The sequence below is a fragment of the Gracilinanus agilis genome, chromosome 2 (genome assembly GCF_016433145.1).
Source record: "Gracilinanus agilis isolate LMUSP501 chromosome 2, AgileGrace, whole genome shotgun sequence".
In the NCBI taxonomy this organism is placed as follows: Eukaryota; Metazoa; Chordata; class Mammalia; order Didelphimorphia; family Didelphidae; genus Gracilinanus; species Gracilinanus agilis.
In genome coordinates, this window is record NC_058131.1 from 262,230,483 (window position 1) to 262,293,756 (window position 63,274).

General features: G+C 37.7%; 1 protein-coding gene across 1 annotated transcript; it reads right to left on the minus strand.

Moving 5' to 3' along the window:
• Positions 1–1,228: 1,228 nt before the first annotated feature.
• On the minus strand, positions 1,229–41,359 carry CABLES2 (Cdk5 and Abl enzyme substrate 2). Its single transcript, XM_044661157.1, is given in 12 exon segments — positions 1,229–1,450; positions 2,053–2,257; positions 2,415–2,521; positions 4,192–4,295; positions 9,546–9,711; positions 10,560–10,668; positions 12,166–12,243; positions 20,054–20,146; positions 20,323–20,394; positions 40,692–40,762; positions 40,765–40,835; positions 41,092–41,359. Coding segments are annotated over 12 exon segments (1,485 nt in total). The 3' UTR covers positions 1,229–1,309.
• Between the last annotated feature and the right edge of the window lie 21,915 nt (positions 41,360–63,274).

Here is a 63,274-nt window from a genome sequence, read left to right on the forward strand (position 1 = left end):
GATCTTAAGTAAATTCCTTAATCAAAAAATCCAATTATTTTTGTTCTCTTGCAAAAACCAAAATGAATGCCAATTTTCTCAATCACAATATTGCTTAGAAGAAACAAAATGTAAGAATCCGCAAGTAATTGTGGATCAAAGTGTTGCAAATTTTATCCAAACATTTGTATGGTGCTTCAGTTAAATATCTTTCCTACCTGACTCCTGACAATTACAGAAATATTGTACTTAAGTCTAATAAACATTTGTTTGGATATGCAACATGCCAGTTTCAAGAGGAACATCACAGTGGCTCACAATGCTTGGAAGAACAGAATTAGTAAAAAAATACAATTAAAAAATTCAGATCTTGCTTCATTGGCTTACTTTGTAAAACTAATTGCTGACACTTGAGAGAACTGCATGCAGGAAGTACTGTGAAAAGTACTTTGCTTTGGGTGCTTAAAACAATGGCAGAGTCCATCCTGAAGTGACAAAAATAGCAAGTCACCCTTTTAGTCAATATACTTCAAAGTATGATTGCATGATGAGATACTTCTTAACATTTAACATTCTAAAATTTTAACCATTCCTTTATTTATGTGTTGTGTTTGACTTAGTGACCTCATGGACCACAGGTATCCATGGGGTTTTCTTGACAAGGATCCTAGAGTGTTTGCCATATCTTTCTCCAGTGGATCCTTTTATCCATGTAGTAATGCTTAAATAAATTAGTAATTTCATCACTGATGAACCAATTGTTATAAGACCTAGAAATCTAGATCCCATTTTAGACTAATGCAGCTATGGAATTCTTTTCTGAATGCAAGGCAAATGCAGGTAAAGATAAAACTATAATTTCAGAATTTATAACTTATGCAACAAAAAGGTTCTGGTACCAGACCAGTTTTAGGCACATTAAAAAAAATGTGCATTTTGTTCACATAAAAAAATTCAGGAAAAAAATTCACATACCATTTGAAGACTTTTTGGAATGGGAATAATGTTCATTTTAAACAAGTAAAAACAAGATAAATATCTTTCAAAGGAACAATAGCATGACATCCTTTGAACAGAAGAATGAATAGCCACAGTGACAACTAGATTATGAATTATTTGTGCTTTAGTGTCTAAAGGAAATAATTCTTTCTGTGCCAACAAATCTGTTTTCACCCAACAAATACTCAACTATGCCACTATGAAAACATACATTTTTACTAACTGAAAGATGTGGTGTAATAGCACAGAAAAGATTTGTGGGAAGTGGAAGTCTTTCAGCAATAAAGTATTTTGTAAATCTTCCTGCCAACTAAATGGGACGCAGCTTTGGCTAGGACTGCTGGGTGAGACGTCTATAATGAGGTAAAACTTGGTTTTCAGGAAGGTAAAGGGCCAGTTCCAGAGCCACGAGCACTGTAAATTCAAATCCAATTAGATCTCTTCGGTTGAATCGGAATCGTTCTTCTAACTTCTGTATTAAATAAGAAAGACCAGGTTAGATTGTTTATCTCCATTTTTTCCTGAGATCAAATTACCAGCCATTACTTTGCTCAGTTGTGGATGATACTTTTTCAGGATGAAGGAAAAAAAACCCCACTACGCCCCCCCCGCCCCCCCCACCATCCCCTTTAGTTTAAATCTGAAGACATTTGTATATTTCTGTTAATGATTTAAAGCATTTCCAAAGCCTGAGAAGAACAATTAACAAATGCACAAACCACTGCCCTCTTTATGTTGTAAAGGATAAAAATCTATTAGTGTGAGACCAAATTGCTTCTAGCTGCTTTTTCAGGTGAAAAGAACATAGGTATATGTTCAAATTTGATCTTTAGCTCTGAATTCTATGTCCTTAACACAAGAATTTTGAATGTCTCCTCATCTTCCCACAGCTATGGAGATCAGAAATTACACCCTAGGCAATGTCTGTTGCCCAGAAGTACAGGTGGAATTTAGGAAAATTTGTAGAAAGCATCCAATATGATCTAACTGTGAGAAACCAAAAGGTGGAATTGTCTATGGCCTTGGTACACTTCATACTCTTTACCATGAAAATAGGCTTCTGGTTGTACTTACATCAATAAGCTGCTTTACTTCATTTTTCCTGAGGTCACTGCTGATCTTTGCTGCTAGGAGCACACAAGCACCAGCACACAGTTTTCGGTTCTGCTTGTTTAGCTTGCCTTGTAAGACAAGCTTCTCAAAGTAAACATAAGCCATGGACACGGTAACTGGTTCGAGATTGCATTCTTCAGAGAGATTCCTCATTTCCCGTTTTAGGCTGTGTGTGTAAACAAAAAGTAAAGCATATTTTGGTCATGAAAGAACACAGATCCTAACAGATTTACAGATTCAGCAGTTTTAGAAACAAATAAGTGGGAGATAATACCTTCCCACAAGTACAAATGACTGTAGCCCAGTACTCAAGTTTTTCTTACCTTCTAATTTTACTCAAAGTGAGTTTGATGTGAGGAAACTTCTCTTTAAAAGTTTCATTCATGTCCTTTTTAAGGTCTGAAGGCTTCACATATTCTATCACGGTAGTCTGAAATAGAAAAGTTAGCCTATCATCTAAAGACACTTATATTTGAGCATTTACACCAGTTTAAAGCCCATTTACCCTTCAAGCCCCATCTCTGCACCTCCTACTGCCATAAAGATTATAGGTCCAGCTTCAAGTGTCAGAATGAAATATTTCACTGTTGAGTTATTTTCATGCCAATGCTTGTTAACAGGCCCAGGGTTATGCAAATAAATGTGTACAGTTTTCAACACCTTAAAATTCTTTTAAGGAAAGCAATTTTGGGAGACTTCCAACTGAAAAGGCAGCCTTAAAATTAAGGTCTGAAAGCAGGTGCAGTATATAGAATTATGCATGAGTTCTGTGCTGGTTAGAGGTTAAATAATTGAATAAAAAGAGGCAATATTATTGACTCCCAGACTGCCAAGAGGCACAAAAATTCCACTAATATTTTAAATTTACAATCAATCTCTGAAACAAGTTTCTTAGCAAACTTCTAGTTATGTTCTTAATCTGAGGATGTAGATGGAACTGTTTGTTCAAAATGAATGCCATTGAAACAGCAGTGGCCAATATTTGTCAATAAGCATTTTTTGAGTGCCTACTAGGTGTGCTATAAACTATTCAAATACTGAGGCTTCAAAGAAAGGAAAACCAAAACCAATAAATGTCCTGGCTCTCAAGGAATCTACTTGGGGTGGGGGATGTCAACATGTGGATAACTGTACAAACAAGATATAAAAAGATAAGTTGGAGATAATCAACAGGAAAATCAGTAGCATTAAGGAGGATGAAGAATGGTGGAATTTTAGCTGGGAATCCAGGCAGCAGAGATGGAGGAAAGAATTCCAGGCATGGGTGCAGACAGTGAAAATGCAGATTAGGGAGATGGGCAGCCAGGTGGCTCAGGGGATAGTGCACCAGGTCTAGAGATGGGAGGTCTGGTTCAAATATGCACTCTCACACTTCCTAGCTGTGTGACCTTGGGCAAATCACTTAATTCCAATTGCCTAGTCTTTATTGCTCTTCTACCTTGGAATCAAAGTGATTCTAAGACAGAAGGTAAAGGTTTTAAATAAAATTTTTAAAAAGAGTAGGGTGATTGTTTCTAGGAAAATTAATTGGACTGTGGACTGGTGTGAGGAGACATTTGAGGTACTGGGAGACCAACTAGCAAGCTATCTCCAGGCAGGATGATTGCAATGTTAAGAGGAGTGAAGGGGATATACATGAGAGATTTTTATAATGGTTAAACTGACTGGTCTTGACCACAGATTGATTATACAAGATGAGAGAAAGTGAAGAGTCAAGGACACCTATGTTGGAACCTAGGTAACTGTGAAGATGGTGGTGTCCTTAATAGTAACAGGGAAGTGATACTAGAAGAATTGTTTTCTTTGCATTTTGGTAAATAAAAATCCACTGTTGTAAAATCTCTTGTAACATGGTCTATTTTCCCCACTGATCTTTCTAAAGACAAATGCTCAAGGGTTTTACTAATTTGATTCTGTAGCACTGTATGCCATTTTCATATTCAGCATTAAATTAAGCAACTAAAAAAAAAAAAAAAACAACCCAGAATGAATATCCTAGAATCTTGTTACATAATCTGCCACTGAATCAATTCTTTAGTAAATGCTAGATACGGGACAAGTACCACTGTTTAATTTTTGTATACCTTGTAGTTTTCTTACCATATATGATGCAAAGATAAGAACACGCTTGTGTTTCCCACAGGGCCACTGAGGATCATCAAGGAGATTAGGATTATATTCTATTGAATCACCAGTCTCACTCCCTAGAAGCACAAACAACAGCATCAGGCATAGGTATAAAACAGAAATTGCTTTCAGATAAAAGGCACTTATAAATGTTTAGTATTTTTTCTCCTTTAACAGATTTTGATTTCAATTTCTTTTTTTCTTAAGTTACCAGCTATGTGGTCCAATGGAGTTCAAGTGCTGCTTTAGATAGTAAATAGCTGTGTGACCTCGGATAAGTCTCAGCTTCTGTCTGCCTCAATTTCCTCATCTGGAAAATGGGAATAATAGCACCTACCTCAGAATTGTTTTGAGGATCAAATGAGATAGCTATCTACAAAAGGTGCTTCTACTTCCTCTTATTCTCTTCTTAACTTTCTAAGTTAAGACTGGTTCTTGATCTGGTCATTCAACCACAAAAGTTCTCTCCAAAGCTACTAACAACTTAATTGCCAAATCTTAGTCTTCTTAATCCTGACTCTTCTTGATTTCTCTAAAGCCTTTCACACTGTCAATCACTTGCTTTTTCATGATACTGTATTCTCCCTAGGTTTTCATAATTATTCTCTCATATTTCTCATACCATCTGACCATTCTTCAATTTTCTTTGCTAAATCTTCTTCCAAGACATACCCTGCTAGTCATCAGTGTCCCATAGGGTTCTGTTCTGGGTTCTCTTTTTTGTCTCCTTCTATATATTTCACTTGATTTCATGTGCTCCCATGGATTCAATGATCATTTCTTTGCTGAAGATTCTCAATTCTATCAAACCTCAACTTCTCTGTTGACCGTTGGTCTCATTTTGAACTGGATGCCCTGAAGAGCCGTTAAACTTAACATGTGTCTACAGCTGAACTCATCTATACCCTCAAATTCATCTCTTACTGTTGAGGGCTGTAAAATTAAAATTCAATAACTCCAAGTATTATTTTTATAAGATTTATTAATAATCATTTAAGTAGGGGAATTAAAAAGACAAAAGTAAAGCCTGAGTGAAGAGAAGTTTTCTCGACTGTGATTGAGGGAGAAGAGAGTGAGAGGTGGGGTTACAGAAATTTATCTCCAAAACTTAGACTTAACAAGAGGATGAAAGTGAGATTCTGGGAAATGGAATCCTGGGGTACAAAATTCTAATTACATAGGGCACTATCATTCTTCCACTCACCCTAGACTTTGAATATAAGTGCCATGCCTCGTCACTTTACTTTCTCTATATCTGTGTTGCTAAGGCCTGTCATCATCTCTGTCTACATAATATCTTGCATATTCATCCCCCTTTTCTCTGACACTATCTCTGTTCTGGTGTAGACCCTCATCACTTCAAGCTTGAACTATTGCAATAACTTGCTGGTTGGTCCTTGGGTCATAAGCATATGGGTCAAAGTGATCTTCCTAAAAAGGAAAGGTCTGATCATGCCATTATTCCTCCATAGTCAAACTCCAGTGGCTCTCTATCTCTGTCAGGATCAAATATAAAATAGGCTGGTATTCAAAGCCCTTCATAACCTCCACTTTTCCTTTCTTCTTGCATCCTTCCAGCCCCCACCCCCCTTCAGGTCTTCAGTCTAGAAACAGGAGCCTCCTTGAATAAAACATTCCATATTTTGACCCCCTGCATTTCCACTGGTTATTTCTCTATGCATGAAATGCTTTCTCTCCTCATCTTTGCCTCCTAGCTTCCAAAAAGTCCCAATTAAAATTACCCAACTTCTATAGGAATCTTTTCCTAATCTCTCTTAATTCTAGTGCTTTCCCTTTGTTTGTTATTTACAATTTATACAGCTTTTGCCTTTCTTCGTATCCCCAGAGATTTGCAGAGTGCCTGGCATATAGTAGGCACTAATTAAATGTTGATTGACTGAAACTGTAGGATGAAGGATTTAATTATTATTATTGTTAATTTATTTTTTGAACCCTTACCTTCCGCCTTAGAATCAATACTATGTATTGGTTCCAAGGCAGAACAGCAGTAAGGGCTAGGCAATGAGAGTTAAGTGACTTGCTCAGGGTCACCCAGCTAGGAAGTGTCTGAGGCCAGATTTGAGCCCAGGACCTCCCATCTCTAGGCCTGACTCTTAATCCACTGAGCTACCCAGTGGCCCCCTAAAGGATTTAATTTAGATGTTACATTAAATGGAAAAATTTCCTGGTTGGGAGGGAAGCTGTAGAATTTTTGCTCTGTAATGGTACACTAGATCTTCATCTTTCTGAAATGGGACAAATATGTTCCCATCAAATAGACATATGGTATGTGTATTAGTGTAGGAAAATGTCAGCACCTCTGCATACCCACTGTTAGTATTTCTTTGGGTTTATTCATTCTCAAAGTGAGGAATGAGGACATCATGGAGATTCTCCTCTGCATATGCTTAATGCAGAGGGTCAAATAGACATGTCCTTCACAGATCTGGTCAGCTGTGAGGGAATGGTATGATAAAAAAGAGAAATGTAAATTTTGAGACAACTACAATTTTTATTTTTATTTTATTTTTAATTTTTTAAAACTGTAATATCTTTTATATATATCATTCTATATCAATTTTATTTGTTACAGGGCTAGGCAATGGGGGTTAAGTGACTTGCCCAGGATCACACAACTAGGAAGTATCTGAGGCCAGATTTGAACCCAGGACCTCCTGTCTCTAGACCTGGCTCTCAATCCACTGAGTCATCCAGCTGCCCCCGACAACTACAATTTTTAGATAGGCCCAATGATGGAAATTGTTTTCTTGACTAAAACTGAATTTGCATATTTCCTCCTTGTAGCGGGGGAGAACATAGTTTTCTATTAATGAAACTCTCAGATATTTGTTAAAATAAATGCTACACTTAAAAGTGAAAATGTGGTAAGATTAAGTAAATGAGCCTACATATTGGGTATTGTTTATTAGTTTTCAGTTTTGTTTTTGTTTATCCTTTTTTGCTTTTTGTTCTGCACAGAGGTACCTATAGAAGTTAAATTTGTCAAAAATAAGGGTTGAAGGGCAGCTAGATAGCACAGTGGATAGAATACCAGGCCAGGATTTGAGAGCACCTGGATTCAAAACTGGCCTCAGACTCCTGTGTGACCCATGGCAATTCACATAACCCCAGTGGCCTAGTCCTTACCACTCTTTTGCCTAACACAGAAGGTAAGGATTTTAAAAAAAGAAATAATACGAGAAAAAAGAAGGTAGGGGCAGCTAGGCAGTACAGTGGATTGAGTGTCAGTTCTGGAGGCAGGAGGTCCTGGGTTCAAATATTACCCCCGATACTTCCTAGCTGTGTAACCCTGGACAAATAACTTAACCCCAATTGCCTAGCCCTTACCACTCTTCTGCCTTGGTAAGGGTTTTTAAAAAAAAAAAAAAAAAGAAAGAAAAACTGAGTTAAAAATACCATACAATTAAAAGGTAGTATTATGATGTCACTTGGTGAAGCAGCACTGTCATTGAATGGCTAATTTAAACTAGATTAACTTTTGTGTGATCTGAGCTAGAATGAGGTAAAGAACCAAATTAGTTCTAAACACAAGCACTATAAACAACAGAATGTAACACAATGCTTTCTTGCAAATCTGCTGTGTAATTAGAATTTTGTACCCCAGGACTCCATTTCCCAGAAGCCTACTTTCATCCTCATGTTACATCCTTACATTTTGGACATGAAGTTTTATGTAGCTCTGCCCTCGCTCTTTTCTCCTGCTTTTGTGGTCCGGTAAACTTGTCTTTACTCAGGCTTTCTCTATTTCCTCTACTTCAAGTGATTATTAATAAATCTTATAAAATGTAATACTTGGAGTTATTGGATATTAATTTTAATCTTACATTTCTAAACAAATTCCTGGATCATTTTACCATACATAATTAAAAAATTTTTACTCTTGCCTTCCTTAGTTTTGCCTAACCCTTTATCAACTTGCTTTCTTCATTTTGTCCAGTATTCATTCTAAGTATATAATAAAAAATATTTAAACTGATTTTAAATTGACTTAATTTCAACTGCTTGTCAAGTCATTATTGCTAGCATGTTAATAAGTTTTTGTATAAAATAATCTCTATTAAATTCTCTTTACTTTTTCATTCTCTCTCATCAATCCATCCTTCACACAGCTGCTGCCAAAGTGATATTCCAAAAGAACAGAGCTGACCATGTCATGCTCCAGAGACTCCAAGGTGCCCTTATAGCTTCTAGGATCAAATACAAACTCCCATTTTCCATTTATAGCCCTTCACAATATGGCTCCAGCCAACCCAGCCACATCTGTTACATATGACTTTGTTTCCACTTTGGGATCTGGTTAAATGGGCTTTTCTTGCTGTCCTTCAAACATGACTTCCCTCAGTACTTTTGCCCATGAGGCTCACTTCTCCCTGGGAACCCTTTGCTTCTTTCAGAGCTCAACTAAAGTGCCACTTAAGACATTTCCTTATCCTTCTAACTACTAGTTACTCCCTGTCAGAAATTCCAGTGTATTTACTGTGAATATATTATATCAACTTGAGTGTGTACATGCTTCTCGAGAAAATGTAAGCTTTTTGAAGGCAGGAATTGTTTGTTTTTGTCGTTTCAGTTCTGGACACATAGGTTCTTTTTAAATCCTTACCTTTTGTTTTAGAATCGACCCTAAGTATTGGTTTTAAGGCTGAAGATTGATAAGAGTCAGGCAATTGGGGTTAAGTGACTTGGCCAGGGGCACACAGCGAGGAAGTGTCTGAGGACACTTTTTGAACCCAGGAATGGTCTCTAGGCCTAGTGTTCTGAACCTCTAGCTGCCCTCATACATAGTTTTTTTTTTTTGTTTGTTTTTTAACCCTTACCTTCCTTCTTAGAATCAATACTGCCTGTGGCTGAAAGCATATTCCAGTTTTGGAAGGCAGACCCCAGCACACTGGTTTAAGGTAACTATTGGAAAGGCTGTTCAATGTAAGAGGCTAGGAAACAGGTAAGGTTAGAGGAGAGGTCCACCCCAACTCATTATCTGCTAATTTTTTTTTTTTTAAACAATTCATTCTTACTAACTAGGATTTTTTTTTTAAACCCTTACCTTCTGTCTTGGAATCAATATTAAATATTGATTCCAAGGCAGAAGAGCAGTAAGGACTAGGCAATGGGGGTTAAGTGACTTGCCCAGGGTGATACACCTAGAAGTGTCTGAGGCCAGATTTGAACCCCAAACCTTTTATCTCTAGGCCTGGCTCTCAATCCACTGAGACACCCAGCTGCCCCCTCACACACAGGTTCTTAAATAAATCTTTGTACATTGGTTAGTGATCAGAAAGAAAACTTTATGCTATAAAACTGCCTACCTAATTCTGTGCCTGATGGCACAGATTTAGCTGTTGCAGATTTGTATCTTGACCCAGGCATGGTTCGTGGAACACTGGATCGAGGCTGAGATGCTGCAGTGTGATTATCACTCTTATGTGTGACAAGGGCATTCGTTGGATACAAAAACTTTGCATAAGATACTACCTGAAAAACAAGTCTATGTTCAGTATTAATTTTTCTCACTTGGCTTGAGGTACACTAAAAAACAAACCGACCCCTTCCCCAAAACAAGATTCAGGAAGCTTTTCTTGATGTTGAATGTAATGTTGATAAAAAATGCAAAAATAAATCCCTTCCCAACTGCTTATTTAGGATGAGGGAAAGAATCATACTCAAGAGCTATCTTTTTAATGTTACTTTTTTTTTCTTTTACTTACATTAGTAGTTCATTTTGATCTTAGTGAACTCCTGATAGAAATTAATGTGTTTTATTTAGATATTTCCATAGAAGTTTTTCTATTGAAAAACTAGCATCTGATTAAAATTCATTCTTTTATTGTGTGTGTTTATATATGATTGAAATGAATATTTTACATATTACTGCTGTTTTGATAATCTGTAGTTTATCCTACCTAGTGTCATGCCACTTTACAATTCACTCCTTCAAATAATCCCTATAAAGGCATCACATAATGTAATGAAACTGAAAAGGATTAGTGCTATGTGATATGAGATTTGACATATTCCTCCAAATCAGAGGGAATCTGCTTATATGAAGTTTTTGTTTCCATTAAAGTAGCTACTTTAAAATCCAGCTAATTTAGAAAATAAAATCAGAAGTGCAAATGGAATTTTAATATGTATCTATTTCCCACAGGGTTTCTCTCCTATTTATATCAATTAATTTAAGACATTTATATACCTAAATTAAAAAATTTAAAACAATTTTAAATGTTTAAATTTTTCAACATTCTAAGAAATTCTGACTTCAAAAATACCATAAGCAACAATTAGCACTAATTACTATGAAAATATGAAGATTATTTTCTTACCTTTCCATCAGCACCAAGTTCAACTCCTTCCAACACAAAGACCATTTCAGAAGACACTGAAACCCCACCAGATGGATGCCTCTGTTTCTGGCTTTCTATCTTCATGTCACTGTAAAAGTATTTAGATCAAAGATGGTATATTCTAGAATGATGAAGTTCCTTCCTTCTATAGTAAATGAACTGTTGAGGTTGGGAGGAAAGTGAGAAAGGAGGAAGAGGAGAAAAGAGTAGCTAGGTTTTTAAAAACATCATCAATACTGATGAAGATGTTTAGGTTGTTTTTTCTATTTCTCCATGAAAGACCATTTGTTTATAACTATATTAATAAGCAATTGAAAATATAAAGGAATAGGATCTGGATGTTCATAGGAATAAAACTGGATTAAAGCTATCCAAAATATAAATTTTATCAGAAAGATATTAGGAAATTCCCTTATATTTTATGTTGATTCTTTTCCATGATAGCTACCAATCTGCTATATAATATTATTTTTTTGTAAGTCAAAATAAAATTTATATCAACCAATAAACATTTAGTGAGCACCACGACCTACCTTTGTTTAGAAGAATGTGCACATTTCAGAGGCAAATTTGTAGGGAAAATCAAATTGTAGAAATACACGCCCAGTGCATTTAGCTTTAGAAACTGCTGCTGTGCCTGGGTTTTCCCACCAAGAGAAGAATGTTTTTCTATTATTGACTATTTTTATAGTATGTTTGCACACAATACTATTTCTACTGCTAAACATCCGTTTCCTTCCATAAATTATGTACAGGACAATTAAGTGGACAGGATGTGAGAGAATACAATTGTTTTCCACCTAGAGTAAAGTAACAATAAAGGCAATCTAACTATAAAAAGAGTCCCAAAAGAAACAGTTAAGAAAAGCAACACAAAATTACCTTGAAATGCTAATAGAACATGAATAATTTTAGTTCATAGGAAGTTGAATTAGATCAAACTTTCACTAAATTCTAAATGCTTTCATCTCTACTTTGGGGATAATTCTCCAATAATTATAAAAGGTCTGAGTTTAAAAGAATGAGCTTTGTTTTTATATTCAACACAAACATTTCCCCTGGGCTCTGTTATCCTAGGTGGCTTTTAAATCATATCACATATACAACACCTTGCATATTACTGTTGGTCTTATCAAACTTTTTTATTTTTATTTTAAATCTTATCAAACTTCTGACAAGATGAAGCCATAGCAGCAGGGAAGAAAGCATGGAGCTTATCATGCAAATGTTTTTTGTTCAGTTGTCAGTCCTGTCCAACTTTGCATGATCCCATCTGGGGTTTCTCTTGGCACAGATACTGCAGTGGTTTGCCATTTCCTTCTAGGTAACTTTACAGATGAGGAAACTGAGGCAAACAGGGTTAAGTGACTTGCCTAGGGTCACCGAGCTAATAAATGTCTGAGGCCAGATTTGAACTCAGGAAGAGGAGTCTTTCTGACTCCAGGTCTAGCACTTTACCTCCTGCATCACCTAGCTGCCCCAGCACACAGATGTTACAATAAATAATAATAAAAGCAAACAATAAATCACATACCATGTTTGTTGTGAAACTTGTCAGACCTATACCATTAAAATCATTATTTACCTGATCCGAATGCTTTCTCCATAAGGCAAAATAGAAAATGCTGCACACAGGGACCTTTTAGCACAAATCAGAACTATTCTGAAAAGCAATGGAGAAAACAAATGATGACATAGGAAAGATCCTACGAAGTTAGAACCATAAGCTAAATATTTGTTGTTGTTCAGTTGTGTCTGACTCTTCATGACCCCATCTGGGGTTTTCTTAGTCTATAGTGGTTTATCATTTCTTTCTCTGGTTCATTTTACAGATGAGGAACTGAGGCCAACAGGGTTATGTGAGTTACTCAGTCACACAGCTAGTAAGTATCTGAGGCCAGATTGAATTTAGGAAGAGGAGCCTTCCTGACTCTAAGCCTGACATTCTATTTGCTGGGTCACCTAGCTACACCACCCTTCCTCTCTCAATTTTCTTCTACCTAAAAAGGCAAGCAAATACTTCATTAAAGAAAAAAAAAAACAACAAACCCTTTACCTTCTGTCTTAGAATCAATATTGTGGCAGAAGAACAGTACGGGCTAGGTAACTGGAGTAAAGTGACTTGCCCAGGGTCACCCAGCTAGAAAGTGTCTGAGGCCAAATTTGAACCTGGGACCTTCTGTCTCTAGGCCTGGCTCTCTATCCACAGAGCTGCCCAGATGCCCCCACATACTTCATTCTTAAGCAACACAGAAGATGGAAATTTTTGTTATTCCGTCAGTGAGATGCTCAAGTCTAGTAGGTTAGTGTCACTGATAACACTATGGACCACATCAAGCATATAGTTTGAGGCTGGGAACCTGTTGACAACTTGGAGGCTCCTCTAAGTAGTGATTTTCTTTTGGTTATCAAGAGCTTAAAATCAATAGTTTGGGATATGATCAACCAGTGTTGGTTTCTTCCTCTTTCCATTAGTACCAAATCACATTATAATAATGATAATTGGTATCAATAGTTAACCCTTAGCTGATTGTAGATGGCTGAATCATACATGTGCCAGATTAACAAGAGGGCTTGGGGAAGGGTTTCTATGTTCATATTGGATAGATGGCTAGACAGCGTTATTCCTGGATCTGGCCATCTCCACAGCTTCACCAGCAACCTTCCTGCCCTAGAGAAACCTCTGTGCTGGGGTCTTGCTCTGTGGATGGGTGGCAGTCTCTACTGGTGATATACCAACTAATTCAAGACCTCCTCAATTAATTTACTTCCCAACTCTGGCAATATCCTTCATGACCTCACCAACAGTCTTCTTACTCCTTCCTTTCCCCTCCCTATTCTGGAAGCAAGATTAAATTAACTCCACCATTCCTGGATGAGCTAAATGTGTCAACCTATTTCTCTAGAGTTCCACTCCCTTTTTGGGTTGATTCCACCCTTAGAATGTAAGTTCTTTGAGTGCTGGTCTGTCTTATATATACATACATCCAGAGTTTGGCACATAGTGCTTAAAAATGCTTTTTTACTCATTTTTGGTTATTATTTGCTCATGAAAAGTTAGTTATTGCCTAAAGCAAAAGGCAATAATGAGGTGGAGCAGTGGTTCCCAACTTTTTTGGCCTACCGCCCCCTTTCCAGAAAAAATATTACTTAGCCCCCTGGAAATTAATTTTTTAAATTTTAATAGCAATTAATAGGAAAGATAAATGCACCTGTGGCCATCATTGCTCCGCTGGATTGCTGCAGCACCCACCAGGGGGCGGTAGCGCCCACTTTGGGAATCACTGATGGTAGAGTAAAGCTTTATTGCCAGGAGTCAAAAGATCCTACTAAAACTTTCTTCTTGTGACCCAGGTTTTTAATACTCTCATTCCTGTCCTCATCACAACTAAAGATGGTGCATTATATATAGTGATTGCTTAACAAAAGCTTGCTAAATAAAAATATCACATTTATTTTTAAAATTTTTGCTCTGGAAGCCTGAATGGGTGAGATTCACTTTGTCCAACACTGTATTTTGTAACTTTAGCCTCAAAAGTACATTTTAGTGGTCACAAGAGGCAAACTGGCAATGTAGGAGTGCTACATTTGAAATTATGGTATTTTCTGCTGATCAATAGTCATGGTCATCCACTCCCTGGTCCCAAATTTCCCTATCAGGAAATTAAAAGGTTTAGATTTATGACTCTTAAGCTCTAACTCCAAATTTAGGGTCCTAAAGGATTAGGCAAGGGTGAACCAGATCAAATTCATTATTTCTACTGAAAAACAAATTTATAAGAATAAGTCATTCCCTAATTAATGGTCTGAAGATTATGAACAAGTAGTTCTTAAGGGAAGAGAGCCAAGCTATCTATAGCAATATGAAAAAAAAAATACTCCAAATCACTAAAGCATTTGGTAAAACAGACAAAAATGACATTGGAGGGATTGTGGGGAAAACAAACGGATGTACTGCTGGAGCTATGAAATGGCTCAAACTATTCTGGAAAGCAATTTGGAACCATATACCTCCAAAGTTACTGCTCTTGACTCTGTCATACCATTACTAGGACTATACACCAAAGAGATCAAGGAAAGAGGAAAAGGACCCGGATGTACAAAAATATTGTTAGCAACTCTTTGTGGTGGCAAGAACTGGAAACTACCAGGTTTCTCATCAATTGGGTAATAACTGAACAAATTATGGTATATGAATGTAATGAAACATTACTGTGCTTAAATGAAGAAAGAGATGGTTTTAGAGACCTGGGAAAACTTGTGCAGCCTAATGCAGAGTGAAGTGAACACAAGCAGAAAAATAATTTGTATTATATCATCAGTATTATAAAAATGAATAATTCTGTAAGTTTTATGAACTCTGATCAACGAAATAACTACATTTCCAGAAGGTTGATGTAGTGCTCACCTCATGATAGAGAGAAGATGGACTAATCTGAAGAATTAGAAATGTATTTTGTGATGTGGCCAATTTCTTTTTGCTTGACTGCATATATGAGACAAAGGTTCTTCCTTTTTCTGTAAGCAGGTAGGGGAAATGGGCGGGAGGAAAGAAATGTGTGATAATGGAAAAAAATTATTAAAAAAAATCTATCTCGGTGCTTGTGCTATACACACTCACACCTTTATAATATGAAGCATATTCTAAGTAATTCAGAATAAGTTAAAAGAGCCAGGATTAATTTATCAGGGAAACAAATAAAATTAATTTTATATCTTCTACCAAAAAATCCTACTTTTCAATTAAAATTAAGCCAGAATTTTTTGAAGTTATATTGATTCCTTTTGTTTTCACATTAAATTTTTTCAAATATATTCTTTCCCCTGCCTTTCTCTTGTAAGAGATATTTTTTAAAAGGGTAAAAATAGACAGAAAAACGAATACACTGCTTCTTTCTGACAATATATGTAATATTTGACATAAATAATGCTCCACTTCTGTAGCTCTTTTCTGGGGCCTCTACATTATGTTTCTAAAACACCTATTTTTACTGCTAGCCTATACTTCCTATCTTATTTTTAACTTCTCTTTTAAATGTTTACTAAAAGATTGCCTTCAATTAATATAGATTATCACCAAAAAATTCCAGGGGATGACTTGTAAATCTTACGCATTTTAAAATAAGCACTTCTCTGTGTGTGAATATATGTACATTTATGCATACATATATGTATTAATAAAATGGAAAGGAAAGAAAAGCTGACCTAATATGGAAAAGTAAGAATGTTAATTTCTAAATAGATGTATTTTTAAAAAGATAAAAGACTCCCAGCTGTGTGACCCTGGGCAAGTCACTTGACCCCCATTGCCCACCCTTACCAATCTTCCACCTATGAGACAATACACTGAAGTACAAGGGTTAAAAAAAAAAAAAAGGATAAAAGACAAAAAGATGTTTTGTCTGAAGAGAACTTATTCACTTCACCTGAAGTCTTTCTTTTCTGATTATCTTGTATATAGTTTGTACCAATTTATAATAGCACAGCTAGCATTTATATATCACTTTAGGGTTTACAAAGAACTTTACGTCTGTCAATTCATTGGTTTCTCATAACAACTGAGTAACTTGGATGCTAATTATTGCTCATTTTTTCAGTTTTATTGATTTCTGAAAATATTACAAACATTTATAATTTACTTTCACTTCATGATGTAAGGATGGGATTTGTGCAAGGGGGATGGGACAAAAGGAGCCAGAAGAAGGCAGTTGGTTGACAGTTACTGACAATTGAGAGGAGCAGAGGATTCTAGGAATTTCTCCGAAGAAGGAGGAATGGGAGGAGGTTCTTCTGGTGGAGGACTGAGAGAAGGAGGAGGAGGACATCCCAGCTCAGTCCTGAGGGTTTCCTGAGGATCTTTCTTTGGAAATTGAAACCCTGATTCCCTGATCAAAACCATTCCATCGCATCTCACCCATCAAGACTTCAACTGTCAGGTCAGCTAAGTTTTTGGACTCCCATTTTTGGGGCAATTTCTTAGTCTCCTTCACCCATTACCCAATCCTGCTGAGAGACCCCTTTCTGGTCTAACTTACAATTATAGAAAAGGATAGAAATAGGAAATAGAAATAGAAACAGAAGAAGGGGTGAGGGGAGAAGCTTAGGAGTGGGAACCCCAAAGGTACCCACCCAAGTAATGGACCTCATAGAAATAGAGAAGAGGGCATCCAAAATCCCTCTGCCCTTCACCCCTCTCCCCAATCCCTGAATTGCAAAAAATAAAAGCCATTCATCAGTCAGATAGCTTTCCAGAATGCCTGGACTCTAGAAACAAGGGAGAGGGGAACCACAGCTTGGGCTGGCTGCCTCCATCTTGAAGCCAGACCACTTGCTGTGAATTTTAACTGTTTTGGGGGAGGTTTGTGTGAACCCTGTCCTTATTCAAAATCGGATTGGGGTACCACATACCTTGTCTTATAGGGAAGCCTCGCCCCCAACTCCTGTGGGGTGGCATGACCATCCAGGTCACCCAGTTTCGGGGTGACACCCCCTTAAAGTCTCCCAGTGTATATTCAGCCCCAGGGGAGAGCTGGAAAAGAGACTCACCACATAGACTCTCTCTCTAGCTCCCAATCTGTCAAACTTTTGGTTACTGGCTCTCTTTATTATTATAATGAGAAATGTCTTATAATGAAGCAAGACAGTGAAGTAAAATTAACAATACAGTAACCTTATTGAAAGTTCATGCAAAACACATCTATGGTACTCCACCCAGATGTTGTTAAAGTAATTTTTCAATATCTCTTTGGGTTTTCTTTGCAAAGATATCAGAGTCATTTTCATTTCCTTTTCCAGCTCATTTTACAGATGAGGAAACTGAGGCAAAGAGGGTCACATAGCTAGGAAGTGTCTGAGACCAGATCTGAAGTTGGGAAGATGAGTCTTCCTGACTCTAGGTCCAGTACTCTATCCACTGCACCACTTAGCTGCCCTGTAGTTCCTCACCTCTTATTAAAAAAAAAAAAAAAAAGACAAAAAAAAAGACAGAAATCTATTTTTTTTCCATCCCACATCCATACCCCATGAACAAATTTTTTAAAAAGGTAAAAAGCAGGGGCAGCTGAGTAGCTCAGTGGAGTGAGAGTCAGGCCTAGAGACAGGAGGTCCTAGGTTCAAACCTGGCCTCAGCCACTTCCCAGCTGTGTGACCCTGGGCAAGTCACTTGACCCCCATTGCCCACCCTTACCAATCTTCCACCTATGAGACAATACACCGAAGTACAAGGGTTAAAAAAAAAAAAAAAAAAAAAGTAAAAAGCAAAGTTATCATAATATGTATTTATAGTCAATCAAAAAAATTTCCCCCAATGACTGTATACAAACATATATATATATATACATATATATATAAATTTTTAACTGAAATCCATCACCTCTTTGGAATGGAGAGTATTATCTGTCCTTTGGAATCATAATGATTGTACTGATCAGAATTTACAGCTTTAAAAGTTGTTGCATTATTATATAAATTATTCTCTTAGATCTGTTTATTCCATTCTTCATTAGTTTATAAAAGTCTGCATAATTATTCATTTTTGTAATATTAATATTTTAGTATAAATTATTCTGTTTCTGTTCACTTCACTCTATACCAGTTTATATAGATCTTTCCAAGTCTTTCAGAAATCATCTATTTCATCATTTCTAACAGCACAATAATAATATTTCATCATACTTATATATCATAACTTATTCTGCTATTTCTTAATTGTGGACATCCTCAGTTTCCAATTTTTTTTAACCACCACAAAGAGAATTGTTATAAATATTTTTGTACCTATAGGACCTTTTCCTCTCTCTTTAATCTCTTTTGAATATATAACTTGTACGGAAATATATGGGTCAAGGAGAAAATGCACACTTTAGTAACTTTTAATGTATAATTCCAAATTGTTTTCCAAAATGGTTGTACCTATTCACAGGTCCATCAACAATGGATCAATATCCTTGTTCTCCCAAACCCTTCTCACAATTATCATTTTCCATTTTTTGTCATCTTTGCCACTCTGATGGATGTGAGCTCCCAATTATAGATAAGGAAACTGAGATGCAGAGAGGTTAAATGACAAGTTTAGATGTTATATGTAATAGGAAGTGCCTGGATATTCTTAAGTAGGGGAATCATAGTCAAACCTGTATTTTAGAAATGTCACCTGAGGAAACAAGTTTCAAATCAATGTGGGTAACTTCTTTTTTCTTTTTTAGAAAAAAATTTTTCCATGGTTACATGATTCATGTTCTTGCTCTCTCCCTAACCCCCCCCCCCCGCCCCAGTAGCCGACACACATTTCCACTGGCTTCTTCCTGTGTCATTGATCAAGACCTATTTCCATATTATTGATAATTGTTCTAGGGTGGTCATTAAGAGTCTACATCCAAATCATGTCCGCATCAACCCATGTGTTCAAGCAGTTGTTTTTCTTCTGTGTTTCCACTACTGTAGTTCTTCTTCTGAATGTGGATAGCATTCTTTTCCATAAATCCCTCAGAATTATCCCGGGTCATTGCATTGCTGCCAGTACAGAAGTCCGTTACATTCGATTTTACCACATTTTATCCGTCTCTGTGTACAATGTTCTCCTGGTTCTGCTCCTTTCACTCTGCATCAGTTCCTGGAGGTCTTTCCAGTTCACATGGAATTCCTCCAGTTTATTATTCCTTTGAGCACAATAGTATTCCATCACCAGCATATACCACAGTTTGTTCAGCCATTCCCCAACTGATGGATATGCCCTCATTTTCTAGTTTTTTTTTGCTACCACAAAGAGCATGTTGGAATGTTAGAGAGGATGTGGCAAAATTGGGACATTAATGCATTGCTGGTGGAGTTGTGAATTGATCCAACCATTCTGGATGGCAATTTGGAACTATGCCCAAAGAGCTCTAAAAGACGGCCTGCCATACCATTGCTGGGTTTGTACCCCAAAGAGATCAAAGGGAAAAAGACATGTGCAAAAATGTGGGTAACTTTTAAAGGGTTAAGATTCTATTGTAAATGATGCCTCCTCCTAAAAAGCAGCTAGGTAGTATGGTGGATAGAGTGTCAGGCCCGGAGCTGGGAGGACCTGGGTTCAAATCTGGCCTCAAGACTGTCTTAAAACTGACACTAAGACAAAAGGTAAGAGTTTAAAAACAACATGTTTAAGGTCTTGAAAATTTTTATATATAAACTTGCTCTATTGGTTTTATGATTATGAGTAGACTTCTGGAGCCAAGTATTTGGTATTACACACACACACACACACACACACACACACACACACGGGCGCGCGCGCGAAGAACCACTCAGACCATGTAGAGTACATAGATCAACACACAATCACATTCCTAGACAAATATGGTTTAACATTCATAGGCTAAGAACTAGAGTCCTAAATAACTGATTCCATTTCTATTTCTCCAACTCATTATGTTCATACAATATTCATAAAATAATACTTCACATATTAAAGTAACAAAAAATTAAAGGTTTACCTGCTATTTTTTGTGTCATATTGTCTCATGTTCTTTATGAAATGAGTCTTCTTCAAGCCTTTGTGTCTTGGTGATCCAGATATGTGTTTGGTTCTGCAATTGAAAAAGAAAAAAAAATAAATTTCTCCCCACCCCTAGGCTCTTCATTAGAGCTTGTATGATCAGATGGCAGCACCAGCATGCAGGACCTCCGACACTTTTCTTGGACAAGGGTAGTGGGGGGGAAAAGGAATGCATGCAACAAGATTAATGCTGCTTTGAAAGAGTACCTTTGTACAGTGGCATATTCCACTATGTCTTCTAAAAATTCTAGAGAACAGCGCTGGGAGATAAAACGCCTTCTGCAAAAATGTACACCAACACGAAGAGTGAACAATATTAATTGGAAGCCATAGAGAATAAAAACTAAAAAAAATCTGTGAAGGATCCCTTAAAATATTTGTTAAAAAAGTAAAAACCAGAAAAAGTAAATCCTCTCTATTAATTCTTTAAAATTTCAGGAAAAAGGCAAAGCCTTCTTAGTACTCAAAATTCAGTTTAAAAGAGTGGGTCAAGATTTTTGTTATCCATTTTAATTAAAAAACCTTATACTTAAATGGTTCTATGAATTCACTAATGTAGGTAAATCCCTCTATTAGTGTCAAATAACCAGTCCATGCCTTTTCATTTTGAGGTACCGTATCCATGTTTTTCACAGATCCTCCACAGTGGTCTTCCTCACATCACTCTTCTCTCTCTCTCTAATTACAACCCTCAGTGCTAGAGTCCCTTCTCAAGGTCTTTTTACATTTTATAATACATTTACACAGTACACCAGACACTCTGGTGGTTCATTTGTTACCATTTGCTCTTGCACTTGACTGGTCTACTTCCTTTTCGAATCACTAATTCATTTTTTTGATGATATACATTATACCAGTTCTTTTAGCCTATGGAAGTAGAGAGCTGATGCTTCTAGAAAAACAGATCTTTTAAGAAATGTATGAAAGAAATCTGAAAAAGATGCTCCACTTAGTGGGCTAGGAAGCTCATCTTTGCCAATGTTTCATTTAGCGTAGTGTAAAACTCAGTTTTTTTTTTAAAAATAGATTTCTGGCATAAAACTTGTTTAAGAGGAAAACCCTATATATATGTCTACTTTCCTAAACATTATTTCTTCCATTTTAGAGTATTATTGTACAGAAATAAAAGTGAATTTTTGTGCTCTTTTGGAACATACTATGGCATATGATATATATATATATATGAATATGTATATATATTTCAGATATATGTATCTGAAATAGAATATGATTCTGCCTACATGAAAGATAATTTCTAATTTTAGGGTAGTGTCAGGGAAGGTTTCATGGAGGAGGTGGCATTTTCAAGTAGGTCCTTAAGTACTGGTTCAAGTTCAATGGCTGGAAATGGGGGTGGTAACGAGGGAGCATATACCAAGCTTACGAAATGCTGTTAAAACAACATAGGATACTAAAGGGTAGAATAATTGGTGAACAGCAGTTTAAGACAATATTAGAAAGATAGCAATAAAAAAAATCTTGCATTTTGTTAACATTTTCTTTTCTACAAAACAATTTCTGTGGAACATATAAACAACAAAATTAAGGAATGCTAGCAGTGACATTTGTTCCCTCAAACCTAAGTTTTGTTTGGAAGATGAAAAGAGAATACATTTTACACAAAAACAAATACCCGATGCTAAAAATGAGATAAGTACTTTTAAATTTTAGTTTATACTCTCTATATCTAAAAATGTTAGTGATCTCCCAAGAGGGGTCTACTATGATCTACTTAGAGTGGTAATAGAATATTGTATCTCATATTTCTTCTCAATATCTAAAACATGAGTAGGACATTAAGTATTACATATAGTAAAGTATTTGAAGCAAGAAGGAAGAGTAGGTATTTGTCAGACAGAAGAGATGGGCATAGGGCTTTGATTTGTTAGTTCACTTTCTGTGTTTGAGTATGTTTTGCAATTTATGTTTGTCTGATTAATCCTCACAAAAATGGAGAAGTGGCTTAAAAAGATTCCTGTAAAGAAACCATGGACTGATACAATAAGGAAATGAAAGGACTAACACTTTTACTTGTAGAAGAGCCAAATTACAAAACAATGCCAATCTAATCATATCTAACAAGAAGGAACACTTCCAAATTAAGAATTATCAAGAAGATTGAAAAATGAATTATATCCTCTACTCTTAATGATTAACCCTTGCCATAAGTGCATGTCATGCCTTGAGATATATAATAATTATCAGTATTATCATCACTAGCAAGAACTCTTAAAAACTAAGCTCTTGTCAAAAATGTTATCACCTTTAAAAGTCTCATATCCACACACTTTAAAAACAATTTTCTAACCTAGTTAAAAATATTTCAAATGAAGAATTTCTGTGGATTTTTGCTTAACATCAGGAAAGTTGGAAATTTACCAACTGAATGTCAAAAAACCTGTGGATAATTGGTGGATGGGACTAAAAATAAATATCATGACTTAAGAGGAAACACAACCAATGATGGAGTTTTTCTACTTGCACTATGTATGTGAGGTATTTTTTTCAGCTATGACAGCCACAAAAACCAACTAAGTGCCTAACTATGGAAATAGACTGAACTTAGTAGAAGAGTCTTGCTATATTGCAAAATGTTAAGCAAAGCTTTTTTAAAAAATTAAGTATGTTCAATGGCCTTCCTTACTAAAAATTGAATATTTGGTGGGAAATTTTTTTGTACCACTTAACATATTTAAATATCGATCTCATATTTTAAGGGTTTTTTATTTATGATGTAGACAATATACTGGCATAGTAGTACATATACATAACAAATAAATGTATTAAAATTTTTTCTGTGCACATGGGGATGGTGTGACCCAAAAAGTTTGGAGGCAACTAATTTTAATAAAACCACACAAAAGACGTATGCTTTCCATAAATGAACTGTTTAAAAACCATCATGGGAAAATTGGTTCACCGAAAACCAAAATCCAGAATCATATATATTAGTATATGTAACTGCTAATGCTATTCCTTAACCTATGGCAATTTGGAGAATAAGAAGTCTATGTATAAAATAATTAGATTTACTAGTACTACATTCTCTCAGATTTGCAAAAATTTCCAGTAACTTTAGCTTATCAAAAGTATTTATACTCAATTTCTGATGAAGTGGTTTTTAAATTTCCTTCAAGGCATTGGGAGTACATTTTGTAGCTTAGGCAAAGTTCAGTGTTCATAATATGCTAATTAATATATTAAGTCAGGAGCTAAGATTTTATGTTGGAGTATAGCATTCTTACTGTCCCATCTGTGTAAAGGATTGTTAAATAGGTTTGCATTTGACTATCACAAGATGATTGTAGCAGGTCCTGGGCTTATATAATATATATTGTAAATTTTAGTGTTATATGACAACTATTATACTTTAATTACTTGCAGTTATAAAAGAAAGGAAAAAAAGACTGAAATAAAAATATAATTACAATAACTTTTTTTATCAGGGGTCTCAGTTAAGTAATAAAAATAGCTAACAAACATAGTAATTTAAGGTTTACAAAGCACTTTACGAATCTCAATTTATTCTTATAATTCTGGGAGGAAGGTACAGTTATTATTTCCACTTTACAAATGAGGAAATGAGGCAGACAGAATTAAGCAACTTCCTTAGAGTTCTGTAGCTAGTAATGTCTGAGGCTGAATTTGAATTCAGCTCTTCCAGACTTCAAGTCTAGCATTCTACTCTGCCTAATATTTTGCAATATGAGAGATAAAAGGGATAAACCAATGACTGGAAGATGGATCAAAAACCCAAATATAATGTCACTTTATTCTTACATATGCAGATATTACATAGTAGGCAAAAAAACTGCTATCTTATAAGTTAAGAAAGCATAATGTACAGAATGAAGGATGTGATGAAGAGGCAATTATCCTTATGAGATTTGCTCTGGCCATTCCTAGTATATACTAATGATGATGATGATAAAAATAATTATTTCCTTTTATATAGCACTGTAAGGTTTGCAAAAAAATTTTACAAGTATTGTCACATTTTCCCCTTGCAATAACCCTGGGTGTTATTTTTACCCTCATTTGATAGATGAAAAAATTGAGGCAGACAGAAGATTAAATCACTTGACCAGGGTTATTCAACAAAAAATTGTCTGAATCAGGATTCAAACTTAGGTATTCTTGACTCTAAGGTCCAAGCACTCTAAACCACTTCATTACCTGTTCCCTAAGTAGAATTATGGTGTCCTATTTTGAACAACATGGGACAAATCTATAGAAGTGTGGCCAGGATGGTGACATTTGTGTATATAAGGATCAGATAAAGAAAATAGAGAGGCTCAACTTGAAAAAGAGGAGAAATGGCTGTCTAGGTATTTAAAGACATGTCTTATGGAAGGAGGACTAGACTTGTTCTGTCCTTAGAGGAGAGAACTAGAACAAAGTTGTAACTAGCAGGCAACAATAAAGTGTGCTCTCAAGTCAAATGTAGACAAATTCAGTTGGGGGCAAAGGAGAGGGTAGAGGAGAAACCTTGGGCAATGAGGCCTATGCAGGGCACAGTGAAGCTGCTAGTAGGGAGTATCCATAAGGTTGAAAGGAAAAGCCATACTAAGTTCCTATGTTAACTAATTACTCTTGATAATTAGGTGTCAAGGAAGGCTGTCAACATCCTCTAAAGCAGGGGTCGGCAATGTATGGCTCTTTCTGCAGGAGCCATAAAGTCAATTTTTTTTCAGGCGCTGTTACAGGAGCGCACTGTGAGCACTGTACGGCTCTCACGAAATTACATTTTAAAAAATGTGGTGTTTATGGCTCTCACGGCCAAAAAGGTTGCCGACCCCTGGTCTAGATCTTAAAGCCCTTTTACCTTGTCCTCATTGTGTTTCTTAAAAGAATAAAGCTGTAAAGAGGGAGATTTAGATATCATGTATAGAAATATTTCCAAAATATTAGACCATTCAAAAATAAAACAGGCTTTCTTTGTAGATAGTAGGCTCTCCCTTTCCTGGAGGGGATCTCTGAGATTCCTTCTAACTCAAATAGATTAAACAAAATAGGTCTATGATACACTTGTGGTACAGGATTGCTTTATAGATCATTAAAACATATTTGCTTCATATATGGAGGAGAGGGAGGAGAGAAAGAGGGAGGGAGAGAGAGAGAGAGAGAGTGTGTGTGTGTGTGTGTGTGTGTGTGTGTGAGTGTTTCTTGACTCTAGGTCCAAGCTCTAAGTGTGGGTATGATAGTAATTGGAGTCTGAATGACTACTTGTCAAGGATGTTATAGAAGAGATTCCTGTTTAGGTACAGGTCAGATTACATGGCTTATAGTCTTTTCCAAATGTGAAATCTGCCACTGGGCTATAAATATTTTTGGATGAAAATGAAGAGTAATGATTTAAATAACAATATAGAAGACATTTTAAAGCCTAGGATGATAAAAATGCACATCCTTACCATAAGTTATAATAATGATAGTTGACATTTATATAGCACTTCAAGTTTCACATAGGACTCTATACTTAACATTATTTAAATTCTGGAGAACATTCTTGACCAAATAGTTTATATTAATCATTCTGTTACTATAGATACATAACATAACTTAAAACTCAAGTTATTTATGGATTCAATAATCCCTCAAAGCCCAGACTTGGAAACTCAAAATGCTATGTGTTAAAAGTCATTGGATAAAATGAGTCGCCAGGTCAACTAAAATGAGGACAAAGAGCCTGGGCCTCTTTACCAGAAAATATAATGACTAAAGTTAGACTTGGCCCCATATGCTTAAAGACAAGAAAATGAATGATGAAGTAATTTAAGTTTAGTTCAATAGTCAAAAAAAGCAATATCCTGTGGAGCAAAATACAGTGTTCCAAAAGTACTGATGCAGGGAAAGGGAAAGAACATGAAACATGTAACTATGGGAAAATATTCAAAATAAAAATAAAATATATAAAAAAGTATTGATGCAGTCAGAAACTTTAATGGTTTAATAATGGGTATATTTAATAGTGTAGAACTGTACCAAGACTTTTGGAATGCCTGTATAACCCTCTCTCCCTCACCCTCCTTCCCTCCTTTCCCAGAACCTCTGATTTCTACGTCTGGTTCTCTGTCCACTACACTGATCTCTTACTGAAGTGATATTTAAATACAGATTTCTTATTGGGTAGGGGGGAAAAAAAACAACCTTTTTAGTTATAGAAACATTTTAAAAACATGAACAAATAGAGAAGTATATCTTTTAATGCTAACCTCAGAGGAATGGTGTAAGGATTACTGCTTATTGGGACAAAGAAGGTCATAAAGTATTTTTAATGCCTCAAGAGAAAGAGATGCTAGAAAGCTAAAGCTTTATATCATTGCTCTTGGAAAGTTCCCGAAATAATTAAAGCATTACTTGAACCACTTATTTTGGGGAGTCTCTCTCTCTCTCTCTCTCTCTCTCTCTCTCTCTCTCTCTCTCTCTCTCACACACACACACACACACACACACACACACACACACACACACACACACACACACACACACACACTCCTAAGTGGAATTTTGGCCAGTAGATAGATAAGAAAGGCTGTGTCAATTTCAAGTTTTTTCCTTCATCTAAGAAACAAATTTGTTCTTGGCAGTTTCTAAAGCAATCACAAGTGTTTTACAGAACTATTTTTTTAGATCTATTTGAGTTGGGAAGGATCTCAGAGATCATATGGTCTTCACTGGACCTGAACAATAATCTTTCATATCACTAAAATGACCAGTTTCTGCTTGCATTCCTCCACTGAGATGGAAACTCCAACATTCAGAAATATGACCATTCTACTTTTAGACATCTCAGATTATTAAAAGGGCTTTCTTACATCAAGGTAAAATCTGCCACTGCAAACTTATTTTTGATTCCTAATTTTCTTCTTTGGAAACAAGAACAAATTTATTAATCTCTCATAAGACAGTTATGTTTTCTCTCTTTTCTTTAAACATCTCTAGCTTTTTCAATTAAGATGAAATAGAGGATAATGATAACAATTACTGGATATGCACGAGTCTTTTTGGTAGAATGGAAATAGACAGGGATTACAGTATAGAAGAGCCCACTAGGTTAAATGACTTAAGTTACAGTTCCCAAACTTTATTCTCCATGACCTTCTGGATTCCTTAATAAAAAGCCTTTTAAATGTAAATACTAGTAATTTTAAGGGGGAAATGTAGTATTCATAATTTGACAAACAGATCGCAAATGTATAATTTTTAAATGGGCCATAGAATCTGATGGTAACCTTGTTAACCTATAAGTGGATAGTTATGTGTCACTGTTTTGTTATCTACTTGGAAAACAAATATTTTCAATCTTCATAGATATTCTATGGAAAAAATGAAATTTACTAGCTATTTATAAAAAGTATACTTAATCAACTCTCATATAGGAGGTACTGCAATGTGTTTTGAGTTTCTAAGTAAATCTAGTTTTGAGAAGTCAACTGATCACAAAAGTCTACATTCTTACATAGTATAGGAGGTACTGAAGGAAATGTGTCTCCATCATCCTTACTTTCAAAGTGGGGCAACAGAGAAGAAACCAAAGTGACTCTTAAGCAGTTTTAGATATTCATGAGTATTTTGGAGGAAGTTTTTTCACTATAGGTAAGGGTAAGTACTTTTATAAATAATAATTTCTGTATGTCTAATTTTCAGAGGAATGAGTTTCTTTTAAAAATTAATAATTTTGATAGAATTATGGATATGACCAATAATATCATTAACTATAATAATAGCTAATATTATAGAGTGCTTGAAGGTTGGCAAATTGTATTACATATGTAGCATATGTTCTGGAGCTACTTTTCCAACTCTTACTCATACTGAGGAAGGGTCAGTCAAGGGCCTCTAACGTGACTATGTCTTTCTGTTATTGGGTTTCTGAGATTAATCTTGAGGGGTTGGGGTTTCCTTTCCAATATTATTATGGCTCTTGAGTTCCCATTGATGTGCTTCCTGTTATCATTATGGCTTGATTATCAGTCATCCAGATTTGATTAACTTAGAAAAGGGGCATTTACTACAATGGTATGAAGAGTTGGTATAGAAACCAAGTACATTTGGGGAAAGTGGGCTTTAGGTGGCAAACTCAGACCTCCTGAAGTCCTTTATTGGAATCCTCAAAATCTTCCCTTTAGCTATAGTATGGCTTTGTTCCTGGGCTCTAGAGTCCTTGAATGTGTGTATAGTCTGTTCTTGACTCCAATACAGACACTGCAATCCATGTATCTGGAGATTCTTCTAGGACAAAGATGGGAAACTGGGAAATACCCTAGTGGGTTCTAAACTAGGTTCCTGGTTTTTAACAGGCCTCATTTGGTTGGTACTAAGTTCTTATACAATATCACTTCAGCACATCCAATGACTTTTGAGGAATTATGCACTTAGTCTAAAAATTTTGGATTGATTAATTTGAGATTGAGAATTGAGAAGTAGTCTCACTTGATAAACATATCAGGGATAACTGGAGTGGCTTTGATCCCATCTTCATTTATACATTATTTCATCTGATCCTCACAATAGATCTGTCATGTAGGAACCATTACTATCTACATTTTGCAGTTGAGGAAACTGAAGCTGAAAGAGATTGAGTGATTTTATCTTTTCAAAGCTTTGTTCAATCTGTTAAAATAGTTCACAAATGATCAGACTCATATATTTGGACCAAGAAGGTACCTTGGTCACCTCTCCAACCCACTCTTTTCAAAGATGGGGCAATTAAGGCCCAGAGGTGCTAGGTGACTTTGCCTAAAATCACAGGTAGTAGCAGAAGTATTTTAATCCAGGTCCCAAGATCCCAGGGCCTGGGCTCTTTCCAATGCACTACACTGTTTACTCCTGTTCATAAGTTAAGATTACCAAACTCTTATTCAAGCATCCATTCTCTAAAGGCCATTCTATACATTTTCCTTTCTTTTCTCAATTGATAGGGCCGTGTTTAGATCCCAATATATGTTAACTGAAGATCAAGTGATTCCAATCTCAACTGGGAACCAATTAGGGAGAAGTTTCAAATGTTTTGCTAAGTCACTAACTAGTTTGTTCTTTAGTCCAAGCATAGCTGTTTCACAAACTAGAACTAAAGTGAGCAAACCCTAGAACTTAAAGATAATTTGCCTAACTTGTTCTCTTCTCCTGTTTGCCATATGGAGAAACTAAGGCCCAAAGAGGGTAAGTGACTTTTGGTGGTTCTGTGTATATCTAGAATGAACTGAATGGGAAGCAATTGATAGGTATGACCATCAGGATGAGGTATGCGCTGAAGAGCAATGCCTCTCAAAGCAAAGCATCAATCATGAGAAGAATACATTTAATAGGGGTTTTTTAATTAACAGGAAATTAAAATCATGGTTAAGTATTCTAGAATTATGGAATCATAGTATGTCAGCCCAGAAAAAAATTTTATAAATCAACTACTACAACTCTTTCCCAAAGTTTTTACTAGCATTTTTTGGGGGCCAGGAAGTATGATATATGCCTAAAATGTGGGGAATTGTAGGGGTAGCCCAGAGGTATCATCAAGTTGCTACTGAAAAACAGATACACTGACTAGTAATTTCCCATTTTAACTATTCTTGTTGCTGTCAAAACTCTCTAAAACTGGTATTCTGAAGCAAAGCCTCCATCACCCTTTCCAGGGTACAGCTCTTTCCTTTTCTTCAATAAATGAGGAAAATAAGGCTTGGGGAATAGGTTAATTTGCCCAAGGCTATAGAGCTAGTTGGTGATAAGAGTCAGAACTCTTAAAATTTCTAGACCAGAGCTCTTCTCCTAAAACCATGACTATTATCTCATTATGTATCTGTATTTATATTCTTCCTCAGTATACACAGCAACCACACACAATAATCATCTAGTTTTCTTTTTTAAAAAGCAGCTGTACTTTAAAATTATTATTATTGTTGTTGTTGTTTTGAACACAGGGGAAGCATCCTGTGTTTAATAGTATGTACTTCCAGTTACCACATAGTGTTTATTTAAGTTTGGACAACTGTTCAATAAAAGTATTTACATTCCAAATGGTTATTTTATAATTTCTTGCAGTGGACAAGTTTTCCATTTTGATTCTGAACTGTAATAACCTATCACAGTTCTGAAAGGTACAAATTACTCTCTTCCTTCACTTTTAGCTGATTCAAGAAGCATCCTTCTATCAGACCTAGGAATGACTTAATTTAAAGGTTAATTTTAGACAGTAACTAATGAACCGGCCTAATAAAGGCTTATGTTACAGAGCCACGGTATTCCCGGCAATGACAAATCAGAGAAGCACATTGTCCTATGATGCAATGAGCAATATTTATGTAGGAAACAGAATTACAAAGGCCAGCATAGCTTAGGGGAAACTTTAGTCATTAGTATAAGGACAAACATAGGTGCTGCTAGAATACTTTTGGTATCAGAAATCATATCTATGGATTTATCAGTAATTCTAGTTGATTATTTAAATGTTTCTCCTCTTCCTCCTTCTGGGGAAAGAGATTTGGTCTATCATCTATCTAGGTCTATTCAGCTATCATCAACAGGAATCTGTATTTTTTTTTAAATGGGGTGGGGGAAGAATGATTTGTTGCTTATGGAGGCAACTGGGTAGCTCAGTGGATTGAGAGTCAGGCCTAGAGATGGGAGGTCCTAGGTTCAAATCTGACCTCAGACACTTCCCAGCTGTGTGACCCTGGGCAAGTCACTTGACCCCCATTGCCCACCCTTAACCACTCTTCCACCAAGGAGCCAATACACAGAAGTTAAGGGTTTAAAAAAAAAACAAAAAAAAACCAATTAATTTAAAAAAAAAAAAACCCTTACCTTCAGTCTTGTAGTCAATACTGTGTATTGGCTCCAAGGCAGAAGAGTGGTAAGGGCTAGGCAATGGGGGTCAAGTGACTTGCCCAGGGTCACATAGCTAGGAAGTGTCTGAGGCCAGATTTGAACCTAGGACCTCCCATCTCTAGGCCTGGCTCTCAATCCACTGAGCTACCCAGCTGCCCCCCTTTATTCTCTCTTTATAGGAACAAAGGGTCAGGACTCAAGGAAGAGAAAGAGGCTAGACAATTAAGAAAATAAGAAGTAAAAGTTTGGTGAAATCCATGAAAATTTATGGGAAAAATTTTTTTTGGCAGAACTACTTAAATGGATTTTTGCTTTCATGAATGTTGATGCTTCCTCTAATTATGAAGACTGCAATATATCCATGCCTGCCCATACTGGGCTATTCCTGCTCCTGGGCTCCTATGCTTGACATAAGGAGTCTTTCCAATGTCTCAAGTCTCTTCTTTATTTTCTTTTGAGATTGTAGTGATACCAATTATTCCTCACTCTAGGCACATGATCTTCCCAACTTTTTTTCACTTATACATTTCTTTGGTTTTTCCATGTAGTTTCTTATTTGTTATATATTATAACTTACTCACACCTACCATGAGCTTCTACATTGCCCTAAGAGTGATACTAATTTTCAATTATTTGGAAAATGTGGAATTCTATGACTTGCAACTACACAACAACATTGCTAGAACATTAGTATTAAAAAGATATACCTTTTTCCTCCCTACCTGGGGGAAATGTGGAGTCATTAAAAGAACTCTGATATCTTTCAAAGGTATACTAGCCTATTCTGTTCTTTCCATTTAAGTCTAGTACTGTTTGCATTACTGGGCCCCCACTGTGTATATGTAAATAGGTATACTTCAAATGGATAACCTCTAATCATGTCTCTCATCATGTCATAATCAGACCAATAGGCATTTCCTTTCTTTCTTTTTTTAAACCCTTTTCTGGTCTTAGAATTGATACTAAGTATCAGTTCCAAGGAAGAGAGTGGTATGGGCAAGGCATCAGGGATTAAGTGACTTGCCTAGGGTCACACAGCTAGTAATGGTCTGAGACCAAATTTGAACCCAGGATCTGTCTCCAGGTCTTTATCTACTAAGCTACCCTTCCATTCACATGTTTTTTTCAATTTTTTCAAAAATTCAATTTTCCCAGTGAAGAAATATATCTCTTCTTTTGGGATAGGGAGAACAATAAAATATAAAAACTCTTGAAACAAAAAGGCACAGTCAAGCAAAATAAGTTCTTGAATTGACCAAATTTAAAAAACATGTCTCTTTCTGCACTCTGCGTCTACCATCTCTCTGTCAGGTGGTGGGTAGCATGTTTCATCATTATCAGTAATCTGGAATAATGGTTGGTTATTGCAATGATCAGAATTCTTCTGTCTTTCCAAATTTTTTGGCTTTAACAATATTTGTATAACTTGATCTCCTGGTTCTGCTCACTTCACTCTTTATCTGTTCAGATATCATCCTGGGTTTCCCTGAAATAATTTTTTAGTCATTTTACAGCATAATTGTATTCCACAATAACATATATGTATATCATAATTTGTTCAGTCATTCCCTGATAGGTACCTCCTTAGTTTCCAATTCATTGCCAGCACAAAATTGTCATTTTCTTTTTTTTGGTCAACTTTGCCAATTTGATGGGTCTGAGACAGAACCCGAGAGTTGTTTCATTTGCATCTCTATAATTATTAGTGACTTGGAGTACTTTTTTATATGGCTATTGAGAGCTTGGATATCTTCTTTAGAAAACTGCCTATGGGTGGTTCAGTGGTTTGAGAGCCAGGCCCAGATGGGAGGTCTTGGGTTCAAAAATGGCCTCAGACACTTCCTAGCTGTGTGACCCTAGGCAAGTTACTCCCATTGCCTAGCCCTTACCACTCTGGTCTTGGAACCAATATACAGTATTGATTCTAAGACAGAAGGTAAGGGTTTAAAAAAAGCTGCCTAGTTGTATTCTTTGACTATCAATTGATGAATAGTTCTTATTCTTGTAAATTTTAATCAGTTCCTTAAACATCTTGGAAATGTGGTCCTTATTAGAGAAATATTCAAAGAAAGACTGAATGAAGCTTTTTAATATTTGAGGTCTTGATACAGTAAGTACAATGTCATCTACAAAGTGGAGTTTTAGAGGATTTTATTATCTCTGTAGAATCACTCTTAAACTTTGACTCTGTGCTGTGTATATCTTCCATGATGGTGGCAAACACTTTCATTGGACAGTTTTTTTTTTGGGGGGGGGTTTGTTTTGTTTTCTTGGCCTTATGTTTGTGTTCAGAAGATTAATGAACCAGGTTCTTTCCATTTTGATATTTTTCAAGGACGCTTATGTAATTTTGATGTATACATAGGAGATACTTTGTTGGAAGACAGGTTTTAAGGCAGTATCTTGTTCTACATGGAACTGATTAAAAAAATAGTCAAGGGGATTGTATTCTGTACATCTCTCATTCAATAGTGTGACAGTAAAGATGTTGCCTACTGTGGATACTTGTAAGACACTTCCAGTTCCGCAATAATGCCCAGATCAAGGATGCCCCCGATTGTGTATATCATTCTCAAAAGTTTTATGTTAATGGAAAAGGCAGGCACGTAGGTCAGGAGTTGTGGGTGTTCTCTTGGTTGACTTTTTGGGGGATTAATAAGGTCTAATATATCTTCTCTCCCCCACATTTTTAGTCTTTTCACTCTTTCAGATATTCCATAAATTAGTCCACTGAATCTTTACAACTGTATCAGTCTCCAACATTGATCTCAAGATACAATTGGCCTAAACTGGCTGCTTTCTCTATCTTGTTATCTTTAGAATTATTTCTCCCTCTTCTTTAAGCACATTTAGAAGTGTGATGTAGAGTCTAGGTGTGATGGCTCCTTTTTGACAATGAAAAGAAATGTTTTATAAATTTCTTTCAAATTTCATCTATTTGCTATCCTCCTTCCAGTTTCATCCTTAAATATCATTGAGATGACATTTAGATTTTAACAAAATTACTAAAAAAATTTTTTTCTATACCATAAATTTAATAGCTCTCTGTTAGGTGGTGGAAAGCATGCTTCCTTTTCAGTACACTGGAATCAAGCTTGATGTTTGCAATGATCAGAATTCTTCCACCTTTCAGAGCTATTTGTCTTTAAAATGTTGTTATTATTGATATAACTTGTTTTCTCTTGATTGTTAGCTTCACTCTTCATTAGTTCAAACAAGTCTCCCAGGTTTCTCTTGAAACCATCTCAACTTATTCCTTATAGTGCAATAGTATTCATTACATTTATATGCTATAATCTGTTTAGTCATTCCCTAATTAATTGGTACTCCTTTAGTTTCTGGTTCTTTGCCACCACAAAAAAAGAGTGGTTAAAATTTTTACTGCTTTTTCAATATCTTTTCCTCTTTGATCTCTTTGGGGGTTGGCCTAATATGTCAAAGAGTATGCAGCTGAGTTAACTTTTTGGGCACAGTTCCAAATTGCTTTCCAGAATGGCTGGACCAATTCAATAGCTCCACCAACAGTGTTCAACTTGTCTGATTCTAGTTCTTTGTCGTTCTTTTTCCCTTTCCCCCCATTAATCTTTCCTTCAGAAGAGGGTGGGTTTTCTTTTTTTTGGTCAATTATGTCCTCCCTCTTTGACCTTGCTTGTTTCCCTTCCCTTTCCTTGAGAATAAAGTTGAGAACACACAGCTGCATGTGTTCAATCCTCTTTTGTCAGTTCTAGAAAAGAGGTTCATCTGATTTCTGCTCTCTCCACACCACCTCCTTAACTAAGGAAGTATGCTCTTTTCACATACTCTAAATACTAGAAATAGCAAGTTCCATCTCCTTTATTCCCCTTTCTACATTATACTTTTACTCTCCCTTCTTTAAAACCCCCAAATACAACCAATCCACTTTCATGATTCTGCTTTTCTTTTTAGTTCACTCAATAAACTCTTATGACATTAAGGTTCTGAAGGCCACTTATTTCTTTTTCCCCATTAGAATGTTAGCACTACATCATTATAAAGCTTCTTCTAATCATCCAAATAAAATTTCCCTTCTAGGTTTCTCTGGATTTGTATTTCAAAGACCCTAATCAGCTTTGGTCTTTTCATCAGAAATATTTGTAAGTTTTTTATTTCATTAAAGATCTATCCATACTATACCTCCCTCTAACCACCATCCCCTTAGTTTAATTTATAATTATACATAAATAATTAATTAAATTAGTTTAATTGATAGTTTTGACTCTGTATAGCTGTATAATGAAGTCTTGTATCTCAAATACAGAAAGATGATCACCTCATTCTAGGTAGTAGGTAGCATCAGAGAAAAATAGTTAATGGCTTAAATCCAACTTAAACAGAAAAGTTCTAAGTACTCAATTTTATCCTGTTAAGTAAAAGGGAACAGGTTTAAATATTTCTGCAATCTAGTTTTACACTGGAGATAAACTTAGACAGAAATTAGATGCTTCCATTTAATTTTTGCACACAATTTGGTAGTAAAGACTAGGTAAAATTTTAAGATTTCAGGATTCTAAAAATTCCAAAATAAAGAAGGTAATAAATGACCACACAGAGATTTATCTTACAAAGTTTCACATTCTCTTCTGAGTTGGTTCTATTTGGTCAATAGTTAAGGTTTCCATCAATCACCAATTAAACTGAAGAGATATTTTATTTTGAGAACTTCTTGAATATTTTTGTAATATTCTGTGTGAATGTTTTCTAATGACTAGCAAATCTGGATACAGAAGTGAAAGAAGAGCCACTTATGAACAATATGTAAAATCACACACTACAAAAGCATCTACATTTAGATTAACTCCAAATTTATTAGCTTTTAGTTACATACCTCTCCCACTAAAGGCATATATAACAATGCCCTAATACCAAAAATACAAATAGAAAGGAAAAGTAAAAAGATCACTGCCCCTGGAATCAGAGGACATGGGTATAAATCCTATCTCAGAAGATTTCTACCCGTCTGACTTTAGGCAAACCACTTCATTTTGCTAAGCCTGAAGAAGGTGAGATAAGTGACTGCTGAGATCTCTCTTCTACTTTGGATCTATGATCTGGGAGATACTTCCAACGAATTCTTATAGAGATTTTTAAGGCAAGAGAAATGCTTTGTTTTTAAATAACAGACTCTTATTCAATAAAACTTTGTAAATCTTAATGGACTTGATTAAAACACCATCCTCTTCTCATTCCTACATCTCAAAAATTCTTGACATCTTCCATTCTTTCCTCTTTTATTCGAATCTCTGATGAAAAGAAGGTGGGTCTTCTCCTTGCAAGGCAAGCCCCTCTAATATTCAACTTTAATCCCATTATCTCATTTCTTTATGCCCTTCCACTTCCCTGTTTCTTATCTTCAATTTCTCTCTAGCGGTTCTTCTCCTGCTATCTACAAATAATCCTCTATCTTCAAAAACCCTACTCTTGGACCTGCCATCTCTTCATGATAGGTCATCTTTCCTGTGTGCAATGAGGTGTGTTAGTGGAGAGAGCACTAGAGTTGGAGTTAGAAGACCTGGAATCAAATTCTGTCTTAGACACTTAAAATCACATCCTGAGAAAGCCTCTATGGGCCTCAGTTTCCTCATTTGTAAGACAAGGGAGTTGGACTTGATGACTGTTAAGACCCCTCTACCTTTTACAACCAAACTCTGAAAAAGCTTTCTTTCCTCTTTGCCTCCACTTTCTCCATATTCAGCCCTCTGCAATGTAGTTTCTGAGGTCAATCAAAAGAGACTGCTTTCAAATTGTCAATGATTTCTTAATTGCTAGATCTGATGGTTGTTTCTCAATCCTTATCCTTACCCTTCTTGAGCTCTAGGCAACATTTCACATTGCTCATCTCTCTAGTTTTTCATGACACTGCTTTCTCTTGGTTTTGTATGTATATGATCGCTTGCCAGTCTCCAATGCTAGTTAATCTTCCATATCCTGCCCCTTAACTGCAGGTGCACTCCAGGGCTTTGTCCTGGTCCTTTTTTAATACTCTTTCAGTGACCTTATCAGCTCTCATGTGTTTAATTAGCATCTCTGTGCAGATGATTAATTCATCTGGTCAGTCTTCTGGATTATATGAAGTAGAAGGAGCACTGGCTTTAGAGTTAGAAGACCCGAGTTAAAAACCTATCTAGGATACTTACTAAGTAGTACTTGTGTTGTCTTTGGCAAGTCATTTAACTTTCTTGGGTTTCAGTTTTCTCATCTGTAAAGTCAGGTCTCTGATGGTCTCTGATGTCCAACTCTAGATAAATGATCCTATGATTCCATGTCACTACTTTTCAGCAGAACATTACTCGGTGTATGTTCTATAAGCATCTCAAACTTATCATGTCCAAAATACAACTTCTTTTTTCCCCATAAACATTCCTTTCTTAACTTCACTGTTTCTGTTGAAAGCATCAACATCCTTCTAATCCCATAGGTTCACAACTTTGGAGTCATCCTCAGCTCCTCACTCTCTTACCCTAAACATCCAATAGGTTGCCAAGTTTCTTCTATTCTGCCTTCATGATTACTCTTGAGGCATTCTATCACCTCTTTGCTGGATGATGACCTTAGACTTCTAAATGGTCTTTCTGCTTCAAGTCTGTCCCTTCTACTGTCTATTCTCTACATAGATTCCAAAATGATTTTCCTAAAGCACAGGTATAGTCATGTCACTGCACTTCCCCAAATTCCAGTGGCTATTTCTAGAGTTTAATAAGTATACATACAAACTCTTTGGTTTAGCTTTAAAGGTCTTCACAACCTGGCTCTAACCTGCCTTTCCAGCTTTATAAAATACTCTCCCTTTACACATTCAATGATCAGTTAACTGGACTTTTTAACAGTTCTTCCACACACCATCTATGCCTTTTGACTAGACTGTCCACATTTGTAATGAACTCCTCCTAGACTTTACCTTCTAGAATTTTTAGTATCTTTCAAAATTTACTTAATCTTACAAAGAAATTACGTCAAAACATCAAAGACAAATGAACAAAAAAAAAAAGAAAAAAATTTTAAATCCTTGACTCAAAGAAAATTAAGAAACTGGTAAAAAATTCAGCTTATTTATTATTTTTAAAGCATTGTGGCATAATAAAAATGAAATCTTATTTAGGTGATAAAATTTGTTAGGAAAATTAGAATCAGATAATTCATGTATTTACTCAATGGCATAACTACAATGTTCAATTCCAAAACTAAAGTCAAGCAAATTAATAAAAGTTATATCCAATGCCTAGCTTATTTTAACAATATCTTCAATATGCTTGTTATTTTTACAACTTGAAAACAGTAGGAAGAGAACATTGAGGATTGTAGTTACTATTTGAACCTCTAAAGTAGTCAGTATGAGCAACATACCAAGAAGATTATACTTAAAAAAATACTAATGTTTATTAAATAAATTAGGTCATGAATTTCCTGTCTTAGGATTTCTCTAGTAACCTCTCAGAAGAAATTATTTAATTTATATATAACCTTTCAGACTATAAAAGTATAAATCTACATATAATTACCTATAGTTCTATATATAAAGTATCATTTTACCATGGAATTCAAATAATCATGTATAATATAAAAATGATCTTAAAAATACAGGTAATTAAACACTTAGCAATGATAGTTCCCTGCTGTTCCACACTCAGCTAATGTAGTGTTTATATCATCAAACAAGGGCTGGCAATGATTTTATATTATATGGATGTTTGAAAAATAGTGTTTTAACTACATAAAGGCATCAAAACTCAACTTTCTTAAGATCCTTGTTGTTATAGCTAGGATAGATCAATTTTCTGGAGACGGCTTTCCTAAACCATATCAGAAGACCTTAAATCTAATAAAATCAGCTGAATAAGCACTTTTGTGCTAAACGTCTTTACTTGATAGGCCCAAGAAAATCATTGGTCAGAATTATACTTTGTACTAACTTGTGTAATTGTTTCATTCTGGTTAAGAAACTTAAAATTTTACCATCAAAAGAGGCTTTTCTGTTAGTTCTGTTAAAAAAAAAAAAGCATGGCATCAGCCTTAGGCCCAAGAGTCACTTATAAAGCCAAAGTCTTATAATTAATCATTTATTAGCTAAAGAACTCTCCCCTCTATCTTTAAAGAAAGTCACCAAAATTTAGAAAATGCTGTTGTAAAAAGGCCCAATTATTTTACTGTTGACATATTTAAAGCTCAAGTCTCAGTTAAAGTCCTACCTTTTTTTTTTTTTTTTTACCCTTAACTTCTATCTATTGGTTCATAGGTGAAGGATTGGTAAGGGTGGGCAATGGGAGTCAAGTGACTTGCCCAGGGTCACACAGCTGGGAAGTGTCTGAGGCCAGATTTGAACCTGGGACCTTCCGTCTCTAGGCCTGGCTCTCAATCCACTGAGCTACCCAGCTGCCCCTAAAGTCCTACCTTTTGCAAGAAATCTTTTTCTAGTCTTCTTTAATCTTAGAGCCTTCCTTCTAAGACTTTCTCTAATTTATCCTGTACAGTATATATCTTGTTTGTATTTAGTTATTTGCATGCTGTCTTCCCCATTAGACTGGGGAAGCAGTCTTCCTGAGAGCAGGGGCTTTTACAGTTTGTTTTCCTCTGTATCCTCAATATTTAGCACACTGCTTGCCTGGTATATACTAGTAGGTAGGTATTATAATGCTTGTTGGCCTGATTTGACAGAGAGATTTCTTTACTATAATAAATCATTAAATGAAAACCTTCATAAGACTCTGTAAATTACTTATTGAGTAGAACTACACATAACTACACTAGGATCATCATTTGAAATACATAGTGTTTCATTTGGGTGAAGTGCTTGCTCAAGGCAGTTTAATTTTCCTCTAGAACTAAAAATGTAGGTGGTAATGGTTTATTTCAAGCAAAAAAATTGTATCTGCATAAAAAAACCAAGATTTTTCTATTTGATACAAATTTAGTAATTTAACACAGCAAATTAAAATGTTCAAGATATGTTTCCAAAGGCTCACTTAAAAAAAAAATTAGCTTTCAAGAAGCATCTTTGGGGGTTCTGGTTGATAATCCAAGTGGAATTTGAATTAACAAAAAGGCTGTTAAGTAGAACTTTTTGCATCTCCAGGAAAGCACTACTTCAAACACAAGCTATTTTTTTGGAAGACAAAATGGTCATCAAGGTCATGAAAACAATTTATAAAAACTGCTTACAGTTGGTCTATGTCTATTTTAAAGAACTTCAAACCAGATCTCAGCAACAGGACCCCATTAGCAAACACCACAGTTTTCCAACGTGAGATAAGCTTAAGCATCTGCCCCAGCTAATAAAGGGTCAGAAGATGCTGCCAGGAATTGAAGGGCAGGTAAAGCATCAGATGCCCAACAGTTGTTCAGGGGGGAAACAAAAACCGGGAAAAGGGGATGAAGGGAAGAAAAAGCAGAAGCCTGGATACGCTGCAAAAAAAGTAATATACATACTGTCATGTGTGTTTTCTGAGAAGAAAGGGAGACTACAAAGAAAGGTAAATAAGTTAGATGCAGGAAAGAGTCTGTGGAAGGAGTCGTGGAGGACAGAGCGCTCAGAGGGGTGCAGAGCTCAGCAGCAGCATCCAGGAGCGGGCGGACACTCCCAAGTGGGGTTTAGCGGTGCTCCCTTCTCTCAAAGCATCCTCCCAGAGACCCTCTACCCTCCCCAGCCCCCCAACCCGGCCCCTTGGCAAGTAATGCCAGGGGTGGGTAGGAAGGGTGTCTGGACGCTACCCGCCCCAACCTTCCACCAGGACTCTCACCTTTGACGCTGGACCTCCAAGGTGAAGCCAGCGCTGGTCTGCGTGGGGCTGAGGAGCCCCTGAGGGGTGGGAGGGGCGCCCTTGCCCCCCAGCCCGGGCAGCCCCACGGCGGTGGCGGCCCCGGCGGCAGCGGAGGGGGGCGCGGTGAGTGGGGCAGGCGACCCCAGCTGGCCCCCGAGCAGTAGCAGCTGGGGTAGGAAGACGCTGCCTCGGGCGCCTGGGGGCTCGGCTTCGCCGCGGACCGGCGGCAGGGGATTGTCCTTGGGCAGCTGCAGGAGTAGGGCCGGGGCCGGGGGAGGCCCGTTGGGGGCCCCAGGACGGGGCGGCCCGATGGCAGAGGGAGGCAGCGGGTGCCCGGCGGGAGACTCTCCGGCCGCCGCCGCCTGCCCGGACGCGCTTTCATCTTGGGGCTGAGGTGGGGGCTTCTCGCCGCCAGGGAAAAGGCTAGGCGGCCGGCCATCCAAAGAGATGTTGTTGAGGAAGAAGAGGGCGGCTTGTCGACGCCGGGAATCGCCTCGCTTCCTCAGCTGCGGCGGGTGGCGGGGCGCTGGGTGCTCCTTGGGGGTCGGCGGGGTCGGCGGAAGCTTGGAGGAAGAGCCGGTGCCAGTGGCGGCGGAGGCGGAGGCAGAGGCGGCTGAGGAAGAGCCACCCGCCGCGGCCGCAGCCATTCTCTAAATGAGCCGCAGCGGCCCCAGCCGGCCAGAGTGGCTCGGTCGGGAACGCGCACGCCCATTGCCCATTGGCCACGGCGCGTGGGCATGCAAATTAGAGGATCTTCTGAGTCACTTTATTGGACAGCCTGGCCCGGGGGGCGGGCCAACCCTTTCTCCAGGGATTGCTCCTCTGGGTCCTAGAGGCTATAGGGATTGGATCTTGAGGGAGCGGCTGGGCTGCCGGCCCGTCCTCCCCACGGGGATAGAACAGCGGCCAAGTGGCTAGGCGGGTTGGGAGGACGCCAAGACGCTCTGCGCCTCCCGCGTCGTGGGTTTGAATCCAGGCCTGGGGAGGGGTGCGGGCACCGTAGCCGTTACTGATGCTCCTGTTCTCGGTAGAGATGTGAGCTTTTGCTCACTTCCTAGGCTGCAGGTGGGAGAGCCCTTTGTTGTTGATGATTGGGGAAGAAGCGGATTTGATCTCCTGCTTCCTTTCTTTGCTTCTCCCCCAGTGTGCTCGAGGAGTCCTGACTGCTGGTCCGAATCTGGTGCTGACCCTAGGAAGGCCAAGCGATGCTAGCAAACCTAGCATTTCATCGTTTGTTAATAGAAAACAAAGGAACGGTTACACATTACTCCTGATGGCACTATCTCTATCAATATTGTTGTTGATAAATTATTCAGTAGTGATAATGATGATATTGAACCATATCGTTGTTCTCCGTAAGAGTTTTTTATTTATAGAATGCTAGAGATCACCTTGCCTCAACTCTTTCATCTTAAGGGCAGAGAAGGACACTGAGTTCCAAAGACAAGTGACTTGCTCAGACTAACCACAAAGAGGCAACTAAGTGACTCAGTGGACAGAGCGATTAGCCAGCAAGACCTAATTTGAACCCTTTGTTGTGACGATCAAATTAGAGTTTTGTAAAGTGCCTGGTGAGTAGTAGGTGCTTTATGTATATACTTACATATATGTACACGAACACACTTGGAAGCTGTTCTTGGCACTCCCAGTTATCGCTCCTTGTGATAGACCCAGTTATAGACTCAGAATGATGTTTTAAAAATCACAAAATAAAATACATAGGATTGTAAAAGAAACCAAATAATATGAAATATAGTTATCAAAACATATTTAAAAAATAAGTTCACAGACCTCAGGCTAAAACCCCCCCCTTCTACCTTCCCTGCTATATCCCATGAACCTGCTATAGGACATTGGGCAAATCCTTTTTTAGGGGCTTCAGTTTTCTCATGTATAAAATGAGGGTATTGGGCCAGATGATCTTTAACTGGTGCTTTGTGTTATCCTCTCTGCTCTGTTTAGTCCTATTAACTGATCTTTGGAGAGAGGTAATTTCTCTCCAATTATCCCTGCCCTGTCCTCCAATTCTGACATTCTGGGAGACTGTTATTGAACCCTCATTTTACAAGAGATTTGGAATTGAGGGTCAGCTATGTCGATGTAGATTGAATCCTAGACTCACGCCAGCATCATTCAATTGCTTCTTTTTTTAGCTTCTCAGGTCACTTGAGCCTAGGCCTGGTGTTCTTAAACCATTTTTGTGTCATGGACCCCTTTGGCAATCTGGTGAATCCTATGGTCTCCTTCTCAGAATCATGTTTTTAAATGGATAAATAAAATACATAGGATGACCAAGGAAGTCAGTTTTCTTTTTCTCATCCAAGTTTATAGACCTACTAAAATCATTCCTTCCGATATGAGGCCAAATGAGATAATATTTGTAAAATACTTAGCAAAAAGCCTGACCCATAGTGTTATTGTTCAGTTTTTTTTTCTTCCAGTTGTCAGATGGTCATCTTTATGATGTCATTTGGGTTTTCTTGGCAAAGATACTGAAGTGGTTTATCATTTCCTTCAGGCTTGATCGATCCTGTATAGTCACTTAATAAATGCCCTTTGGAGTTAAGAACTCCTGGTCTTGGAAAGACCTTTTCCCACTTACACAGTAAATGCAATCTCCTATTGATAGTCTTTGAGATGTGATGTATTCTTTGTGTGGAATCTGGAATAGGACTAGCCCCAACTGTAGAACCACCCCTTCCTAGTGCAGAAAGGCCTCTGGACAATTGACCAATTGAGCTGAAATATTGCACCACTTTGCAGGACCTGTCCTGGTTCATTCATTCCTATATTCTCCACACACTGCACCATGAATGTTACCAAAGGTCAGCTGGTCTGACATATTGCTCACTTGTTCCAGTCTGTCTTTTCCACTTATCTCATCTATTTTATTCTCCTTTCTTACCCAGACACATATGAAATTGCTCTCTAGTTCAATGTTCTACCTCTAGTCTTCTAGTTGATACTCGTTGCTAATACCAAGCCTCTAAATATATCAGGTATCATCAAAGAGCATCCTTCAGTACATAAAAAATTTTACTTTCTGGATGGGAGCACCGATTAGAATTGGGGCCTGTAGTACTGCTTAGCTGCCACAATGGCCTAAGGCTTTTGGCAAAGTCCGAGAAATGCTGTTCTTGAGTTTGATGAGGGCATTTGTCCTTCTGCTGTGAGTGGTTTTGGCTCAGGGCCCTGGAGTGTGGAGGGTACTTGTGCAGGGTTTTGTTTAAACACTGGCTTCTGCAATAAATGAGTTTGATCCAGGGCCAAGCAAACCAAATGCTTGCCCTGACCCCAAAGAAGAAAGAGAAAGCTCCAGCCAGTCTCAACGGCGACTCTTTTCTCTCTTGTCTCCATGCTGGGCTGTTTACTGCACAGAATTCTGAAACACAGCTCCTAGGTGGCTGGAAGGATTTTGTGCTTCCTTGCTCTTTCTTAACTTTGTATTTTTGTTTGTTTAGCCATACTCTGAACTCATTCTTCTAGAGCAAGGCCAGCAACATCTACCCTGAGGGGAGTTGGGGTAATCTGGAGGCATTGGGGGAGTCTTTCTCTAATGTCATCAGCTCAAACCTGCATTCCTACATGTTTCCTCCCACTGTTAACCATCAGTAATTAGCTCCTGGTTTCATTTAACCAATTAACATCAATTAGCCTTTACAAAGGGATATTTACTGAAAAGATAGAGCAAGAGCCAAATTTACAAACATTTCCCTCTCAATGCCTGTGAGTATAATCTTCCTCATAACACCTCAGTCTTGGGAGTGAAAGGGCTTAGAGAGTGTATTTTCAACAAAGCATTTGCCCTATTGAGTTCCTTTACAAATGTGGCATTGCTTAAGGTTGGAGAAGGTTGAATTTCTGGTACTGTCCGGCAGAGCTGAGGCAGATCACTTTGGATTTCAGTTCTCACCATCTGGTTTCTGGCAAATCCTGGCACAACCTCTAGCTCCTGGATTTCTGGTGGCTTACACAGTTGAAAGTCACAAGGCCATAGAAATCTCCAATTTCCTTTGGAAAAGAATAGATCCAGTAGGACAGAAGCAATAGCTGGGAAACAAAGGCTTGAGACCTCTCTCCCCATCCAAGGCTTAACCTCCTTATTCTGACCCAGCCAGGGAGGAATAAAGACTCCTTTTTTTTTGGCTTATTAGTGCCTTTAGAATGTACCCCAGTTCTGGCTACAAATCCATTTCATCATTGTATGGTTACATGACCAGAATCAGTTACAGAATATCTAGGCATGTTCCAAATTGAGAATTCAGGGCCCTTCCATTTCATATGATTTTTCTGGAAGCAGCCCCCCCCCCACCTGTCCCAGCCCCTTCATATGGGGATTGGCCCTCATTACACCTATATTATTTATCCCTTCTAGGATTGTCCTCTGGCTTTTTCTTTGTACCCTGAATCTAATACATATCTAAAAGATGTACTGCTCAAATACATTTTCAAATACGTTTCAAATACAAAACCCAAATCTGAGTTCTTTCATAAAACCTTTCTGAATTCCTCACTGATCACCCTGGTCTCTTAAACTTGATAGCACTTACCATGGATGCCACTCACTTGGTATTTAACTTCAGACTGCTTTGGTGGTGGAGGGAACACTTAACACCTCAGATGCTACAGACAGGAAGGTGGGGATTTAGCACTGTGAGAACCTGAGCTCTTGGGAAGGAGAGGATGGCCAGGACAAAGGCTGCCAACTTTGCAGTTTTGCCAGAGCTGGCCTTGGATGAAACCAATCATGCATCACCAAAGTGAGATTGCAGTTTAAAGAAAAATGATGGATGAGAACTGTCTCTCCTTAGAGCCTCAAATAGAAATTTCCATGCTTGGAACAGTCATACAAAATAGCTCCTTGGGCAAAAAACATAAACATGTCCTCAGATCAACCATGGGACCAGTGGTTAGGACATGACTCCATAATGAGGATACAGAGACCCCAAGATATTAGCCTCTGAGATGCCTTGGGCTACTCACTGAGAAGGAACTCACCTGTTATTTGGTGGTAGTGAAGAAATGCCTTATCTGTTAGTTTCCTAGTTTAACTTTTCCTTTTTTTGTTACCATTTATTTTAATAAAAAAATAACAATATAATATGTAACATAACAATAATATAATATAAATGTTATAAATATGTAATAAATTATAATAAATTTGCTTATCCAAGAGATACAAATTCTCATATTAGCTGTATCCAAAGATCTGTCTCATTCTTTTTTCCCTGCTCTGTCCCACCTCTCTTCCCTCCCCCCTTCCCCAAAAGGGCAGGTAATATTATATAGGTTGTACATGTATTATAATTTAATACATATTTCTCTGTCATGTTGTGAAACAAGACATATTATTAATTATTCTTTTAAAAATTCATTTGTACTGATATCTTTTGTTATTACATTGTCTCAATTTTCTCCCATTTTGGCTTCCCTCTCCTAGAGAGCCATCTCATATATCAAAAAATTTAAGAAGAAAAACAAAAAAGAGAAAGAGAAAAAAAATTACCCAAAGCAGTCAAAATATTTTCAAAAGTGGGCAGCTGGTGGCTCACTGGATTGAGAATCAGGCCTAGAGATGGGGAGGTCCTAGGCTCAAATCTGCTCTCAGATGCTTCCTAGCTGTGTGAGCCTGGGTAAGTCACTTAAGATTGCCTAGCCCTTATTGCTCATCTGCCTTGGAACCAATGCACAATATTGATTTTAAAATGGAAGATAAGAGTTTTAAAAAAATTCAAAATCTGAAGTGTAAGGTTTTGCCTATGTAGGTGTATATATTTATATCTGTATTTTTTATAATTAGCTTTGCCTAAATTTGGCTTTCGGAAAGGTGTAAATAAATAGAACTGGATCCTCAGCCATCTTTCTATATAGGAGACTTTTATTTCTGACTGGATGGGGGCAAAGGATTGAGCCCATAGAGTGGATTGTTCAGCTCTCAGAGGGTGGATCCAGGAATAGAATTATAGCTATCTTCTCCCTAACACTGCCACACAAATTGCTAATCTAGAGAAAAGACTTTCCTGATTACTATCTCTTAACCAAAAGAGTGCCTCAAGCCGCATCCAAATACTGGACTCCCTTCTCAACAACTGCTAGTTAAAAAAAGATCACAATAGTGAATAGAGACTAAGCCCATTTTTCCAAGCCAAAATTAAATAGAAATCATAGAAATTATACAGATTGGAATATACTGAACATATACAACACGAATGAACTCTCCCATTGGGAGAAAGATAGTGTAGCCAAGGAGAGAACCCTCAATTTCAACTAAGGGGAAATTACCTAAAGTCTTTAATGAAATAAGCATTGGCTCCTCTACCTGTCAGCTTCTTTCCAGAGTTTTTCTCGCCTTCCAGGGACCTTTCATAGATGGGAGCTTTGATCTGTTGTGTGTCCTCTCTCAAAGTCAAAAGGCAGAGAAAGAATTTTCTCCCCAGCTCTTGCCAGCTCCACCTTTCCTGGACACAGAACACTTGAGTAGTTATCCTCTCCACCAATGAGGACAATCTTATGGAAATATCTAGCCTTGAACCCCAGGTTATAGATATACACAATGTTCTATACTCATAGACACTTTCCTCTATCTCTGCAAGAAATTTGAGGGAGATGGCTTCCTATATCTCTTTGTAATCTGGCAACATTCTTTGACTGTTTCAGTTTGCTGTTCTTTCCACTGACATTTTAGCAAATTATTCTTGTTTCATTTCTGTGCTATTGTAAGAATGGACATAATGGTCAACTTATATATGTAACATAATTTGAAATTATAAAATCTTTAAGAATAATATCATTTAATCTTATAATTGTTTTATATTATTTATAGCTTTATTTGGATTTATTTACATTTGTAATTAATTTTATTAATAAGTAATTTTGTACCTTCTAAATTTCAGTGTCCTGGGAAAAGCTCTAGTCATCCAGGCCTAATTGTGGCTCTGTTTTCCATCATACCAATGAAAAACACTTCTTCCTTCCATGTCTTTAAGGATACACTAACCCTCTTCAGCACTGTTCCTTACCCATCTCTAAATCTCATTAGTACAGTGGCAAATGTGAGGTGGAAAATGGTGGATCTGAGACTCTCCATCTCTAGGATGTTTCCTTGAGATCTCATGTCTGGAATATGATCTTAATAATAATAATATGAAATAAATAAAAAAATAAATGTAATTTCATTTAAAAATAAAATGAAACAAATTAAAAATTTGAAATCAATAAACAACAAATATAATAATGATGATGATAACAGTGATAGCTAACACTTAGATAGAGCTTTATGGCTTGCTAAGTACTTTAAAAAATGCATTATCTCATTTGATTTTGGTGCCAGAATACATTCTATCCCATTGAGGAGTGCCTTCTTTTTGATGAGGGTAGTAGTGTTTCATGTTGACAAGTGCTTACACTGTACTGCCATTTCTAAGGAAGACCGTACTACTGATGGTTCAGGAGGTTTGGGTATTAACTTTCTTTGACAATAGTGAAAACCTCTCAGGTCAGTGTATTCCAATATAAGTGGGACAGGAAATGTGAAGGTTTCATTTTCATCAGAATGGCTATGCATTAATTTCACCAATCTCCTGACTAGAGGGTGCTTAGAGATCTTGAAATATTTGGCTCCTGGGGTCATTCATTTCTTGGGGATGCCTTTCCCTACCCAGGAAATACAACTTTTAATTTTCTGTGTTAGGCTCTGAGAGTGCCTGAGTTGAACATTAGATACTGTGATAATAAAGAGAGCCAGTAACCAGTGTTTGATAGAAGGGAGAGATAGAGATAGAGATAGAGATAGAGATAGAGATAGATAGATAGATAGATAGATAGATAGATAGATAGAGAGAGAGAGAGAGAGAGAGAAAAAATCTATGGTGAGTCTCTCTTCCAGCTCTCCCCTGGGGCCAATATGTACTGGAAGACTTTAAGGGGTGTCACCCCGAAACTGGATGACCTGGATGGTCCTGCTGCCCCATAGGAGTTGGGGATGAGGCTTCCCTATAAGACAAGGTATGTGGTACCCCAATCCAATCCTGAATAAGGATAGGGTTCACACAAACCTCCCCCCATCAGTTAATTTCACAGCAGGTGGTCTGGCTTCAGGATGGAGGCAGCCAGACCAAGCTGTGGTTCCCCTCTCCCTTGATGTCTCTCAGGCACTCTGGGATGCTATATACTATATGGGATGAATGGCTTTTATTATTTGCAAATCAGGGAATGGGGAAAGGGGTGAAGGGCAGAGGGATTTTGGGGTGCCCTCTTCGCTATTGCTATGAGGTCTGTCACTTGGGTGGGAACCGTCACTTAGGTGTGGTTCCCACACCTAAGCTCCTCCCCTTGCTCCTTTTTCTATTTCTCTATTTCTGTCCTTTCCTATAATTGTAAAGTTTGACTGAAAAAGGGTCTCTCTGCAAGGTTGGGGATGGGTGAAGGAGACTAAGAGATTGCTCCCAAAATAGAGTCCAAACTTATCTTACTTGATAGTTGAAGTCTTGATGGGTGAGATGCTATGGAATGGCTTTGATCAGGGAATCAGGGTTTCAATTTCCAAAGAAAGATCCTCAGGAAGCCCTCAGGACTGGATCTGAGCTGGGATGTCCTCCTCCTCCTTCTCTCAGTCCTCTGCCCGAAGCTTTCTCCTCCCCTCTCTCCTTGGAGAAATCTCCAGAATTCTCTCTGGTCTCAACTGTGAGCAACTGTCAGCACTCCTTCTCTGGCTCCTTTTGTCCCATCCCCCTTTCACAAATCCCATCCTTACAAAAGCTATGTACATAGATGAAAAGATTAGCCTTGAGTAGTAATTTATTACTGTTCTCATCTCTGGGCTATAAGGGTTTAAGCCTTAAATCAGGATGTTTTCTTGGTACAGATAACTGGTGTGGAAGGTAACTGCAAGCTATGTTCTGGGTTTTTATTACAGAATGTAGAATGGAGTGTGAGTGGGATAGGATGTCAGTCTTTGTTTCCAGTAACTATATGAAAGCTGAGAGCATCTGTGTCAGTGTGTGTGCCAGCAGGGTGTGAATCGCTATGTTTTGTGAGTGATTGAGGGTGTTATTTGGGGAAGGATTCTTAGGCAATTGGAGGGCATGAAAGGACTGAGGGTTGTGGTTCCACACATAGATAAATCTCCATTTAGAGAATCTTGGAGTAAATTGGATGGATGTGAGCACTGACAGCCACTTTACTGCAGGGATGAAGAACCCCCAGACTGGGTGTCATGTTTTCCTATGGCTGGGTGGCTGAATTCATGGGAATGGAATCCTAAGGAGTTACCTTCTTTCATACTAAAGTGGAATAGCAATAAGATGGCTCTGCTCTTCTCTTAGATTAGAAACCAAACTGTCCTGGGTAAAAATTTCTTCCACTGGGTAACTTCAGGATATAACGAAACTCATTTTCCCCACTGGATCCCTGCCAATAGGACAATTCAGAGGGAGCTGTGAATAAAAATGTCTTAGGTAGGTCCCTAGAATAGGTGGAGCACTTAGAATTTCTCCATGGGATTATTGGAAAGAAACCCCAGGTATTATAAATGGAGGTCCAAACTCACTTCCATTTAGGAGATTAAAAAAAAAAAGAAATCAGACTGATAAATTCCAAAAATGTGTGGATCTGCCCCAAAGGAATTAAGAACTTGTAATTGACAGAATCAACTCCTTTCCACCCCCCCACCCCCCTTCATATCCAAGAAGAATCTCTAGGATGTGAATCATGGCTCATCAAAGCTGCTTCTACAGAGGGCCATAATTCTATGTTTAAGCAGACCTTTAAGCAGACCAAGATTCATTCTAGGAATGGCCTGACAACAAAGAAAAGGGATGAAGCTTTTCTAGAACTTTCTGGTTTATTATGTCTTTGCCCCAGAGAAGAACACCAGAAAAAATCATTAAAAAAAATAAAGCTTAAGGGGGCAGCTTGGTGGCTCCATAGATAGAGTACTAGGCCCAGAGGAAGTAGGCCCTGGGTTCAAATGTGGCCTCAGACACTTTCTAGCTATGTTACCCTGGGCAAGTCATTCAACCACCATTACCTAGTCCTTTCTGCTTTTCTACCTTAGAACCAATACACAGTATTGATTTTAAGATGGAAGATAAGAATTAAAAAAAAAAAAAACAAGCTCAGGAGTGACTTACTTCTAGGCTCTCTCCATAAAGGATTAACAGGATCTCAGACATAAAAGGAACTCATTGTATAAAGAAGGCATCAGGCATAGGGCAGGTATTTATTTCTCCCATTACAAAAAATGCTTAAAATACACAAAATACTTCTAAGTGTTCATTAAAAAAAATCTTAAGAACATGAAACAATAATCAATCATGCTATTGTGCTTTCCTGGGAGATAAGAACAACTTTGTTGGATTGCTAAACACATATTTCACATTCATCTTAAAATGGTACTGTCTGGGCAGTTCACAAAATCTAGATCTTCCTGCCAGTCAGGCTTGGCTTTTTTGTTCTTGTAGGTAGTCATCTTCTCACCTGAAGAATGATGTCGTTGTAGGAAAGATTTTCTACTGGGAAGTAGCCATCAAGTCAGGAACTCTCAACCTTTTGTACTCCCCTGGTAGTATCCATTTTTTTAGGATTGAACCTTAGTGTGACCTGGGCTCAGGGAAAGAAATACAAAACAGAACACGGTAGCCAGGGATTTGAAATCAAGTTTTAGGCTCATCTACACAAACATATGTTCTAGGTGTTCTGGACTTGGCTCCTATTATTTTTTTTTTATTTTGAAACATTTTATTTAATGAATTGATTTAGAATATTTTCCCATGGTTACATGATTCATGTTCTTTACTGCCCCCCACCCCCTGGGGAGCCAACAAATAATTCCACTGGGTTTTACATGTGTCATTGATTAAGACCTATTTCCATATTATTAATATTTGGATTAGGGTGATCATTTAGAGTCTGCATCCCCACTCATATCCCCTTCGACCCATGTGACCAAGCAATTGTTTTTCTTCTGTGTTTCTACTTCTACAGTTCTTTCTCTGGATGTGGATAGCATTCTTTCTCATAAATCCCTCAGAATCATCCTGGATCATTGCATTGCTGCTAGTAGAGAAGTCCATTACATTGGATTGTGCCACAGTGTATCAGTCTCTGTGTATAATGTTCTCCTGGTTCTGCTCCTTTCACTACATCAATTCCTGGAGGTCATTCCAGTTCACATGGAATTCCTCCAGTTCATTATTCCTTTCAGTACAATAATGACTCCTTACTATTATTGATGCTGAGGGTAGAGAGGTGAGAAAAATATCCTTCCTTTCTTGCTGAAATCCAGAGAAGAGTTAGGATTGGATTGCATTTTCATCATGGATCCTTTGTCTTGAATCATTATCTTGACCAGAGTAGCTAAGTTCTTCACAGTTGATCATCCTTACAGTACTGTTTTTTGTTGTATATTTTGTTCATATAAGTCTTACCAGATTTTTCTGAAACCATCCTGCTTGTCATTTCTTTTTATTGTTATTATTTAAAAACCCTTTCCTTCTGCCTTAGAATCAATACTATGTGTTGGTTCCAAGACAGAAGAGTGGTAAGGGTTAGGCAATGGGGGTTAAGTGACTTGTCCAGGGTCACACAGCTAGGAAGTGTCTGAGGTCACATTTGAACCCAGGACCTCCCATCTCTAAGCCTGACTCTTAGTCCACTGAGCTATCCAGTTGCCTCCCTTGACATTTCTTATAGCACAATAGCATCCCATTACAACCAGATACTATAATTTACACAAACAAAACAAATGCTGCCAAAATTAGAAGGAAAACAAAAAAAAACTGGGAGAAAAAATTTACAGCAAATTTCTCTTATAAAGGCTGCATTTCTCAAAAATATATAGAACTGAGTCAAATTTATAAAAATAAGAACCATTTTCCAGTTCGCAAATGGTCAAAGGATATGAACAGGCAGTTTTCAATAAAGAAATTAAAGCTAACTATAGGCATATGACAAATGCTTTAGATTACTACTGAGTAGAGAAATGCAAACTAAAAAAATGCTGGGACTACCTCACACCTATCAGATTGGCTAACATGACAGAAAAGGAAAATGAAAATATTGGAGAGGATATAGAAAAAATTATGTCACTAAAGCACCGTTGGTAGAGTGCTCACACTAGCACACTAGTTGTGAACTAGTCCAACCACTCTGAAGAACAATTTGGAACTATACCCAAAGGGCTACAAAAGTTGTGCATTGCCTTTGACCTTGCAACACCACTAGTAGGTCTGTAGCCCAAAGAGATCAAAGATAGAAGTAAATAATCTAATCCTACAAAAATATTTGTAGCAGATCTTAAACTGTAATTTTTATTGCATTATGATCTGAAAGAGTGCATTTAATATTTGTATTCTTCTGCATTTGGTTGTGAGATTTTTTTTTGTGCCCAAATAATACATTCCTATTCAGTTTTCTTCAGAAGTCTATTACGGCTAATTTTTGAAGATTCTATTTATCTTCTTGACTTCTTTCATATTTATTTTATGGTTAGATTTATCTTCCTCTGCTAGTGAAAGGTCGAGATCCCCCATTAGTATAATTTTACTGTCTGTTTCCTCCTGTAATTAATTTAACTCTATGATGGATATGATCTGGAGAGAGGTGTGGTCACTGCTGTTCTGGTCTGTACTTTGGTCCTTACTCAGGAAAGGCCCCTGATCCCTTAGGATTACAATCAATACTGCTTTTGTTCTTCATGGTCCCTGACCCTTGGGACCAGAAGGAATATTATCCCTCAGGGCACCAAAAGTGCTCTTCTCTGACTTTGAACTATACCCAGAAGTGGGTATGGGCAATGGTTTTGTCAAATAGTGTCTGGCCTGCATCCAGTGCTAGCACAGGGGTCCCCTGTAATTTTTTCTGACCAGCCACTGGGGTCCCTGGCTTGAGGATTTCCAAAGCCGCTTCTTTCTCTACCACCTAGTCCCATCACTGGTGTTTCATCCATTTGGGCTCCAGTCCAACCTCCTTTCCTATGTCAAAGATCTTTCCTTCTGATCTCCTTTGTAATCTTGGCCTGGAAGAATGCCTCACTCTGGCCTCTTGTTGGCTCTCCAGAATTCAATTTTAAAGTTGTTTGGAGGGGAATGTTGAGAGAACTAAACTGAAAGCTTTCTTTCCTCTGCCATTTTGGTTCCAGCCCTGGAAATCCCATATCCTTCTTTCTGAACAACCACCCCAGAACACTCCCTTGTTCCTTTCTCTTACCCTATAATCATTCGTCCTCAGTTCTGTCATCACACGATCAAGATGAATAACCTTTGTGCTCTTGAAGCATAAATGTTAGGCTATATGAAAACCACAATTGCTGGGCATATGCATTATAAATCATCTTGAAACCATCATGAACCTTCATAAATATTCTGCAGAAATGAACCTTATATTGCTGTTTCTCGTAGTATTAAAGCTCTTTTCTGACTTAGACATCCTTATGCTTTTTGTAAAATTTACCCTTTGCTTACTTTTTTTCTATTTGTTTGATTTCTAGATCAACTGAGCAGCTCTGGTCAGCCATTCAGCTGTGTGGCTCAGAGTATAGAGCAATGAATCTGGAGTCAGGAAGATCTGAGTTTTAAATCTCTTCTACTTACTAGCTATATGACCTTGGGCAAGTCACTTAACCTGTTTGCCTGGATTGCTTCAAATATAAAATGGGGATAATAACAGCATCTGCCTCCCAGGGTTGTTGTGAGGATAAAATGACCTAACACTTGCAAAGTATTCAGTACAACAGGGCCTGGCATATAACAGGTGATATAGAAAGGATCATTTCTTTCTTTCCCCTCTTGTCTTCTTTCCCACTTATCCCACCAAACTCTGCATGCACTCAGCAGAGTTTCTGCGAGTGTGTAGTTTATGGGCTGATGAGAAAAGAGAAGGAAATGACACCTAAAGTGATTCTTTCCTTACAAAGGCTAGTTTATATTTGAAATCTTCCAGATAATAGTAAGTATATGAAATCTTGTGGGATTTTAATTCTCATAGTGTCTTGATAATTTTATAATCAGTTTTATGAGCTTTAGTTTTCATAATTAGAGGCATAAATTTTATAATTTATATATAATAGAAATTTTAATTTGGAGGCAAAAGTTATCACTACTGTTACTGTAAACACTTAATGAATAAATCTAAAAGAATAGTATGAGAGATATATTCAATTGCTCTGGGGACTTCCAATACATTTTTTGAATTTTTTTATCGATTAATTAAGAAAATTTTTCCATGGTTACATGATTCATGTTCTTTCCTTCCCCTCCTCCCATCCCCTTCCTGTAGCCAACAAGCTATTCCACTGGGTTTTACATGTGTCATTGATCAAGACCTGCTTCCATATTATTGATATTTGCACTTCCAATACATTTTTCAAAGTGTTGAGAACTATTGCTTCATAGGTTTGTCCCTATGTAAGTGGGAAGCAGAAATCATCAGCATGTGTCCAGACAACGAGATTAAGACATCCTGTGTCCTAATGCAGATCTCCACAGATGGATTCTGGCATTTGGAGATTATGGAGATGAAACCCTGCTTCAAGCTAATTGATTCTATCAGTATAGCAATCTAATTGGCACAGTTCTGATCCTACAGGGATCTCTGTAAGGAGGGTGCTCAGGGGTTACAAATCCCCAGAGCAGGACCCTACAAAAATGAGACCAGAGGGCCAAATTGAATAAATGAATAAGTGAATTGGAGAGCATCATACATGGGAGTACATCATACCATCTTGTCAGGGTCCAATGATCGCTGACATGACCATATCTGAGAGTCAGAAGAGCTTGTCAAAGGTATGTGACCAGTGATCTTGGTCCAGGGAGTCTAGTTGGATGAATCCCAAATTTGAGTTGGGTGGATAAACCACAAAGACAGAATACTCCAAAGTGGCATTCCTTAGCTGAGCATTGGGGGTAGTCATAGATCTCCAAATGGATTTGGTCCCTATCTCTCAGATGACGATTCTGAAAATATCTCTCTTAATGGGCAGAAGGCTTCAGTTGTCTCTCTTCTCTTGCAAAGATTGTGATTTTTTCCACTTTGAGGAAAAGATGCCTTTCAGCACAATAAGGGGGTAGACTTAAAGTCTATCACAGTGGAAGAGAATCAGGAAACAAGAGAAACCTGGGGAATTATCCAGCAGGGTAGATTAAGAAGTTTAGAGTCATGGGGGGCAGCCGGGTAGCTCAGTGGATTGAGAGCCAGGCCTAGAGATGGGAGGTTTGGGGTTCAAATGTGACCTCAGACACTTCCTACCTGTGTGACCCTGTGTGACATTTAACACTCATTGCCTAGCCCTTACTGCTCTTCTGTCTTGGAGCCAATGGCTAAAAATTAAAAAAAAAAAAAAAAAAAAAAAAAAAGAGAAGTTTAGAGTTAGAACAGGGTGGTTTTCATTTTTGTGTTTTACTAATGACTGTACCCTGTTGTTTTAATTCTGAATTTTTATATTCTTTTTTATTTTTATTTTATTTTATAATTAAACCCTAGAAAACACTGTCCTGTGAACTGGAAAGTTTAGGTATAACAAGGAGGAGGAAGGTGGATGTTTGGAATAGAGGCAGGGGAAGCACAGGTAATCATTGCTGAGGTGTGGCAGATCTAAGTCTAGGAAGCCAAGTTAATGGGGGTCGGGAAAATTCACTAGTCTCAGGGACTTATGTTATGATGCAGGAGTGTCCTGGAGCCAAAGTGTACAGGCTCCTGAGGGTTGACTGCTAAATTTTCAGTGTGAATATTTACACCTCAGGAAGCAGCAAACTTTGTAGCCTGATGGTTTTGACTTTTTATATTGTTTACTATTCATACTTAAGAAAGTGCCAGAGAAAATGTTAATGCTGTTTAAACTTACCTGTGTCTGCATATATTTTTTTTTTGGAAAGTCTGTTGTTGATCATTTATCAATATACCCCTAGGTTTAGGAATCAGGGATATTTAGTTTAGAGTGTAAGGTAGAACTAAAGACAAAGACTCTTGGACCAGCTCTGAGGGAAGCAGTTAAGCTTCTGGGAATCTGATGTGTGAATGAGTGAATGAATGAATGAATGAATGAAAATGTCTTTATTCAGCACTTATTATGTGCTAAGCAATAAGATAAAGCTCCAAGGCTGGAGTCAGGAAGACCTGAATTAAAATCTGGCCTTGAGATGCTTACTAGCTGTGTGATTCTGGACAAGTCACTTGCCCTGTTTGCTTCAGTTTCCTTATCTATAAAATGAACTGGAGAAGGAAATGACAAGTCACTCTAGTATCTTTGCTAAGAAAACCCCAAGTGGGGCCATGAAGAGGCCTACGAGCCTAAAGCTACTGAACAACAAATGTGACAAGCACTTTGCTTAGTTCTGGGGACACAAAGAGAAAAGGCTCCCAGGGAGCTCACACTAACTGAAAGAGAAGACACATAAAAGAGAATTCAGCTGCAGAGCATATATAAGGAAAGGTCAAGGAATCCTAAGGGCAGTAGGACAAATGGCAAGGTCTGGCAAGCCAGATGAGTGTCAGGGGGTCTGGAGGGTGTAGAGGCAGGGCATATGATTGGTGATGTCCCATCTCACTGAAAGAATTAGAGCTGGGAAATTCCAGATCATTCCAGCAACGTGAGAAGGCTTCCTGCGTGACTTTGTAGGAGGGGGTCTAGGCTACCCAAAGATTTAGGGAGAGAGTGAAGGAAAAGGAAAGGAAGGGGAGAGACCATCCTTAGTGGTGGGTTATGCAGATCATTAAGCTCTATGACCTAATGATGAATCTTTGCTTCCAAGTCAAGCCCTACTGAGTGACCTAATACCCAACCCTTCAAGAGCACACCATACTCACTAAAGAACCACTTAACAAGGAATGTAGAGGCATATTTGCACCCATCATTGTTCTGTTTTACTTATAAGCCTTTCTTCCAAAGACTTCAAAGTGCTGTAATGGCTAGCATCTCATTTGTCTTTATAATAATTTTGTAAATGGAAGAAAGAGTTGACCTTATTTTGTTGTTATAGTTGTTATTTATTAGATGGGGTAGATTAGATGTTATTTATTAGATGGGATAGATCCCATGGGACCTGCCTGGAGAGGAAAGATGTTAAAGAGGATCTAAGAAAAATTTAAGAATCCACACACCAGGCTGTAGTGGGTAGGTATGGGGATGAGTATCCCAAAGGGACAATGACTTGTATGAATCTAAAAGTCTAACATGAAAACCATATTTTAGACTCTGGCAATATAAGACACTCCTAGCATCTGTTTGGTTTGCCTTATGTGGAATCCATAGTTTTGTTGCTTTTGTTTTGGTTCTTATACTCTTTTTATAACTGGTATTTCTGACGTTTAATCCTTCTACTTTCTTCAATTTAAAACTGGCTTGTGTAGTTAATGACAGTTTAGGGGCCTTGCCTTCTAGGCTTGGACTCTCACTGGACTATCCTCTTTGGCTCCCTGGTCTCACTGATCATGACCACATTGCTTCTGGGAGCTTTGGTGAGTCAGAGAGAACCAGATGTGCTCTGTGCTTTTAGGAGGTCTCTGTTGCAATTGCTTCCTGATTACTTGAGGTAAAACTTCCTGTATGTGCTTTGAAGATTGGCACAAAACTCTTCAAGATTTGCTATTAGGGGATAGTCCTTTTTACTCATAACCTCAAATGGCTAGCTCTGTGGATTTCTCTGGAAATCACCCACTGTCCTGTAGTGGCTCTGTAGCCCTAAAGTGTGGAAGATAGAGGTTGTCTTCAAGTTATGGACCCGTGGGGGAAGCTGGTAGTTGTGTTTGCATTTTTACAAAGAAAAGACTTTTTCTTGAAATACACAATGGTCCCAAATAGCAATGACCAAGTCAGGTAATCCTTAGATCTTCAAAATGAATTTGGTCATTGCATCCCAGATGAAGATCTCTTAATGGCCAGATGAGATGGGTCCAATTGTCCTTTTCCCCCTGCAAAGACTGGCTACTTTTCTACTGTGAGAATGACATTTAATTCTCTGGATCTCAACCTATAGATAACCTCAATACTTCTGTGAATCCATGATGCTATCGGTGTAACTATTTCTTTGATTTGTGTGGCTCACAGCTTCTCCACACCTTTTCATCTTGTGCAATTCTTATCTGTCTGTTTAGCTATGAATCTTCCAAAGAGAGTCTGCTCTATGTACCAAAGGACTAGTTCTGGTTCTTTTAACATTTCCTAAATAGGCAATCCAGCTCTCACCTACACAACTCCTTTTTGGAGTCATACATGGCTTTAATGATGACTTTTTGCTTTACATCTTATATACAAATTACTGTTGGTAACCTGGTATAGCCTATTGACACCTTATCTAGGTTTTGGGGATGCTACTTTCCCCTGACTCTTCTCCCAACTCCGATCATTCCTTCTTGCTCTCCTTTGCTAGAGCTTCATCTACTACATGCCTGTTACCAGGACTCTGTCTCTTTACTGTCTATACACTTTCATTTGCTGATTTCATCTGCTCCCACAGATTCAATGATCATCTCAAGACTGATGATTCTCAAATCCATTTATTCTATGCTGACCTCCACCTGCCTAGTAGGCACCTTGAACCCTTAGTCCTATAGGAATCTTAAATTCAGCTTGTTCAAAACTGAAATTGTCTTTCCTCTAAAGTTACTCCTCCTTCCGAATGTCTGTTACTGTGGAGGACACCATTATCCTCCGAGGCACCCAGGTTCATAACTTAGGTATCATCCTCAACTTCTCACTCTCTCCTCACCTCCATAATTGAATTTGTTGCCAAGACTTATAGATCTTACCTTTGTAACATCTCGTATGTCCCCTTCTCTCCACTGACCCTGCCACCACCCTGGTTTAAGCCCTTATTACCTCATGCCTAGATTATTGCAATAGTCTACTGGTTGGTCCACCTGCCTCATATCTCTACTCTAGCTCATCCCCCATCAGGTGTAAAAGTGATCTTTTTTTTTTGAAGTTTTTTTAAATTTTAATTTTTTAGAAACATTTTCCATAGTTACATGATTCAAGTTCGTACTTTCCCCTTCACCCCCTCAACCTCCCCCCCTCCATAGCTGACGTGCATTTCCACTGGTTTTAACATGTGTCATCATTGATCAAGACCTATTTCCATATTACTGATAGTTGCATTGGTGTGGTCGTTTCAAGTCTACATCCCCAATCATGTCTGCATCAACCCATGCATTCAAGAAGTTGTTTTTCTTTTGTGTTTCTACTCCTGTAGTTCTTCCTCTGAATGTAGGTAGCATTCTTTACCATAAGTCCCTCAGAATTGTCCTGGGTCATTGCAGTAGAGAAGTCCATTATGTTTGATTTTACCACAGTGTATCAGTCTCTGTGTACAATGTTTTTCTGGCTCTGCTCCTTTCGCTCTGCATCAGTTCCTGGAGGTCTTTCCAATTCACATGGAATTCCTCCAGTTTATTATTCCTTTGATCACAGTAGTATTCCATCACCAACAGATACCACAATTTTTTCAGCCATTCCCCAATTGAAGGACAAAGCCTTGTTTTCCAGTTTTTTGCCACCATAAAAAGCACAGCTATAAATATTTTTGTACGTATCTTTCCCCCTATGATCTCTTTGGGATACAAACCCAGCAATGCTATGGCTGGATCAAAGGGCAGGCAGTCTTTTATAGCCCTTTGAGCATAGATCCAAATTGCCAGCCAGAATGGTTGGATCAGTTTACAACTCCACCAGCAATGCATTAATGTCCAATTTTGCCACATCCCCTCCAGCATTCATTACTCTCCACTGCTGTCATTTTAGCTAATCTGCTAGGTGTGAGGTGATACCTCAGAGTTGTTTTGATTTGCATTTCTCTAATTATTAGAGATTTAGAACACTTTCTCATGTGCTTATTGATAGTTTTGATTTCTTTATCTGAAAATTGCCTATTCATGTCCCTTGCCCATTTATCAATTGGGGAAAAGCGATTTAATATGCAGGTTTAACCATGTCATTCCCCTGTTCAACAAACTCTAGTGACTCCCTATTACCTTCAAGATCAAATATAAAATACTTTGGCATTCAAAGCTCTTTATAATCTGCACTATCACCTTTCTAGTCTTCTTAACTCTTATAATCCCCTCTCCTGTCCTCTGCATGTCCTCTTCAATCCAGTGACACTGGCCTCCTTGTTGATTCTAGAACAATATATTCCGTTCTCCAACTCCTAGTATTTTTACTAGTTGTCCCTCATGCATGGAAGGATTTCCCTTCTCATCTCTGTGTCCTGACTTCCCTGACTGCCTTCAGGTCTGAACTAAAACCCCATCCTCTACAGCAGGCCTTGCCCAAATCTCCCTGAAGGCTGCTGCCTTCCCTCCATTGACAGTCTCTAATTTATCCTGTACATATCTTATTTGTACAGAGTTGTTTTTATGTTGTCTTCTCCATTAGACTGTGAGCTCCTTGAGAGCAAGGACTGTCTTTTATCTTTCTTTCCATCCTCAACACTTCGCAGAATGCCTGGTACATAGTGGGTGCTTAATAATGCTTGTTGACTTACTGACCATATGTCTGTCCATTTTTTTGAGTGACAGAATCATATGATAGATTTAGAGCTGGAAGGAACCTTGGAAGTCATTAAGTTCAACTCCATTTTATGGATGAGGTAATTGAGGCTCAAAGAAGTTAAGGGACTTGACCAAGGCCACACAGATAATATATTGCTGATCAGGGAATTGAAACTAGATCTTTTGTCTACAAATCTAATGCCCTTCCCACTGAACCACAGTGCCTGCAATTGTGGTTATTCTGAAAGCATGGTTTTCTGTGAAAAAATATACCATATATATTTATATTTTAAACCTTTTATTTCTGGTATTATAAGGCTATACCAGCAGAGCCAAAGCTCTAGTGGCTTCTAATGAAAGGTTCTGAATATTCTCTTGACCACAGAATATGTTTGTTTTCCAAGGACTGCCCTCACTTAGTATGGAGAGCCCCATCATCCATGTACTTGTCACTTGGTGATGATTTCTTTGGCCAATGCAACCATAAATCAAAGACTTCTCATAGCACCAACAGGATTCATATCATACTTTTGCCTATATTAGAATGTCTGTTAAGTTAATACTTCTTATTATGCATACATTTTAATTAATTTTAGTTTTGATATTTTGATGTTTTGCTATGTTTTTTTATAAACAACTCTGCTCTTTGTGCTTTGATCTCCCTGAGTATAAGGTCCCATTGTTGGTTTGTTTCCCTTTTGTGTCTAGGAGAGTGCAGGACACAGGAAGGAATTTATCCGAAGATGTGAATAGCCTTACTATATCTTCCAAGCAGGTTCCAATGGATCTGTAGGCTTTCAGATTTTCCCAGAAAAATTGGTCACCATCCCTCACAGCATGCTGTTGCAAGTATCTCTTGATAGGTACAGGGGTAAAGACATCCATCCTTGCCCATGTTTATCGTGCCAGCTCCATCTAATCCCACCCATTAAGTTTTTTCCACAATTGACTGAAGGGAGACTATTCTACAAGGAACTACTCTGATGAAATCCAGATGAAGAAGAGAAAGGAGAAGTAGAGTTTAGTAAACTTCTTATCAGGTGCACCACCTGCTTTGGAAAACCATAGCCTGGTGTGTGTGAAGTCATGCATCTTTGTGATGTGAGTTGTCGGGATTGAATGTAACCTTGGTCATATCATGAAATTAAAGAACATGGAACTATTCTCCATTTTCTTACTAGGTCTCTCTCTCTCAAAGCTCTTCTTTCCTGCTCCCAAAATGTATTGTGGCATCCAAAAAAGCTAATTCTGTCTTGGGCTGTATTAAAAGAAGTCTTATTTGTTCCTCAAATGAGGGAAGCTCTGCTGCCCTCTGCTCTTGTTTGACTTGTTTCACTACCGCTGGAGTTTCAAATTCTGTTCTGGATACCACATTTTCAGAAGGACACTGGTAAATTTTGATAATTGTGGCCAGGATGGTGAAGAAGGTAGCTAGAAACCATGTCATAGGAAGAAGGTATGAAGGAATTGGGAGTACTTACCTGGCAGGTAGGGTACATTGGTTCATAGATTCAGAGCTGGAATAAATCTTAGAGGCTATCATATCCAATTTCTTCATTTTTTTTTATGAGCAAAACTGAGAGCCATAGAGTTTAATTGATTTGCTCAGGGTCATATAGTTAATAAATAGAGCTGAGATTCAAATCCAAATCCTTTGACTCAAAATCCTTTGTTCTTCCTCCCACACCTCATTTCTGCCTTCAGATAGATGGAGGCTTTTCATTAGATTTGCCTCTCATTACTAATTATTTAATTTTTATTACATTATGATCTGAAAAAGTTGCATTTATTATTTCTGTTTTTTTGCATTTGTTTGCAATGTTTCTATGCCCTGTTAAATGGTCAGTCTTTGTGAATGTACTACGTGCTGATGAAAAGAGGGTGTATATTCCTTTTTGTCCCTATTTATTTTTCTCCAAATATCTATTAATTCTATTTTTTCCCAAGATTTAATTCACATCTCTTACCTCTTTCTCATTTATTTTTTGATTTGATTTATCTAGATCTGATAGAGGAAGGTAAGGTTTTTCATTAGAAAAGGTAGCGTGTAGACATTCCATGTAGCTCTTGAGGACAAGGCT